At 45.6% G+C, this 72089-nt stretch overlaps 2 pseudogenes; both read left to right on the forward strand.

The window, feature by feature from the left end:
* The first annotated feature begins 4522 nt into the window (after nt 1-4522).
* On the forward strand, nt 4523-26574 carry LOC134381093 (NUT family member 2D-like; annotated as a pseudogene).
* Nucleotides 26575-44115: 17541 nt separating this feature from the next.
* On the forward strand, nt 44116-45803 carry LOC134381094 (DNA-directed RNA polymerase III subunit RPC5-like; annotated as a pseudogene).
* The last annotated feature ends 26286 nt before the right edge of the window (nt 45804-72089 follow it).

Raw genomic sequence — 72089 nt, forward strand, 5'->3', positions numbered from 1 at the left:
CAATGAGACACCACTACACACCTAACGGAAGGACTGACATGAAATAGTGACCACCCAAATGCTGGGGAAGATGCAGAGGAACCGGATCTCTCACGCACTGCTGGTGGGAACGTAGAACAGTGCACCACTTTCGAAAGCAGCTTGGCAGATTCTTACAAAATGAAGCCTGCAACTAACCTCTGACTAAGGAAGTAAACTGTTGGGTATTTACCTCAGAGACAGGGAGACTTGTGGTCATGAAAAACCTACACGTGAATGTTCAGAGAAACTTTATTTTTAACAGCCAAAGGCTAGAAACACACTGTATGTTCTTCAGGGGGCAAAGGGTTAAATAAACTCTGGTGTAGTCACACCATGGAACACGGTTCAGCAAGTGAAAAAACAAACTATTTATGCAACAACACGGCTGAGTTACCACAGGGCTGCACTGAGTGAAAAATGCCAGTTCCAGAAGGTTTCATACACACCATGTCATTCCATGTGTATATCATTCTTGAAGTGTCCACATTATAAGATGGGGAACACGCTAGTGAAGATGAGCGATGGCCCAGGGTTAGGGATGGGGGAGGAGAGGGGCTAAAAGAGACTAGCAGGAGCTGTGCTTGGGGTGTGGGGATGGTTGTCACCAGAGTTTGGTGTTGTCACTGTTTTTATGTTGACTGTGTCAACATCAATATCACGACTGGGATTCTGTCCTACAGTTTTGCAAGATGTGACCATGGGGGAAACCATGTGAAAGGTACTCAGGATCTCTCTGCATTATTAAAACTAAATGTGAATGCAGTTTTCTCCAAATACAAGGTTAATTTTTAAAATACAGTGTAATTGTGGGTGTGTCACCCTCATTCCTACTGTTGCACCCACCCCAGCCACACACTCAGTTATGTTATTTGCTTGCCCCATTGGCACTGGAATTTCTGAACTCTTCTAAATGACAAATGGCCAAATCATTAATTAACTGCTTAAAAGATGCTCACTACTTATAGTTTGTCAAAAAAGATTTGTTTTAGGGTTTGGATCCCTGTATACCAGCTGTCAGTGGAAAAAAAGAAGAAAGAAAACGAAAAAAAAAATGTCTTTTTCTCTATTTCACTTGCTGAATCACTCGCCTGTGAACATATCAGCAAAGACACTTTTTTTAAAAGTGATAATCCGAATCCTTGACCTTGGTCTTACAAGGCTGAGCTCTAACCAACTGAGCTAACACGCCGGCCCCCTCACCTGTCTCTTAATGTGACTCCCAAACAGCTGCGGGCCCAGTTCTCTCACTCTCCACCCCCACCCTGTTCCGAGCTGTCCTCCCCCGCGTGGACCACCCTGACATCCTTCCCACTGTTCTCCCTGCACATGCTCTTATGCACTGCTCAGTCACACTCTATTCTTTTGTTATTCCAGTGTCGCCTTCACGTCTATCCCCCCAAAAGGACATAACATAAATAAAACAGAACAGAATCAAATCAAATCTTCTACTTTTAGGTGAAAACGCGCTCACTCCCTCCTGCCGAGAAGAGAGGCCAGTGTGTCCACGATTACTGTGCCCACCTCCAAACTTCTGTTTGAAGTCTGTCTTTCCCTCTCCTTTTGTCAGGATGTTGCCTCAGTTTCTGTGAGCTGCACGTGCAGCTGCAGAGTCCATCACTGCTGATGCCCTGGAGGGATGGTGCCTTCCCTGCCACCTTACCCGTGACTGTGCGAGGCACGATCGGGTTCAGCAGAAAAGGCTGACTTCATTTCCACATGTGGGATATCTTATCCGCCAGGCTCCTTGACAGTTCCATCCACAGCACAAACGTTCCTGCAGGGGTGAATGAGGGACAGGGTGGTGGGACGGGCCTGCCCTTGGGCGAAGGCAGTAAGAGGGTATGTTTTCTGCAGAGAATATTAAAATAATCATAAAGCTAACTAAAAGTCTGCTTTTTATTACCACCAGAGTCTGGCTGTTCTAGACAATGTCAGTGATCACTCTTCCTCACCTGCCCTGTGGTGTGCTACTTCCCCCTCGACGCCGCCCTACCTGCCCCTGGCATGAGCCCCTGCCCCTCAGTCAGTATGGATGTCCACCACAGGTCTCTCTCGTTCCAGACAAAGGGGACTACGGGTTCCACCGCCTCCTCATGCTTTTTGCCCCCCACAAACCTGGTGGCCTTTCAGGTCACTCAGGGCAGCACACTGGAATCTGCTGTAGGTCACCTCCACACCCAGAGGCCCGCCATGCATCACGTGCCATCCCAGGCAGTAGAAAATGCAGAGCGTGGCAGTGCTGCCTTCATGTTAGATGCACATACCCCAAATTCTCAGAGCACTGGGCCCCAGAATCCCCACCAAGGCACAGACGTTGGTGTTCTTGGACAGAATGTGCTCACTCCCATTCTTTCCCATGCGTGTGTCCTACCAAAATACACAGGGTGCCACACCATCCACCCCAGTCTTGTCGATGTGGGGTCACCATGTGGTGACTCAGATGGTCCAGTAGAGGGGTAAGATGATCCAAGTGCGGGAAGGAGCCAGAGTGCTGAAGACCCCCAAGACAAAACACAGAAGATGTGCCCTTTGGTCAGAGAAAACTCTCAGTTGCAGGTGATGTGACAGTTTACATATAAAACTCAACAGAACAACATGAAAACTGTTAAATTATACAGGTTTCTAGGAATAATATTAACTCACAAAATCACTAGTGTTTCTCCTTCCCAAATATACAGCAGAATAAAAGTACAAAGCATGTAGGAACTAACCTATTCAAAACAGCACATGATATTTACGGATTCAATTTGTAAAGTGCAGAAAGGTCATAAAAGAGTTAGTAAATGGAGAGATAGACCACAACCATGAATGGGACAAAAGGCCACTGTCCCTACCCTGTCCTGTCAGTACCTCAGAATGTGACCCTGTTTGGAGATAGGGCCTTTAAAAAGATAAATATGTAAAATGAGATCACTGGGGTGGGCCCTAATCCAATAGAGCTGGTGTTCTATAAGAGGAGATGAGGACACGGACATGCACAGAGGGATGACCATGTGATGACACGGGAGAAGACAGCCATGTCCAAGCCAAGGAGAGGCCTCAGGAGAAACCAATCCTGCCCACACCTTCATCTGTGACTTTCAGCCTACAGAGCTTTGAAATAAATGTGTGTTGTCTAAGCCGCCCAGTCTGCAGCACTTTTCTATGGCAGCCCGAGCTAATACACTGGGCAAACTGGAAGACAAGTGGGGATCCTGTGCAGACGACACCTAGAGTGCAGGAAGCCAGACAGGGAACTCCAACCTTGCTCAACAGAAGCCTCAGGACAAGGACCTCCCTTGACCAGGAGCTTCCCAGCTACATCCTGCTACATCATGGGGCAGGGTCCCTCCCTACAGCAGTCACACACCTCCTGGTGTGGCCACTTTTCTGTCAGGTGGAGGAGCTCCAGGACATCATGCCCTCTGCAGCTTCTCTGTGCACAGCATTTCCCGACAAGCCTCATTTGTATGCATGTGGCGCTTGGCTCTGGGATGGGCTGCCCAGCCCCTGCATGTCCTCCTTTCCACACCTGTCCCTTCCAGCATGCCCGGTGCCAGGATTGCGTAACTTCCTGCCACCCCAGAACGCCCCCTCCTGCCCATGGCTGTGTACCCACAGAGAGCTATCATAATGAACAGGACAGATGACCTTTCCTGGGACTCCCCAAATCACACAATGCCAAGCTCAGCATAAAACCAGAGTGGTGCCACTTCACCTGGGAGGAAACTGAGGCTCACAGGGGCAGGGTGACCTCCTAAAGGCACAGCGCTGAGACCCTGCGTGTCTAATAGAAGAAGTGTTGAGCTTCATGCACAGGCCTCATCTGTACCACCTGCCACGCAGGACCCAGGATCTGTCATTACAGGGCATCATCACCATGATGATGCAGGCCTTAACATGCAGTTGTTGAACTCAGTTCAAACCAAAAGAGGAGATCTGCACTAGCAAGGTGTCTTCCTCTGGAGACTGGACACTCCTGAGTGTCTTGTCATCAACTGGTTAGCACTTGGCTACGTCCCAGCTACACAGGATGTGGCCCGGTTACCTGGGGCATGGGAAGGGCTCAGCCTTGCCAAGTCCAGGTCCGTGTCTGTGTCCAGGACCAGGGGGCACATTCTGGTAATTCTTGACTGGCCAAGGCCTTAAGCTCAGCCAGATCATGCAAACGCGTGTGGCAGTTTGGTCCATTTCCTGGTTATAGGAAAGTAACAGGTGGGAGGAGGAGTTTGAGTCAGCGATGACAAACCTGTCAGCCCAAAGTACCCTTCCTTCTGCTCCTCCCAGCACTGGCACTCTGCCACATGTGGAGTGGAGTCTCACCTTGGCCAGTGCTTCAAGTCACTCAGCAGAGGGGAAAGAAGGCTGCTGTCCCTGGATGTTCACCATGGGTCCACCCCCGCCCCTAAAATTGTGTGGAAATAGATGAAGACCACCCAAATGAGAAAAGCAAAGGCTGCTACTCAGAGCCTGCTACAGCAATGGAGATGGCCACTGTCACCTGCACTCAGCAGAGCTGTGCATGCAGGTCAAGGAGCAGGAAAGCTTCATTGTGGAAAAAGAGATGGTCCAGGGGAGCCCCAGTGGGGGCTGTGGGCCTGTGGAAGCCGGGGCGCTGACCAAAAGTGAGGCTTCCCATGTGGCTGGCTAGGGGAGCACATGGCTGTCTGTGGCTGCTCCTGAGTTGGAAGAGGAATGAAGATTAGGGAAGCTGTGAGTTACTAATCAAGTCCTGGTTGTTTGAGGCTGATCATTACAGGGGTTGTTGTCTGGCTTCCTGGATTGTCACTAGAGACAGCAGTCTGACTTCCTGCAGGTCTGACACAGAGCAGGTGGCCTCCTGGGCTGGTGACTGAGAAGATGGGTTGGCTTCCTGGGCAGGTGGTTGCAGGCTGTGGGTCAGGGCCGTTTTTTATACATGGTCTGGCTGTTGTCTGTTTCCATATTCCTCCTCCCTCCTTCTTCCATCCCATTTCCTTCCCCTTTCTTCTCTCCACCGCCCTCCAAACTCCTCTGCAACATCCTTACAGAATGTAAAAAAATATTAATAAAATAAATAAAGAAAGAAAGAAAGAAAAGAAAAACAAAGAAATTATTCCCACCAATGTCTATGCTGAGCTGAAAACTTTAAATTCCAAAAGGAACAGCTTTGAAAAAACTTGAGAAGTAGTAGGGCAAGAAAGCATTTATGAGAGCTGCTGAGAGGACAGACACATGATTCCATACACAGTCCATATCCATATACCTCCATATCCGTGGGTTCCGCATCTATGGATTCAACCAACTGTGGATCAAAAATACTGGGGGAAAAAATGGATGGCTGCATCTGTCCTAAACAAGTACAGACTTTTCCACTGTCGTTGGCCCATAAACGATACAGTATAACAACAATTTATATAGCATTTACATTATACTAGTATTATAAGTAATTTAGAAACGATTTAAAGTATGCAGGAGGATATGCATAGGTTATATGCAAATACTGCACCATTTTATATCAGGGACTTGAGCATCTTCAGATTTTGGTATCCATGGTGGTGGGGGAGGAAGGGTCCTGGAACCAATCCCCCACAGATTGGGGGATGACTGTAATGCCTCCCTGATAAGCCTTCTCTGGTGTTCCATCTTGAGTGTATTGGCAGGAAATCTGGTCCCTCCATCGTTGCTACATTGTCTGGCAATCTCAGAGATAACAACAGCTCTGTTGCAGGTCTCGGGTCAGCCCCTCACCTGCTCCAGGGATCAGTGTTGCTAACCTGTCTGCACATTCCCTCTGCTGCAAGGTGGGAGGAGTAGCCCACAGACACAGAGAACACTTCCACAGTCCTAACAGGCTTTCACCCCTCACTGGGTATAGTCAGAAATGATCTCCAAATTCACCCACTCCTGGAAAGGTGTACTGAATATACTCAGCATCAGGGTGTCTGCCTGGGGAAAAAGGAACCACGTTACAGTTTTTTCAAAGCTCTTTTCCAACCCGCTACCTCTTTGTCGGAATCCTCTCCAGCTAGATGAATGTGAGCCACCCCTCTCCTTGCCCAGGGGACAGCTGTGCCAACTCCAAGCTGCTTCCCCACATCCCCACGACCACCTCCACCACCATTCTTCTGCCCTCAAAACCTCTTGCTGCCCTTCTTGCCCCCCAGAATACCATTTAGGACCTAACTCTAACTTTAAACTGCTGTCCTTTCACACAGCAGGGTGGCTGCATTCAACAATAAGGTATATCTCAAAATAGCCAGAAGAGAGGATTTTGAATGTCCCTACCATAAAGAAATGATAAATATTTGATGTGATGAATATGTATAATGTTCACATCAAGGTAGTTAACAATGTATATGTGTATTAAAACATCACATGGTACCCTGTAGATATGTATAATTGTTATGTGTCAATTAAGTATTTTTAAAAAAAAAGACCTATTGCAGTTGCAGGAGACAGAGGAGAGTGAAGTTTTTTGCAGGGAGCAGAGATAAGAACTAGAGGTGCCAAAGTGAGGAAAACAGGAATAACGTGACCCTGGGGAGGTTTGCACAGGAACCAAAGGAGCTGCGTCTACAGATGGAGGAAAATGAGTTTTAGGGGAAACTTATTTTAGAATGGGAGAAACTCAAGCATCATTGTAGGCAGTGAGGAGCACAAGGGCTTGTGTATTTTGAGCTCTCCTCCAGGTCATGTCCTATCCTAACTCCTGCAGGTGTATTAATTAGTTCTCACAACTGCCCTCATCTCCATTTTTTCAAGAGAGGAGGCCATGGGCCCAGACTGAGCTCTGTCCCAAGGTCTCTCAGCTGGTGAGTACAAGCAGCCCTGGGATTCCAGCCAGCCACTTCCTATAACAGGTTAGCAGGTGTGGGAGTAGAAGGGCAGGGAGGGAGTATGTCTCTACCTGGTCTGGCCTGCACCATCCAACATGCAGCGTGAGCCACATAGGGCGGTTACACACCTAAACATGGTGAATCGAGACATGCTGTGACTATAAGACACACACCCAATTTAGGAGACTCAGCAGAACTTAGTGGGATGATATGATTAAAATGCTGAAAGAAAAAAAAATCAACCAAAAAATTCTGTATCTAACAAAATTGTCCTTCAAATTGAGGGAGAAATTAAAATATTAACAAAAGCTGAGGGAGCTCATCACCACTAGACCTGTCCTACAAGAAATGTAAAGGGAGTTCTTCAAATGGAAATGAAACAATGCTAGACAGTACCTAGAAGCTGTGTGAACATATAAAGATCTCCTGTAAAAGGTAAATATATGGATAAATGTAAAAATCAGTATTTCAGCATTTTGGTTTATAACTTCACTTTTTATTCTTCTGTAGGATTAAAAAGACAAAAACATACAAAAACAAGGGTATGCTAATGGTACAACATATATAAAGATATAATTTGTAACATCAATAACATGAAGTGGGGGATGGAGCTGTAAAAAAAGTAGAATTTTTAAATGCAATTGGAATTAGGCTTATATGAATTTTAAATAGATTGTTATATGTAATCCCTATGGTAACCACAAAAGTAATATCTGTAGAATGTACAAAAAAGTAAATGAGAAGGGAATGAAAATACGTCACTACAAAAATCAACTAAACTCAAAGCTAGCAGAAGGTAGGTTATAATAAAGGTTAAGGCAATAAATAGAGAACAGAAATAAACAGAATAGAATAAAATAGAGAATAGAAAAACAACATAAAAGAACAACAAAACCAAGCATTGGCTCTTTGAAAAGAACAGTAAAATTAACACGCCTATAGCTAGACTGCCTAAGACAAAAGAGAAGACTCAATTAAAATCTAAAATGAAAAGGGGAATATTACTGCTGCTCTTATTTACAGAAATAAAAAGGATTATAAGAGAGAACTATGAACAACTGTATGCCAAAAAATTAGATAACCTAGATGAGACAGACAAAACACTAGAAAAACACAACCACCAAGACTGAATCACGAGGAAGTAGAAAATCTGAAAAGACCTATAACTAGTAAGATGATTAAATCAATAATCAAAACTTTCCAAACAAAGAAAGCCCAGGACTAGATGACTTTACTGGTGAATCCTATCAAAACTTTAAAGAAAAATTAACATCAATCCTTCTCTTCCAAACTCTTGCAACAAATTGAAGAGGAGTGAACACTTCCAATCTCATTCTATAGGATAGCATTACCCTGATATCAAAGCCAGACAAAGACACTGCAAGAAAACTACAGACAACATCCCATATCAACGTTGATGTAAAGGTTCTTAATAAAATACTAGCAAACCAAATTCAACAGCACATTAAAAGGATTATCACCATGACCAAATGGGATTTATTCCTACAATGAAAGGATGGTTCCACATACGAGGGTACTTCAAAAAGTTCACGGAAAGAGTCCTATTATATTTTAATTCTATTTTTTCATGAACTTTTTGAAATCATTCAATATAATATACCACAATAATAGAATAAAGGAAAAAAAATATGACCACCTCAATTGTTGCAGAAAATGCATTTGACAAAATTCAACACCCTTTCATGATGAAACGCTCCCCTTAATATACACCCCTAAAACCCATCACACCATAAACTATGTGTGTATACTTTCATCCCAAAGCACCCTAACACAACTACTTACAAATACACTCACCCACGCTACCCACATGTATACATCCCAAATATATACAAGGTTCCTAAAAATACATCATCCAAATCTCCCAAACCCACATGTAGATGAAATTGTCCTACACTCCCCCAACAGAATCACAGATCATACACCCACAGTTCTAGAATGGACATATAGCCTCTATATTTCCTGAGAACATTCACGCCCTTGAGATTACACAAGCTCAAGCAACCATTTGTCTGAATACACACACCCATAATATACTCATAGACACAAATACACACACAACAGCCTCATACTCCCAAACATGCACAAGCCTCCATCTTGAGAAACTGTACACAATCTGTCCACATTCCCACATGATATACACATAACTCAGCACCAGCCACCCCATTCTCCCCAAAGTTATACACACCAAAAATGTACACCTAAATTCTTAGACCTAGACACCACAAGCATACACAAAACCCCTCTACTCTGAATACATCAGATACAACACACAACGCAGTAAAAAATATAACATTACTTATCTTTTCAAATGCATGCACATGTATCTACAGTATCTCACAGTACACTCAACATACACACACCACCCCCACCACCCAAATACACATACACACACTATTCATATATGCACACATAACTATCCAGCAACTCAAGAATAAACCCCAAACCCAGGATACTTCTGTAATATACTAAAAACTCACCCATACTCCCCTAAAAACACATTTCCAACACCACTGAATACATATGCAACCTACCCACATGTTAAATACATATCTTAAATGTATAAAACATATATGTAACACAGAATACAGACACACAATCCTTCACCCTAAAAACAGACATAAAGCCCCAGAATGTGTTAGTATAAGACATCCCACATCAAACAATGTGGCCTTTCTCACACTGCAGCCTTTACGCACCTAAACACTCCCTCATAACCTCATACTCCTCAGTGAAACAGACACACAGCAAGGGAACATGCTCTGAAAATACATACACAATGTGGTAGACAGAGCACAGTGAAGAATATTTGCTCTCTGTGGTGTCTCCGTCTGGGAGATTACACCTTCCCACCCTGTTGAACTCAAGTGTGTTCATCTGGGTCTGAGGTGAGGACGACCAGGGAGTGATCTAAAACCAACCAGTGGAGGATATATAAAGTGAGTGAGAAACAAACCCTTCTGGTTGGAAGTCACAAAGATACAGAATTATCTGTTACATCTGATAACCTGACATGTCCTGATGGATGCATGCCCCACACATCAAAACACAGAAAACCACTATAGTGCACACAGGCACACCCACACACACCCTTAAAACTTCCCAAATATGCACCCTCAACATTAGTTATAAATACACACATCTACAATCTTCTGTGACCCAAATACACACACAGAAACACCAACCTCCAATCCCTAAATGCATCTATTAGACACTCCAGCCTTCTCAAACAGGTGCATAAAACCTGCACAAGTTAGCAATTCACACATGCCCTGTTCCACCAGAATTCAAACTGTACTTCACATAATCTCATACCCCTCAAATACACATACACACTCCCTACAAATACTCCGAATACTCCCACAAACTGCTCAAACTCTAGTACACACACAACCCACAAGAACCCTCATGCAATATACACAAAACTCGAACCCCACACAAGCATATATGGCGGCTTTGAAACTCCCTAATAGATACCCCCGAAATTCACACATACAAACTCCAAGTTTATACACACACAGACACACTTACCCTGAACACACACACACAATTCCCACAACCCTGAACACTCACACGTGCATTTCTCTTCCACCCTCAGAATGCAAATGAAGAAATGGGTTCAAGTTCAACAGGGCAGCCTGCAGTGGATACTGACATCTGCCACCGAGATCCCTCCTCAGTGAGGTACTGGTTTTACCAATTGCTGGACTGCTGCTGGAAGACACCCTTGGCTGTCAGGCCTTTAGTGGCTGCTTCAGCTATACAGAGCACCCCTGCCGACTCCTCACCTTTTTCTGGGGAGGCTTCATATGCAGTGGCTAATAGAAGCAGGTAAAAAAGCAGCTAACTGAGGACAGTCCTACTGAGACACTCCAGAGCTGCTGTGGCACATGCAGTCAGATAAGACTGTTTTGGGGCCTGGGTCATAGTTTTACTTCTCCCTCAGCTTGATTATGCTCCCTCTTTCTCACTTTTTTTAAAAGAAAAAATTATGCTCATGAAAAAATCAGTCTCAGAGACTGAACTGCAGGGAATCCAACCTGAGACAAAATTCCTTGATTGCTTCATTCAATGACTGATTATTTATCAAGCACCAACAAACATGGAAAAAGAGCACCCCTCCTATGGATATTACACCTGATTGAAAGAAACAATGAACAAATAAACGTATTAATGATACACACACTTACACATTTTTTGAAGATGTTCAGTCAGCAAATAGATTAAAGGAAGATGGCTCTGCAGAAAGAAGTGAGAGTACACGAATACATATTTGAGGAGCAGTGCAAAGGAGAGAGTACATTCTCTCATATAAAATTGTTCCTACTGCTGTGGTTTCCTCCTGATGAGATATCTGCAGTCTTGGCATACAGTACACGGTTGCTTTCAGGTCTACCAGTTCTCTAATACAGCAATGCTGTAGATAAACAGACAACTGCAAAATTCAATGGATTAAAACCACAGGCATGTACTTACATTGAGCATCTAAGGGTCAGTGATTTTGGCTCAGCTCTGCTGGATGGTCCTTCTGCTCAATGCTGGTCTCACTCACATGACTGGGACATGTGGCTCTCCCAGGTCCCACATCCTCCAGCAGGCTAGCCTGACTGTGTCCTCCTGTGGATGGGCAGAACAGCAAGAGGAAGACCCCAAGGCAGGTCCCATGCCCTACCCAGAGTCAGAGTGGGAAGGAGGCTGTGTCAAGTCACATGGTGCAGGGCAGGGCAAAGCAAGGTGAGGAACTGGGGTCATTTATGCCATGATGAGATGAAGACTCAGAGGCAGATTTTATTCAATAGCAGGTTATTGCATTCATACTATGGGGAGAGTTAAAACCATGTTCTCCCCATATCTGTTCCTTCATTCTTCATGGCCTCCTTGGTGCAGACACCAGGATGAGTGCTCTGGAGGATTCTAGGTGAATAGGTCTGCTCCTGTCCCCAAGGTCGAAACCCTGCAGGAGACGGAGGTTTAAAGCAATAATGTTGCAGTGAGGCAGAGATGGGGGGGGGTTTAGGAGGAAGGGCAGGGAGACCATGCCCCCTGGACCATCTGAAGAGTACTGCTGCCCTGAGTGCAGACGGGAGGGGGGCTGTGTTAGGGACAGGGGCAGGTGTGTGTCCCATACAGACTCATCATCAGACTAGCTAACATTTATGATGAGAACTCAGAGCACACCATTCAATGCTCCAAGCACTTTACACAAATTCACTCTAATCTTCACAACCCTAGAGAGTTAGCCTATTACCCCCCATTCTACAGATGAGGGAGCTGAGCCTCAGAGAGGTTAAGCTACTTGCCCAAGGTCACAGAGCCTACCCTGGGGTCTCTGGGATTTTGCAGTCTGGATCCAGAGACTGTACTGGTCGCCTCACCCAGCTGTCCCTGGAAGAACCTCCCAGCCCTTGGAGAGGTGCTGAGTGCAGAGAAGGCACTTTATACAGGAGCGACACCTTGGTTACCTCCTCTGGAGAGGAAGCTCTCCCAACACTCAGGGGTCCCCACGGGGAGGATCACCCCCCCAGGCATGTTCCAGTTCCCACTCTCAGCACGGGCAGCAGTCTCCTCCCTGGGAGGATATGCCACCTCTCGCTGCTGCTTCCTGTGGTGAGCCTGGGCTTCTCTGCCCTGGGTTAGCACCAGCCACATCTGTCCCCACATCTGATTAGGTTTCTGGGGTATTCCTGGAGAAAAAGCCCTGGGCTTTCTTAAAAACCCCAATTCTAATCTGGGGACACCACCGACATATGTGTTGCTCAAAGGATGCATGTCTAAAGAGTTGGATTGTGGGAAGGACCTGGACCTCTGAGCCCCAAGCTGACATTCCCTTGGTGTTCCCTGTTACTTTCAGCTGCATGAGGTGAGCCTGGGCAAGGGGAGGAGAAATAACTCCTGTTGTGGGTAGGAAACTTCATGACCCCTGATTTACTACCAGGATCTCTTCCTGCAGAGTCCAAGACAGCCTTAGGCTCCATTCCTACCCTAGCCTCTCCCTGCTCTGTTCTTGATGTCCTCTTGAGCCCCTTCTGCCTTCCTGGTATTCTTCCATGCTGAGCCTCCTCCCTCTGGCCCTGTGACCACAGGGCCCTTTTCTTGCTGGTGACTCTCCACCTCAACACACGATATCACATGGCAAATGGGGTGAGCAGGGGAGAACTAACCTCCTCACTTGCTCTCCTTTTAAAGCCATCAGAACTATGCCCATTATCACTCATTAAACCACCAGTGGATTAATCCATGAAGCACAGTCCTCACGATCTAATCACCTCTGAAAAGGTTCAACTTTCAAATACCATTAATTGAATTTCCCACCTTCTTAACACTGTTCCAGTGGGATTAAGTTTCAATGAGTTTTGAAGGGACATTCAGTCCACAACACCCTCTGACCACAGCCCCCTACGTTGACCTCAGGCTCCTCCAGCAGACATCAGAATGGTCTCCTTTGTAGGGGCAGCTCCTCAGTGACCACGTCATCACCTCTGGGTGTCCTCAGACCCACCACTGTGTCATATAGGTGGGCCCCACAATCCAGTACGGACTGAGATGGATACAGATCCTTCTTCCCATCAACCTCTGGAGAACACAGCATTCGGGGACTTCTAAGGGCCTGGCCACAGGGGCTACTCGGTACACTGCTGAGAGTTTCTTCTGCCCAAAAAGAGAAGGCAGATGCAGGGGATGTCCCATGACATACAACCCCTCAAAAAATGTTGACTCCAGAACACCCAGCTCAGTCCACCTCAGCCATTCCAGGAATTTCCATTCCTGCAGCCTGGGTGGGAGATGTTCAGTGCTGATTCAAGACACTTAGATATGCCTGCTTCTCTCTGCTAAGACTCAAGATCCACGACCTCCTATCTTATAACAAAACAAAAATTCCCAAAAGGATACATTATAGTACATTTTTTAAAAATATGGTTTGAAATATAAAAGCTCCATTCTGCTAACAAAACACAACACAATTAGCACAACATACTGACATTATATCAGGATAGCATGTGGAAGGCCATAAGAGCCACTGAGATCCATCTGTACTACAGGGAAGCAGTTACTGGAACATTCCAGAAATGATGTCAGCACTTTTTATTGGCAGGAGGATTCACATGAGGAAGAAAAAGCCAGAAGGCCACTCACCATAAAGAGCAAGGCCCAGAAATCCATGGATGGGTTGAGGGAGGCAGAGGCAGCTGTGGAATCAGCTTCAGGCCACCTGGATATAGAGGCTCCCTCTGGTGAGTTTTTAGCTGAATACGGAGTAGAGAATAGAGAAGTTGGATCACCTACCAGAGAAACATGAAGCTGAGATGCACTTCGTGCAGTGGCCCTCCCCCATCTCTGCAGGTCTCGGCCCCTCTCCCCTCAGCAGAGCCTCCTCACCTCTGTCCTTGTGGCTTCACTGACCCAAGCCCCCACCAGACTTCTCCCGCTCCCACTGAGCCAGCATCTCCCTGCCAGGGGACCCGGAACCAGGAGATGAGACCCATCATGGGAAAGCAAATCCTCTCTTTAGGGTCGAGAGCCTACCTGTAGCTGCGAAGCCCACCCTCATGTGACCTAAGGTTGACCTCCAGGGTGTTGAAGAAACACAGACCCAGTTCCTCCTAATTACCACCTTCTCCACCCACTACACCAGGCCTGGACATGCATCCCTGTGCAGGTGTGGCTGAGACTTCCACCTGCAGCTCGGTGTACCTCAACAGGAGCACATGTGGAGGCTTCCCCCACCTCACCTGAGGCTGTAGCGAGGCTGGCTCCCCACACTCGGTATCTAGCTTTTGTCCCAGGACCCGAGCCCATGTAAATTCAGGCTTCCTTGGACCTGCTCTTCCCAGGCCCGGGTTCTAAGGTCGTGCTGTCCCCCACTGACTGCCTACTTGTCACTTTGCCCCTCGAATTACAGCCCAGCTCCAGGGAGACCACAGACCTTTGTCCAACACCTCCCACCGCAAAGCTGATGTAGGCCCTTGTCCCCAGAAGACCCTAGAATACAAATTCCAAACAACAGAGCAGGAGCTGCTTTGGGTTACTCAGTCTGAGTGCTCATCTGCTGTGCAGACTTTCAGAATAATGTGGCAGACACTTATTTCTGGCTTGCCCAGGAGAAAGAAGGAGATAGGACATGCCTTTGACTCCCTCTTTTTGATCACTGCCTACTTGAGACATGGCTCCTAACACAGAAACCAAAGACTGCTCTCAGGACTAGGGACCTGCTGGGGCCCCGCCTCACCCTGAAGCCTCAGGTTTCCATGGAGATAGGTTGATTGATAACTGGTGATACAAACACCTCTGAATCGATCTGCATGAGGAGGCCAGAAATCACCAACATTTATGGAGATTCTTTGGCTGGTTAGGAGCAACGCAGTGACCCAAATAACCAGGGTAAAGACAAAGACAAAGACAAAGACACACCCCCACACACCCCCACACACCCCCCCCCAGGGATGTGCTGGGAAATGCTTCATAAAATGCTTTCCTGGAAGAGGCGTAAAGGCCTTGATTTGTGGTGTTTACTTGATATAAATATCCCAGAAAGACTGATGCCAAGCTACCAACCTGATGTCACTGGACACAGAACTGGGAAGAGATGTACACAATCAGCTACTTGAAGCTGGTACAAGACAGCTCCAGCACACTCACGTCCTTACATTTCAATATGTGCACACAATCCACCTGCACCCCAAGTAGAATCCACAATTCCCACCCCAAACATGCAAGCAAAACCACTGTGTATCTACAGAACATACACTTTCACATACCCTGAACACATTCAACTGCGACCTGCATCCTGAGCTCACAGACAGACCACTTCTTACTACATACATTTTTATAGACAAAAGTCTACTCACTGTGAATGCTTGCATGCCATTCCTACAACTATATACAAACACACATCAAGTGCCTGAATACAAACATGTACAACAAACATACTGCCCATACAAACACAGTCAAAACCCTGTACGCACAGGCTGTCGAAAACTGCCAAGTATACAAATAGTTGTCTCACGCACCACTCCTCCCCAAAAATCCCCACACACAACTTACATACTCTACAATTCCTGAATGCACACACAACCTACACAGCCTGTTTCCAAATACAGACTCTGAAACTCCGACGTCTCTCAGAATACAAAACACATAAGCCCCATAAACTCAAATAAACACACAGCCACAAACAACCTATACTTAGCAAAATACACGGAAGTCCACCTCACAAACACTGAAACCACCCATTCAAGGAACATCAAATTCTGCAAGTATTACATTCCAGAACAGACATGGGGACTCCTGAAAGTCTTGATATACTCACACACCCCTTGTACACACACACAAACTACACACCTTGCATGCTCAGATACAAACACACAAAACACAAAAACACCAACAATCCTTCTCCAATAGACACACACACACCTCTCACACACCTATGGACAAACACACACAGGCATATATTCCGAGTCCCTGAATACACACATTCCCCCAAAACACTGTATCTCATATGTTCAGAACACAACCTCCCCATCTCATCTTCCAAATATTCCAAAACACCTGTAGAAACACCCTGGCATTCTCCAAAGAAATGCACCTCAAATATTCCTCATGAGACCGAGGGGGTACCCCATTGGGACAAAGCCCCCCAAAGTTTAATAAAAGTGAGCTGTGGCCTTGGTCCCTCAAGCTAATGCTGATTTAGGCTCTGGGAACAGGACTCTCTGATTAGAGAGTTAGGATTTACAGCCACCAATTGAGGAAGGGAGTGAAAGGAGGCAGCTGGGTAGGATGGGATGTTACCTAAGTGATAAGAAGGCTCATAAAACAGTCACTAAGTTCTTGGGATAAGAGACATTGTCTCTACATATACCTGCAAGATGTCTTTATAAGACAAAAACCAGAGCTTTCCCATCCCTTGGAATGTGCTGAGTGGACATAAACTGTCACAAGGAAAGAGATTGATAAGAGCTGGAAGAATGACAACAAAGAACCAAAAGCTGCTTCCTTGTCCTCAAGATTCATCCAATCAGATCTGCCCGTCAGTTATCTGCACAGCCCCATCCCCAACCCTGACCCTTTTCTTATAAAAACCCCTGCATGCCAGTCCTCGAGGAGTACATGGTTTTTCTGGGCTTTAGCCACCTGATCTCCATTACTTGACCTAATAATTAAAACTTCCATTATTCCCACTGCACATCGGACAAACAGACCTGACTATGGTTCTATTAAACTCGCAATCCCATACACTATTTTTTTTTTTTTTTTTGCAGCTGACCAGTACAGGGATCCAAATGTTTGACCTTCGCGTTACAAGCTGCTCTCTAATCAACTAACTGGCCAGCCCTCCCGTACAGTATGAATAAACATAATTCATTCATCTGCTGATGGATATACACGTAAACCAGCATATACACCCAAGACACACAGAAGTATCTCCAGCATACCATTTATAAATACACATAAAACCATGCCCAAATCTCAAATTATCTCAATCCAGTATGAACCGGCTCCCACATCCACAGACACTAACAAAGAACCATATCACATAGCTCTAATACAAATAAATAGTTTTCCCACTCCCCTGTATAAACAGAAAACCCAAATTCTCTAACAGATACACATACTCAATTCCCAGAATATATAACCCTATTGAAAACTACAAGCACGTACTGCTCAAAAATATTCATCAAAACTGCCGTGCCCCTTGGATACACAAACTCAATACACGTGACTCTTCACATGCCCCCCAATATACCCATAATTACCTAGCACACTACAAATATGCAAACATGCCATTCTATATCCCCAAATATACCTATATCCCCACACTACCTGCAAATACATAATCACAGATTCCAAATACTCTCACAGTATTTGTAGCACAACTCTACCATCTTCCAGAATACAGAATCATACAAATCCCACCCTGCAACTGCAATATTCATCCTACCAGTCACCCCAAACAATTATACATCTGCCCTCACACACTGAAATACTTAGACACATTTCCTGAAGATTACAAAAACCAAACACACATAACCACGGAGCATATCCTGAATACACAAAAATTAAACACTTAACCACAACATAATACTCACAAACAAAATGATGGGATTTCTGCTCTTGGACATGTAGGCTCCACAGCTGTCTGTCATGGGTTTTCATGGCTTTCCAGTAAAGCGGATTGTAAGCAAGGCTGATCCACTGGAGTCTGTAGGGATCCCAGCAATGGACAGTAGCTGACCATGCGAGGACTGCTTCCTACAAAATGATGTGCATACAGCAACCCAGCCCGCTGGATGTGCTCAGACAATCCAGTCCTATTTTGAGACACTCATTCCCCTTACCTACCTAACAATCCCTGTATTTATCAGATTGTATGTTCTGAGCTACCTTCAGAAAGTGTAGCCACTCTACAGCATGGTGGGCTGAGTGGCACAAAAGTAGGTTTATTGATCAAGAAATGAAGTAAATAGAACATCAGGTAAAAGCTTTGTGCTGAGAAACAATTTGAAAATTGCCTCAGAGGTAGACACCCATTGTGCTGCCACTGCATAATGTGAGGCACCTTCAGAATCCTGCCCACCTGCCAGAGCCCTGCACGGCATGTCTCCCCACCCCCACCAGCCCAACTACCCCCGCCCCTCCCCCACTGCAGAATTCTGGAGAGCTACATTCTAAGCCTGTTGACATTTAAAATTGCACCCTGAGTATCTGCTGTTGACAGTTCGCTCTCTGGGTCCTGCACTTGGCTTTTCTCAGTGTGGAAACTGCCATGCTGCTGTGGTCAGTCCCCAAGCCTATGAGGATGGCTTCAAAGGGAGCTAAGTCTGTAAGGTATGGGGCATGTTATCAGACCACTTTCACTCCTCAAATCCATGGGAATTCAAATGTGACACTGGTCCTGGACAGCTGGTGGAAATAGAGGAAGAGAGAGCACAACACGTCCCCAAGAACCTGGGAGGCTGAGGAAGCCACTGGCATCCTGACTGGGGGGCGAAGGGGGCTTCTCAGAGGTGGATCCAGATGCCTCAGGAGAAAACTTCCAGGTGATGAGAAAGGACAGAGCAGTTGTACTGATTCTTTCCATAAGGGAAACAGGTGACTTGTGTTTGTAAGTCAACACAGGTCAACGTGTGTTTGACGGTAGTAGTGGATTGTGTCATGGTTGTGCCCCAAGAAGAAAGCCTGAGTCCTGCGTCCTTTCTTCAGACACCTGGAGCTTGTGCTATGATACTGTTCTGAGGGATACAAACTGGAGTATTCTAGATTTTAGAGGAGCACTGGGGAGAAATGGTCTCAGCCAGAAAACTGTTCAGTGGAACAGTTATCTCTGACCAAGACTACAGTGAAATATCCCCTCCATCAGTGAGGCTGGAGGTGTCTCTAATGGCACCAGTCCAGTCTTGGCTCATTTCCTCCCAGAGATGGCTTCTCATTCAGTCCAGATGACTGTTGTCTTTGCAGTTACCGGCTGCCCTGTCCCTGGTGAACAAACAAGATAGGGCTTGCTCTTCCCGGAGCTGTTCTGAATTGCTGTCCCTTTGGGGGACGCTCAGGTCTTCAGACCCATTCATCTTCCACCGTCTCATGACCTGTCCTCTGCCCTTCATTTCATGTGGAGATGAAGACTTTGCTCATACTCCATGTCTAGTACTTCATGAACAGGGGACAGATGAGGTGTGCTGTTGGGTTTACAGTGGAAGGTTCTGAAAGGCTGGTTTCCTTTTTGAGAGAGGAAGCAGAGCAGCACACCATTAGGAAGAAGATCTTCTAGTATTATTACTACTACTATTATTCAAAGTCAGGACATATGTCCTGATTAATTAGGACCATCTCCTATGAACCTTGCTCTCCTTGACTAAGTAGGGTCAGCCCGAAGTCCTAGCAAACAGGGATGCATCCAGCCAACTTTTTCCCACCTGGCTCATGCCTGGTTCTTCACGGGTCATTGTGGGCCACTCTTGGGAGCTCAAAAGAGAAGGATCACAGAAGGTCTCCATTACCAGCAGCCAACTCTAACCAGCAGCTATTCAAATCTCTGCAAACCTCCCCTGGCAGCCACAGCGCTCACCACTTCCTGGCCTTTCTAGTCCTCTGCAGCCCTCTCTGGCTGTGCAGTGACAGGATCTCAGGGAATTCAACATCTACCTCACAGACCACCTCCTGAGAACAGAGCTTCCTCAGTGATGGCACGAACCACTGTCCACGGGGACAACTGTGGCCAGAACTTGGCCCGTTTGGCATTTGCTGTGGGTGGTACTGGGCTGCTACATTATGGGGGAATCTTCAGGGCTCCTGGGAGCTAGTTTGGGGACAGATTTTGTTCAAGAGTATTTGTTTGAGTTATGAGGGATTTAAGAGGAGCATCAGGAAAAAGGAGCACTGAGAAGGAGGACTCATAACCTTGTGAATCTGCTGGCTTCACATAGACCATGTGGGTGCCTGCAACTGGCACTGGAGAAGGTGACCTTTGTGGGGTGCGCACACTGAGGGGCATTGTGCTCCAAAGCAGAGTCCATCCGACTCACGTCTAGGGGGAAGACCACGAGGCTGGCAGGTCATGTGCCAGGGACACCCCGGGGAGGCTCTCAGGGGCAGGGGAAGCTTACGTGTTGCTTCTTGGCTGACAGGGGTCAGAAGGTCTCGGTGTATGGGGAGCCAGTTCTCTAGCATAATAATTCTCAACATGAGGGAGAGCATTAAATTCACTTGGGGACAAACTGCACAATTCCCCGTCCTTATGTCCTTCACCTGCTGCAATGCCTCACTCTGATTCCCAGTGACTCTCAGGGAAGGGAGAGCCTCCATCCTGGTGGCTTTGTCAACTGCTCATTCAGTCCTCTCCTTTGTCCCTACAGCATCTGCAGTGCTGGCGCCCAATGTGGCCCTGAACCCTCCGTTCACTGGTCTGCTATTTCCCCCACCTGCTTCCAGCCCAGTACCCAGGCCCCCCTCAAAGCAGCCCCCACCTACCCTCCTAACATCAGTGTTCCCTCCTGGTAACCTCCTGGTGCTGTCTGCTTTCCCCAGGATGCCTCAAGTGGTGGGAGCTGCTGGCCATGGGGCATTCAACATCACTGTCCTAGTTAGAACAGAAGGGGCTCCAGCAGAGCCCTCTCACACTTAGACCACTATCCTGGCTCAGACCCCTCTCAACTGGAGTGCTCCAGGGGACCTCGGCGGGGGTGCTCAGTGTCCTGCTCCCCTGCTGTTGGCAGCATCTGCTGTGGGGACTGTGATTCCTGCTGCATCCACTGGGGGCACGTGGGCTGGCGAGAGGGACTGGTTCCCAGACCACGCCACTCTTGCCCACCCTCCAGCTGCCCAGATGGCTTCCATCATGGTCCCAGGGAGTGCCAGGCCACGGCCACATGGGGCTTGTGGGGAGGGTGGCCCGGCCCTCTCCCAGGCCAAGGCCTCGCCAGAGGACTCCTGTAACCCCAGGAGTGTGTACAAGAACTTCCGACGCTGGCAGCACTTCAAGTCCCTGGCCCGCGGGCACCTGCCCCGGAGTCCTGATGCTGAAGCTCTTTCCAGCTTCCTCATGTGAGTGCCCTCCTTGGGGGGATGGAGCTGATCCCACCACTCCCACATGAAGGGGAACGAGGGATGGACGAGGAGGGCAGGCTATTTAGGGGAACTTGTAGGAAGGTCGGACGGGAGACAGCACATGCATTTTCAACAATTTAATTAACGTCCTACCCCAGTACGTGACATACATTCATAAGCCTTAGGTCAATTGATCCCCAACACCCTGTGAGTCCACCAATCTTATTTTTTAGTAACTACTATAATATTTGCAGAAGATAAAGGCCAGAGTGAGTTTCTGGTGTGACATGAGCCACAACTTGGATTTAGATATCTGCCTCTACCCGTGATTCCTCCCCATGAACTTTCACGCCCAGCAAAGGACCTGAGTGTGGATGGCCTCGGGACATCACATGGAGGGCGGGGGGAGAAGGCAGATGCCACAGAGGGAACCTTACACACGTCCCCCCTCATTGTTGTGGAAAATTCTAGTCAGGAGAGCAAGGTGGTCAAGCCACACGTTGGGACCTGCTTGGGCCCCCATCAATGGGTTTGGATCCTGGGCAGAGTTGGCATCTTTATCCCTGAATGTCTCCTAGACAGGGAGACAATTCCACTTCATTCAAAGGACGGGGAGATTGTTTGACTCATGTATGATATGCTTAGCAGAACCTCTGGCATGTGCTGTCCCTCACTGTTGTTGTTGTTGTTGTTATTATTAATGTCATCATTAAGAACAGTCAACCTAGAACAGGAAAAATCTCCTAAAGCCACATGTCCCACTACTGGGAGTGAGGGGACTGTGGGCCCAGGAGACCAGGACCAGGGTCCATGGTGATGGGAGGCAGTGACATCTGTGGCCAGGAGCGTTTCTCTTTACCTCCCCAACACCTGTCTCCTTTCACCTGCAGGCCCTCGTGGTTCTGGCCACCATGGGGAGCAAATGTCCTAGTCCATGGGACATGAGACATGGCTGCGTGTCTGCCTTGCTCCCACACTGGCTCTTCTCCAGTGGAAGCCACACCCAGGGTATAAGCTAAGGGGTCCTCAAATCCTTGTCCCCAACGATTTCAGTGACTCCCACATCCTGAGCAGTCTGAGTTCCCCCTTGGAGCAAAGTCCCAGGTGCCCTGGGCTGTTCTGAGTTCCTAAATGGAGCAGCCTAGGCCTTGCACGATTAGCACAGGCACCAGTCTCCTTTGGTTCTGAATCCACGCTCCTGCTCTTCACGCTCAGGGACTCTGAGGCTGTGTCCCCAATGGCTGCCTCTCTAGAGAGTCACCAGGAGCTGGTTAAATGCTTACACCTGGGGCCCTGGAACCTGCCTTTTAACCCCCCCTTCCTGGTCATTCTAGGCAGTATCTCGGTCAGCTCAGGCTGCCATAACAAAACTCCATAGGCCGGGTAGTTTAGACAAAAGACTTTCATGTATCCCAGTTCAGGAAGTGAAAGTTCCAGGTGAAGTCCCAGCAGATTCAGTTCCTGGCAAGGGCTTTCCTCCTGGCTTTTGATGGCTGTGTCCTCACATCACAGGGAGTTCTGGTGTCTTTTCCTCTTCTCATAGGGGCATGAATCCCATCATGGGGGCTCCTAATTATCTAATCTAAACCTGATGATCCCCAAAGGCCCCACCTCCAAATACTATGACATTGGAAGTTAGGGCTATAACATGGGAATTTTGGGGACACACACATTCAGTCCATAACACAATAATACTGAATACTAAATGGGAAGTCAGAGAGGCCAAACGGTCCCTTGGTGCTGATGTTGACATATGGTGGGTGTCCTGGAGGCTGAGGAGGAGGAGGAGGACAGAAACAGGTGGCGGGACAGGTGTGATGTGGTGGGGCATGGTGTGGGGCCGGTCAGCAGGGATGGAAGGTGGGCACGTGCACTGTGACTGACTCCAAGGGCTTACAGCCCAGTGCTTTGATCCCTGGCCCGGCTGAAGCCCACCATGAGCCTGGAGGAGGGAGTGAGGCGGGCCATGCAGGAATGGCAGGGCACAAGCAACTATGACTGCATGATATATTATGAAATGGCAGCAAAGTGAGTCAGGGATGCGGGGCCTGAGGGGCTGTGGGGCGGGCAAAGGGTGGGTGACAGGTGCTGGGCAGGGCTGGTGTGGTGGGCTCATCAGCAGGAATGCCATGAGGAGGGGGATCCACTAGATCCAGCCCCTCCCTGGGGCCCTGGCTCCCGTGGGAAGCTCTCCATCCACCTGGGTGCTCAGGCTTCTCTCTCCTACCCACCCCGGAAGCTCTGCCCTGCCCGGGTCTCAGGTCTACCCCTGCCCTGATGCTGAAATGAGGGCGGGGAAGAGTAACCAGCACAGCCCAGTGGGCATTAGCTCAGCTGTGGGGACCCTGCAGAAGGGAAGCTGGTGATTACTGACAAAAGTGGGACCACCCATCATCATGAAAAGTGGCCGAAAATGGGTCACCTGCCATCCCAGAATGGACTGGGGGAGAAGAGCTTGGGCAGAGGAAGCCAACACCTCACACACCTCCAGGACACGTCGCTGGCCTCCCTGTCTTTGCTGCATAGCAATCCACTCCATTAACACGAATCGCCCTCAGAGAAAATGCACCCTCTCCCCTCAGCTTAGCTCCCACTTCCTCCAACATCTCCTGGGCCCTTCTCTCCCAGGCTGTTGTCAGGGGCTCACAGTATCAGCCCAAGATTCCTGATGTCATTTGCAATCCACCACATCTCTGACCTTGCTTCTGGCTGTCAGCTCTTCTGAGTGGCCCTGGGCAAGAACAGGAGCAGGGTCCCCTGAGAGCCATGCCTGGGTCACACAGGCCTTGCTTCAGGAAGTCCCCCGGATGTTGTCTGCCCTACAGGTGTAGGTGAGCTAGTGTATCCCTACAACTGTGCCTCTGCTCTGGGAGCAGCTCCCCGCTGGGATGGGCCCAGCCCACCCAAAGCACTTCCTCCCTGATCCCCGGCCAGGCCTCCCTCTCAGCATGGCTATGGCTCTCCCTCTCCCCGCCAGGCTCATGGGAGTTTGAAGCTGAGGAGATGCAGCTCCAGAAGCTGCAGTGTGTGAAGGGGCTCCAGGACCTGCCTCCCGAAGCTTGCTCCTCCAGAGTCACCAGCCCCTAACATTGTGCCACTGCCAGGTATGGCAACCATATTCCCACAGGAGATAATGCAAAGGCCTAAGAGGACCTGGGGAGGCCTTATACCCTCATCCTGTCCTTTTCCTGCAAGGGGTGGCACATGCTCTTTCACAGAGAACAGTCAGCCAGAGCCTGGGGCTCCACTGCCCTGGGTCAGGATCTAGGTATCGACCTGGTCCAGTAGTCTCATAGCTGCTATCTGCCTCAGCTGTCCAGCACCCAATATACAGTCTTCCCAGGAAGCAGGGCTGGGCAGGGAGAGGACCCAGAGTCTCAGTGACTCCAGAATCTTTCCAGGTAACTCAGTCTCGGATGACCCATCTCCAGACTGGACCCATTTCATGTCCCCCAGTCCTGCCCTTCCCTAGGGTTGCTGGAGGTGGCTGCTGCAGCCCAGCCATGCACCCATCCTCCCTCCTGTCCTAGGGCATGCTCTCAGGAAGGCTGGCCGCAGGGCACCATCCACTCACCCGCCATCATCCAGACCCCAGTGGCCACCCCAGGCTAAGGTGCCCAAGGAGATCCCGCTGGAAGCTGTCCAGGAGTATGTGCACATCATGGAGGCATTGCTGGGGCCTTATGCAAATTGCGAGGATGATGACATCGAGCAGCTGCTGGAGGAGGACAGGATTGACCCAGACCCAGATCTTCTGAGCTACATTAACACGCTTTGCTCCCAGGAAGATTTCATCACCAAGGTGGGCTCACCTGGAGCCCTAGTGTGGGGAGGTTTTCTGGGAAATGGCAGTCCCTGCCCCATGGAATTCAGCCCTATTCATTCCTCAGCTACCGGGGGTAGGGGGTGGTGGGGGACGGTGGGGGGGGGTGGTGGATGTGTGTGTGTGTGTGTGTGTGTGTGTGTGTGTGTAGCTGCTGGTGGCCATGAGTTAAGACAACCCTGCTGTGTGGACAGGAGAGATGGGCATTGCTTTCTGCTTCTCCTCAAGGTTCCCCTGGCTGCAGTTTACTCCCTGCCAAAGACACTCACGCCCCTTTCCTCCTGGCCAATTTGCTTTCCCCAGACCCAAACTTGGACCCCTTGGATTTAACCGAGGAGCTCGAGCAGGAAAAAGGACTCTCCCTAGCACAGGTAACACAGGGGAGGCAGGAACACCCAAGAGAGGGAGGAACACCAAGTCACTCAGGGGAGGGAGGGACACCAGGTCACCCAGGGGAGGGAAGGACACCAGGTAGACCAGGGGAAAAGCGTGACCCCTGCTCTTGATGCTCACATGATTTTGTCTGCTGTTACCCTGCTGGGGGTGCACGTCCTCCAGAAGGGAGCTGCCCTGGGTGGGAGGAGCAGGTGCAGAAGAGCAGGAAGGAGAGGACAGGGCCAGAGAGGGAGGGCAGGGGGCAAAGCTGGAAGGAGGCCCAGCAGGGCACGGCACAGCCACAGTCCCTGCCTCTGACACCAAACCAAGTGTCCTCCCACCTGCCCACCTCCTGCTCAAATGCAGGGTCTCCACCACCATGCCAGCCCCTAATCACACCTAGGGCAGAGCCAGTGAGTGCCACTTTGCTCTCCGCAGCTGTTGGAGAAGCGCCTCCTGGCCCCGAATCAGGCAGGAGGTGTGGGGGCCGCCCCAGGTCATGGCGCATCCCAACAGGACTCAAATTCTAAGACTGCGGCTTTGCAAGGAGCAGAGAGAGGTGATCATGGCCCCAAAGTAGGGGTTAATGCAGAAACCTGCCAAACACAGCTGGCTTCCCATGACCCTCGACGGCGGAGCCAAGCCAATGCCAACCTGCCCAGGCCCAAGGAGTCTGCCCTCTGGCCAGGCCATCAGAAGTCACCCAGGCTGAGGGCCACTAGGCCCAGCTCCCCTCCCCAGGGCCACAGATCCTCCTCCCCGAGTCTCAGGGGAGCCTATTCTGTCAGGCCAGTGTGGGGCCCAGCAGTCGGCTCCAGTGAGGAGGAGGAGGACCTCCCCAGCCTGGACTTTCACCTGACCTCGCAGCACAGCCTGCTGCCCTGGGGACTGTCCCTGAGCCCTGTCCCAGCTCTGGGGCTGGCTCGACCCTCACATCCTCAAAAAAGGAGGGGCGACCCATTGGTCTCCGGGAGGAGGAAGCAGCACTGCAGCCAGTAGGGGCCATGGGCTGGCCACTCAGGTGCCAGCCCCTCTGGATAGGATTTGACCCTCACTGCATCCTGAAGCCCAAGCCCCCACACCCAGTACTGACCCAGCTGGTGCTCAGCCATGGGTAGGGTGGGGAAGGCAGGACACGGAGCGGGGAATGGGGGTTGGCGGGTGAGACCCAGATGTGGGTTAGGGTGGGGAGGGGGCGGGGCCTGGATAGGGGTCAGGGTGGGGGAGAGGACTGGCCTAGGTGCGGGGGCAGCATGTTGGGGCTTTGTATGTAAAGGGGGTTTGTATATAAATGTGAATAAAGGCAGTCTTGCTGGGAAACGCTCTGGGGCTGTCTTCTTTTGTTCTCAAGTCCGCGCTGCTAAGTGGATACAGGCCAGTGAGGAACGAAGGATCCGAGAGATGCCAGGCTCCAAGGTCCACTGGTGCCAGACTATCGCCGCCTTCTCTAGGTTCTGAGATCTGATTCCTCCCCCAGGACCCGTGTGAGGTCCTTGACTAACAGGGTTTGGCCCCCACATGCAAAGCTGTGGTCATGGGGTACGGGTGGCCCAGCAAAAGTGGAGGTGGGGCAAAGCTGTCCAGAGACACGGTGGCCTGGCTCTCCGCTGGGTGAGGAAGGAGGCCATGTGTCGGTTTCTCCTGTCCATCCACCCTTGGAGCTCACTGGTCAGCCCGCAGATGCTCCTCTGCACCTTTCCTCCCCTGTCCCACGTGGGCAGCATCCATGTCCCACCTGCCCCTGTACCTTTGTGAAGTGTGAAGGAAGTTAACTCTTGGTGATGCTTCACCTGGCTGCTGCCCCTCTTATTCCCAGGTGGGTCTCTACATAGAGAAAGGCTTAGAACTTTGCTAGATTGAGATGTTGTGGTGTGTAGCTGCATACCACGGTCCTCAAGCCCAGAAGCTTCCAGAACATCATGCCATGCAGGTCCTCATTGGTGCTATCCTCACATGCACCCACCATGTCTTTGCTGTCCAGCTCAGCACACACATCAGGCCCTGAGGGAAAACATGGGGAGCAAAGGTAGGAGCCCTGGACCCACTACTCACTAGTCCCCTGACTCCTCCACATCCAGGGCTGTTGTCAGGAGCCCCTTAGGTTTTAGGAATGGGAAGCAAGTCGTGTTTGAAGGGGATTTGGCCCATGCCCTGGTATGTGTGGGCCTCAGTCAAGGGCGGGCATCATCTCGGTCACACCTTGGGGCTCCTGCTGCTACTCCTGTCCTCACCACCTGGCTGCTGTCTGTCCTGGGGTCCTTTTGTAGCTGAACAGTTCCCAGGAGGAGGCAGAACCTGTGCTTCCCCAGCCCTGTGCCCTGCCTCAACTTTACAATCCGCCCCTGAGCCTGTACAGCGGGGCCAGCTAGAAGGCTGTTAGTCTGAATGTTGTGTCCCCCAAATTCGTATGTTGAAGCCCTAAGCCCCAACATGATGGTATTTGGAGGTGGAGACTTTGGGGGATTGTTCAGGTCATAATAGGGTGGAGCCCTAATGACAGGGATTAGTGCCCTTATAAGAGGAGGAGGAGACACCAGAGCTCTCTCTTCCCCATGTGAGGACACAGCAGGAAGGGGACCATCTACAAGCCAAGAAGAGGGCCCTCACCAGGAACTGGCCCTACTGGTACACTAAACCTCATACTTCCACTCTCCAGACTGTGAGAAAATAAATTTGTTGGTTAACCCCCCGGGCTATGGTGTTTTGCTAGAGCAGCCCAATCTGACAAAAACAAGGTCCATAATCTCAGGAACTTTTTTCCTGACAGGCAGCTGGAAACCGTGGGTCACAGGCCACCAGAAAAATGCAGAAATGTTTAACATTTTACTAGTGTCAATACAGCTCCATCACAGAAAAATAAATGAGATGCAAAACTGCAAATACAGTGTATTAAGACAGGGATCGGGAAAGTGGTAAAATAAACCAATAGAGAACGATAAAAACTGGCAATGTCACTGCATCCAACCTCAAGGGAAATCATGATGCTTGTATACAGCAGATGCTTAATGTGCTCAGTCCTCTCCCCCATGTGTCACCTGCTGACTCAGAGTCTCCAAAAACCCTGCAGGGAAGTGATACTTGTCATTGTTCTGTGAGGAAAACTAGTCTCTGGGGGTCAGGCGACGCTGAGAGCAGGTCACACTCTAGGAACTAGCATGGCCGGGCAGCTCCAGAGCCCTCTCCCTTCCCCAATGGGCAAGATCCCTGGAAGAGGGAGTAGCATCCTGGGGAAACTCCGACTGACAACATGAGGAAGACCCCCACCATTAGTGAACACACTGTGCTTTCTGATGGTGACCCTGGTGGACCAGCTCCATGTGGCCCCCCTCTTGTAGCAACATGTTTCTTCTAACTTCAGCATTTCATGGTGACCTACAGGTCTCTGCCCTGGGCAGTACTGCTGAGAGTCATCTGGTTTGGGGGACCTTGGCCAGGCTGCCCCATCCTGGCCAAGCAGCTGATAAATGGCTAGAGCTGCCTGCATCGGCTCTTCAGTCAATCATTGGCCAGCCTGGGCACAGGTCTCACAGGAGGCTCATGGCACAGGAGACACTGGGTCAGGCACTGGTGTCAAGACAGTGAGGTGTGCTAAAGCCCTTCTGCAACCTCCCAAAGTATTTGTGTGGAGATTCTGGGCTGTAAATGAAAGAGCTTGGGAAGTCCCCAATTGGGAGCTCCCATGACCTGTCATGACCCTCACTCTACACGGACTCTCAAGAGTCCCCATTTCCTTAGCTCATCCGCTGTTAGATGCTTAATGAGCTGTTTACTGAGTTCTGAGTTCTTATGTCATTGAAAACACTTTCTGTGAAAAAAAGTGCTCTGAGTTCATTTTAGTCAAATGTATTGTGATTAAGGCTGTACTGCCGATGGTTCATTTCCTACGCTCATCTCCATTCTCTGAAGAACCACTTCCCTCTCTCATACCATAATCCTTCCTTTAAAATGTCTTACTTCATCCCAAAGATCAAGTTTAAGGGAGTTGTACTGGGTGAACTTGTAAGCATGTATGGTGATTTAAAAGATGTTCCCTGGTAGCAAACATAAACAACAGAGAAATAGCCAAATTATAGGATCCTGAGGTTCCTTAAAAATACAAATAGAGGGATTGGTCATGGTAAATTTCTCCTGCCTCTTGCAATCTGCTCATATGAAACTGTCCAAACACAGATTCTTTTCCTCATTAAAGTACAGAAGGACAGCCTCAGAAGTGTCAGTGGCACAAGAGAGAAAAGGGCAACTGATTCCTTGTGCTGCACAAAGGATCAGTGAGAACCCCACCCACCCAGGGCAGCTTGAATGATACTGGACTTTCTTACCCCCTCTTGCGGGATATCTCACTACTACTGGCCTTTTGAACTATTTGCATTCTGACATTTTGTGCCCTTTATGGCAGAAGGTCCTCAACAATAAGCTGATCTTTGACTCTAGTTTCTTCACCCCATCCCAGCACACACACACCTTACTAAGGCATTTTGGTTAGTCAACATACCTGTCCCCAGACAGGGTCGATTTTCTCTCTTGGCATTTTAATAAGTCATGATCAGGACAAAAGGGCTTGGACATGGTCTAGAACTGTTTTGAACATTTTTGAACACGCAGGATTTTCCCCTGACCATTATCCTGGGCATAATGTTTCTCTCCTAAGAGAAACTCCAGGTCAGCTGCTCTGAAAGAGGGCTTAGGGGCTTCAGACCTGTCTTTGTTGAAGGTGTGTGTAAATGTTCTTTTGTGGAAAGACTTCTGCTTCTCTTGAACCCTACCATTCCGGAAGAATGGTCTAAGTGAGAGTAGATGATTGAGAAAAAAATGTGAAGGTATAGTGCCTGAAATGGGACACAGACTGTAACAATGGAGACAAAGCAAAAGCCATTGTATGTAGGGGCCAAAGGAAAACTTCTTTTCCCATGATGTTTCGTTAACATAAAACACTGACAAGTTTAGATCAATATGAAGAAAAGGCATAACAAAATTTTGTTATTTAACGTGGTGGGAAGGGGCGAAGCACGGAGGAGTCACAGTAGCTTACATACCTGGCTTCTCTGGGGGGAGGTGTCATCACAGGTGGAAGAAGGAAGTCAAAAGTTAAAGTAGAGATATCTTGTATGCATATGAAAATACATCAGATAATCTCACAGCTGCCCTCAGAAAGAATAGATAGTAGCCAAGGGAGGGACCCTCAGAGGAAGCCTGGCTGTTCGTATTTATACACGTGAATTTCTTTCCACACAAAAAACCAGCCTTCTACTTACTCTTATTTTTACATTCTTTCTGACTTAGCCCTCTTGAAATACGTCAAAGAAATATATTTTAGGAGAGGGAGGAGGGAGGGAGGTTTTGGTAAGGGGCAACAATAATCAACCACAATGTATATCGACAAAATAAAAGTTAAAAAAATAAAATAAAAATAAAAGTAAAAATAAAAATAAATAAATAAGAAATCCTGGAAAAAAAATAAATAAATGAAGTTGTAAGAGAATTTGATTAGTTTTGTAAACAGTATTGGAATGCTTATGAGAACCTGAGATTCACTACATTTACTGTTATGATTTATTAAATTTACAAGTAATTAAAAAAAGAAAAGAAATATATTTGGGGGCCAAATATTTTCCTTTCCCATAGGCGCCTGGGGAGGAAAACTTCAGACTCTCAGGAGAGGGGACAGGAGTGTTGTTAATTATCTAGGCCTTTGAGAAAATGCTCAGGGAGCCTTCTTCCCTCAAAAGAAAATACCCTGTGCTCTCTACTCTACCCAACAAAAAACTCTTTTCCAAGCTGAGAGTGCTTTGAATTCCAGTTGACACTGAGAGAGGAGAAGAGGGCCCAGCACCTGTGTTATCCACACAGGACACCTCCAATCGTCATCTGCACCTCCTGCAGACTGCTCCAAACTGACTGCCCTCAGGCAGTTCCTCTAAAACAAGGACTAGACTGAAGTGGTGGTTGGGTGTGGAGGGCCATGTGGAGGGCCCTGTCCACTGTCCTCCCTGACTAGTCTAGGTCCAGCTCACAGTCCCTGACAACTGGAAAGTCCATTTGAAGAAGGGCCGAGTGTGCCCCCTGGCATTCCCATGTTGGGTGTGGGAAAGGCAGGCAGTAACTCAGCTCTCTAGTAAAAACCCTGTGATATATACCTAGGGTAGTAACAGAAACATTCAAGTGTTGAAGGAAAAACACCTTTTTTGCATACAGCACCCCACACACACATGAGCTCTGCAGGGGTTTTGCCTACCGTAGGAGTTATTCCATCAGAAAGGTGGTATAGAAAATACCTCTGACTTCTGCTGAAGTGAATAATGACCCTGCTTCAGCCTGAAAGGCATTCAGATAAGATTCAGCTCATGGGCTAATGGTGTTTGGAGAATAGTTTGCTATAGATCTCCTACATATTGTTGCTAACATATCGTGCTGTACCTGGGTATGTGCCCTGGGCCAGGTAGAAAAACTTAATATGGAAACTGAAACTTAAAACAAAAAACAAAAAGCATCTGACTTTCCAAGATAGAGTCTAATGGCTTAGGGGGTTCATTTCACTCAGCTGAATGTGAGATCTTGGGGTGTACAGGTGAGACCAACTACATCCTATTGCTCAGTATCCTGCTGATCATAGTTCTGACTAAATGTTGCCTAAGATGAGTCAAAAAGGTCTGGTCACTGCACATGCCAATTTCAGTTCAGCTTGTCCACTGTGTGGCATACACTTAGGAAAATTCCCCAGGGGGCTAAAACTTATTCAGGAACAAGGGGAAATTAAACTTCCTGGGACTTCTCAGATTCTGTAATAAGCATAGCTCTCTGAGATTGTTCAGGTGGTAAGAGATTGAGAGTTACAGCTGTTTTTCTAATTAATTACTCTGATCTGAAATAATAACCATCTCTCAATTCTTCTGGAGGGTTAGTTACAGCCCTGGGTAGGTATGTAGGGCAGGCCGCCAAGTGTGAGAAATGCCCTCACCTGTCCAATGCCAAAGGATGGACATGGAGACACGAGGTACAGTGAAGTGAGACTTTAATAGCAGTCTTGCAAGATCGAGTGTCTGAAGGGCAGGCACACCCGAAACAGTTACAACAAGCAATTCATTCCCTAGTGCGCAAGTCCCTCCCCCAGTTCCTCACTGTGGGGTGTACAATCTTCCTGGACATCACCTAAGTTTTATTTCCCCCTTCTAAGGCATTTCTTTGTCTGATGGCTTAGGACAAGCCTGTGAAAAAGGCCCGCTAAAAGTCCTGAGAAAGGAGAACCAGGAAATGAAGAGAACAAAGGGCTGGTGACTAGCCACCATCTTGAGAAGTCATTTCTCAAGGGTAACATGCTGCTTCTGAGCTCTGCCTGTTCAGGGATTCTGGGAATGGGTTGAGCCAGTCAAACAACTTTTGGGTTGAGCCAGTTAAACAACATTTGCTAAACTATTCCTGAAAACGAATCACTTAGGCAATTTTAAGAAAATTAGTTTAGTTTTAAGAAAATTAGATAGTTTACCAAGGTAAACTATCTCCTTATGTATTTACACTTCAAGGAGGAAAGTGGCCTAGAAACTTGGTGAGGGCTCAGGTCTAGCTCCTGGGGGGATTTCATTGACTTTCCAAAGGGCTAGAGAAAGGAGGAGACCCTTCCAGAGACAGCAGGACCACTGCCTCCTGCCCCTTCATAAGCAGCAGGGGAGTCATTTTCCTTCCCACTAGAATATTGGTGTAGGACAACTGACCTAACTCTCAATGTGTTCCCCCAGGGGTGTTGGAGTGAGCAGGACTGAAGCCATGTTGGGACCTAAAACCGCCTGGGCTGTGGAGTGGGGAGGATTTTTTTAAAAAGCACAGTTTTTTTCTCTCCACTCTTGCTTCCCATCCCCTGACTTTATCTTGCTTGCCATGTAGGAAAAACAAGGCCGAGAAGCTAATTAGTACTTTCCAAAGCTAACAGTTCTTTCTTTGAGACTTATAGAGTTTTGAGAAATGATCAAGGCCAAATGACTGAAGCTGACCGTGGGCACCAGCCAAGTTCACCGGCGCAAATAAAAATCTTGCAAGGTCCTGAGATAACAGCAAAGATGAGAACAGAAGCCAGATGAGGCCTTGACAAGACCTCGTACCTGACCCACAGACACAGACCCCTCGTAACTCACATCTTCTCTCCTGCTTTCACCTCCCACATTCCATTCCCTCAACCCCTCCTTTAAAAACCCGTCAGTCAATCTAAATCTGTGAGATGGGATAGCCTGCCATCTCCTTCAGCTGACTACATCTTCTTTTCTAACACCATCCATTTGAGTTCTGAGGTTTTTTTTTCTTTCCTTCTCAAGGGGGTGGGCAGCTGGACCTGAGTTCAGTAACAGATTTTGATGAGCCGAGCCAGGAGTTGAGTGCCTTGGGCAGCCTAGCACCCCACTTGGGTGGGAGTGAGGCTGGCCCGCCTGTGGTGCCAGCTGCCTGTCATGGGCCCCAAGGCTGGGAGTCTTGGGATCCTTCCCAGCAGCTGCTGGACCTCAATTGTTCTGGGGAGGGCTCTCTGAATTCCAGCAATGGCATTAACCACTGATTCCCTGCCTTTTGGTTGAAGAAAAGCAGTGTTAGGAGCCAACAGGCTCTTTCGTGGGAGCTGATGAGCTCTAAGGGAATCAATGGACTCTAAGGTTCAGTAAATAGCCCCAGCATACATATTGGAAGTCCTCTATTCACAGTTTCTTAGGAAAAGATACCATTAGTATGGAATATGACTTCCTGAAACTTCAACCAATCATTTGTGTGGAGAGGTGCTCCGGTTTGATGTGTGAGTGTTTTGGTGTGCACACCAGAAGCTGTTTTCCTACATTGCTTGCTTATGAGCTAGCTTGGTGTTCAGAGACAGCTGTAGGACAGGATTTTGTCTGTTTGTTTGGAAGCACTCCATCTGTTTGACTTTTCTGTGTGTATGTGAATGTGAAAGTGAAACTAATAGCATTGCTAATTTCTCTTCTATCCTGGCTCAAAGCCCTTTGGGCTGTATTCTGGAAGATTGGCCAGTTTTTAGTTTTGCACCTACAAATAAGAAAGGAATGGTGTTCTATTGCAATAGTTTGTGGCTTATGTATGTGTTTTACTCTGCAGAATGGTGGCCACTAAATGGATCTCTCAATTATCACAAACTTGGCACAACTGGAATTGTTTTACCAAAGACAAGGCAAATGGGATGAAATATCTTATGTTCAGTCTTTTATGCTTTTACATAATTGGGACTCTTCGAGAGGAGGATTGGGGCCCAAATTAATGAAACAATGAGGTGGCTCCTTCAAACTATATGATAATCCACCTTCTTATCCCCCTTTGCCAGACAGTGAAAATAAAAGAGGATAATGAAATGGAAAATCAATAGTTGTTAGAGGCTTTGAATCCTATGGGACCTGTGGCGGTACCCCTTCCTGAGCCACTGTCTGAGGCACCTCAGCTTCAAATGGTGGCTCCAGAGCTTCCTGATGATCAGTTAAGTGGAGCCCCACTCCAGTATGATCAGGGCCCTGGAATGGTATCTCCTTCTAAGACCCATCGGGGCACCCATTGTGCCACAGGTGCATACCCGACAAGAGGGGGGCAATTTCAGCTCTGCCAATTTCCAGTTGGTGGACTGAATGTGCATGGCCAACTTGTAGGATCTTGCTGGGCATATATGCCTTTCTCTACCTGAGTCTTGTTAAATTGGAAACATTCAAATCCTCCATATAGAGACAATCATCAGAAAATGACTGATCTCTTTACTGTGTTTTTAATACTCATCAACAAGTCAGCAGATGTGCAGCCCTTAAATGAACATTTTATTAACAGCAGATGAGAGGCAACTTGTCATAGGTAAATCAAAAGATGAGGCTCATCACCTCCATCAAGAGGATCCTAATGGAATCCCAGATTCTGCAGGGTCAGTGCCCCTGGTTGAGCCTAATTGGATCCCAAATAATGATGGAACAGGAAGACATCATGGATGATGGGTGAGGGGGCTCTAATTCAGAGCCACTAATTCTTTCCCCACAGGAGCCCTGGGATCAACTGACAATGGGGAAGAAATTAATTGATTTTCTATTGGAGACTGGAGACAGTCACTCAGTCTTAAACACTAAATTATCTAAAAGTGCCCGGAAGACAGTTCTCAACCTTTGGAGTGCCATCTGGGGGATGTGACATTGAGACACAGCTTTCTGTATATGCTTGAATGTCCCATCCCTTTGCTGGGAAGAGATCTGCTGTGCAAAGTGACTTTTTTCCTAAGAAACAACATATGAGGGGAACAAATTGGGGAAAGGAATAACTAGTTGTATTCATCAGAGTTCTAGCAAGAAAGAGATGGCACACTCAAGCTGGTAACTTGAGGAGACAGCAACAAGAGAATGGTGGTTGCCAAAGGATGGGGGGGGTAAGGGGAGGTATTATTCAAAGGCTACAAAGTATCAGTTATATAAGATGAATAAGTCCTAGAGATCTACTGTACATCATAGTGCCTATAGTTAAAAATACTCATACAGTATCATGTATGTACAAATTTGCTAAGAGGGTAGATATTAAGTGTTCTTATATAAAAAAGTAATAATAAATAAGAGGGTAGGAGGAAATATTTGGAGGTGATGGATCACAGATTTATGATTTTAGATTGTGATCACAGATTTGAGATTTATGATCCATCACCTCCAAAAATTTCCTCTCACCCTCTATTTGTTGTGATGGTTTCACACACGTATCCTTATCCGTAAATGCATCAAGCTGTATACATAAAGTGTGTACCACTTTTTGTATGTCAGTCATACCTCAATAAAGAGGTTTAAAAAACAAACAAGGCAGCTTTAGACATAGTTGTTGAATGAGTAATTAATCTACTTAAAGATCCTTGCTTGTAGCCCATATTCATCCACAGGAAAACAATGATTAAGCATGTCAAAGCTTGCTTTTCTTCAGCTATACTATGTTTTCTGAAATTACCTTGTCCATAAACTGGTAAATTCATTAAAGGAAAACAAAGAAAAAAAAGCAGGGTTTAGGGAAACTACAAGAGCTTTAGTAGTAATAGTAGGGACCATGCCACCCCTAGGCCTGATGTGGCCCCAGGAAAAACAAGATCAGGAATTGGACAGAGGAACTGTGCAGAGAGGCCACCTGCAGGAGCTGTGGCCTTCATTACTTCTTCCTTCTGCCTGCAGAGAGGAAGCTGGAGAAAAAACCTCAGCTTCCCTCTCTTCCCTATGGCTGATCTCCTGCCAGAGTCCTACCACCTTCCTGCACTTTTAGACCTCAAATGTTACACACTACATATGTTAACACTGTCATTGTGTAACCGATCTGGGGTTTGTTTTGGTAATGAGAATCCAGAGTACTTACATATGCAGTCAAATATGTTAATTATTTATTTGCAAAAAGTTTGCTTAGTCTTTCATCAGTCACCTGCCTACTCACTTATTCATCCATTTAGGCAACACACACTCTTGTATACATACTTGTATCCTGCACTCTGCTAAGCACGGGACATGTGGCAGTGAATCAAACAAGCTTCCTGGAGCTTCTGTCCAGTGAGGAGGCCGCATGTTCTATGCAAACCCCCAAACCCTGTTCACTGTCCTCCTGGAACACTAGCTGATTCTTCCTGGCTGCTCCTTGAGTGTACTTCTGCCTCATGGCCTTTGCAGTGGACACTGGATATGTTCTGCTGCCCTTCCCAGACTGCTCACCCTTCTCCACCCTACTCTGTGCCCTCAGCCTGAACTGTGTTGAGGGCATTCATAGGCTTCCTGGCCCCCAGCTTCCTTTGGGGAGGACTCACAGTCAGAATGAAGCATTTAATAGCTCTAGCAGTCAAAGCTGTAGACTTTGGGTGAGAGAGAGACAGAGACAGACAGAGAAATACAGAGAGGACAAAATACTGCAAAGCACGCAGAATACAGCTCTCCAGAAACGGAAAACTCAGGATAGCCAAGAGCATTGGCAAAGGGGTTAAATATAGGACACTGAAAACTAAGGGTGAAGAGTGTGGGAGCAGCTGAAAAGTAAGTTTCACTTTCTAAAGTCAATATATAAGGTCCTGAGAGCAGCAGCAAACAATTACGTATTATATGTAAACTTACGTCCATAAATCCTATACCTATATAGCAAACACGTAGCACACGGTATTTCCTGTATAAGAGTGTTATTATTTTATCACCATTTCCTCACTACCAGAACATGAAGGTGGCACCCAACATCTCAGTGGCCAGTTCTGCAGGATGACTATAGATGCTGTGGGCCGTGGCTTCTCCGTCCTCGCACAGGCTTCTTTCTGAGTGTCCGACGGGAGTCCACATGACTCTGCGTCCTCCCCTTATTCTCCGATGGTGAGATCCCTCGTTATTCCAGAGCACTGCAGAAGGGTTGGAAGATTTTTTTAAAAAAGAACTACCCACTTACCCAGAAATGCTAACTTAAAATAAAACAAGAGTCTTCCTAATTCAAAACTAAACCTAATCATTTAGAAATAAAAGATAATGAAAATAATCCAAAATATTTTGTTAGCAGGGGCAATTAAAGACAGTGAAACCTAACATGAGAGTATATGAATTATCACGAAGGATTTAAATGTTAAACTTGAATTTATTTTAAATCATGTTCTGATTATCAATGGAAACCATACCTTCACAGAGATCAGCATCACGGGCAGGTTAACTATTGCTGCATGACAAACCATCTCAACATGTAATGACTTCAAACACCAACAGTTTTGTTTCTCAAGATGCTGTGTTTCAGCTGTGGTTTCTCCAGCTGTTCTTCTTTGGGCCATTCATGGAGCTACATTCAGCTGATGGGTTGGTTGGACCTAGAGGGTCTAAACTGGCTTTGCCCACATGTCTGGGGTCTTGGAAGAGAAGCTGGAAGGCTGAGACCTATGTCTTCCTGTGATCACGCATCCTCTGCTAGACTGAGCTGTGCTATAAGTCAGCAAGCCCAGTGTGTAAGGGTTTTTCTAGTCTCTGCTTACATTAGGCTTGATGATATCCTGTTGGCCAAATCAAGTCATATGGCCACACCTAAAATTATTGTGGCAAGCAGCTATGCAAGGGTGTAAGTAAATATTGGGAGGTGTGAGTCACTGGGGATTGATTATCAATGTGACAGTCTATCACAACTTCCTTATATATACCAGGTACTCCTAAGAAGATGAGGGTCATGTGGGAAGATGGAATAAAATAATGGACAAAACAGGATAAGGAGACTTCTGGGTTCAGTCTAACAAGTAAAGAGTTTAGAACTCACCATTCTGTCCTAACATACAAAAAACTGAACAAACTGAAAAATCAACAACTCTTCTTGGATTCATCAGAAAAGTTACATCACAGGAATAACACCTATGACAAAAAATGGAGAGACAGGCAGGCACACACAGAGAATCATAATTTATTGGAACAGAAACCCTCTAGCAGAAACTTCAATACTAGGTCGGAAAGCTTGAACTGTAATTGACCAGTAGCTGAAGGCTCAGTGGGAACATGCCTGAGAGTCAAAAACTTCAGGAAGGCTCCTCACACTTTGTGAGTTTTACCTCCACGAGCTTGTCCAGGTTTTCACAGTGAATATCAGAGGGAAAGAATCCTCTCATGTTTCCAGAAGAGGGGGAAGGTAACCAATTTTGACATATGCCAGAGCATTCTCTTCTTCTTAGTAAGGCTTGACTGCAGGAGAAATTATTTTATAAGAGCATAACCTGCTCAAGATTTTTTAAAAAATTATTCTTCTTTTTGGCTGCCGTAAAACATATATAGAATAATAATTACCATTTAAAGCATTTTTAAGCAAACAATTACATGGAATTAATTACATTCACAATGCTGTGTAACTACTACCTCTATCTATTTCCAAAGCTCTTTAGTCATGCTACACATAGACTTTGTACTCATTAAACAATAACTTCTCATTCTTTCTCCTCCCAAACCCCCATTTTTTGTAAACTCTAATCTACTTCTATTTCTGGATTTTTTCTTTTTCTTTTTCTTCTATAGAGCTTAATGGACCTGGGAAAAGGGAAATACCCAACTCCAGCTCCCTCTAGTCTTCCATGTGGGGAAAGGGAAATAAATATCCAACTACATCTGCTCCAGACATCCTGTCCCATCAGAGCGGGGGAAATGAGGAACACTGGTGATGTTCACAGAGTAGGGGCATAGACTCTAAGGGACTGAGACCTAATCACAGAACTACAGAGCGCTTCCCCTCCCCCGACACCTAACTACCACATCACTAAATGCCTGTTTTACCCAATACTTCATGACTGGCTTTCAACAAAAAATGACAAGGCATACTGAAAGGCAGAAAATAAGGTGTAAAGATACAGAGCAAGCATTAGAACCAGACTCATATGTGGCAGTGACAATGGACTAATCAGACTGGGAATTTAAAACAGCTGTGATTAATATGCAAAAGACCCTAAAGGAAAAAGCAGACAACATAACGCATTGGTAATGTAAGCATGACGGAAATTCTAAGAAAGAATAAAAAAAAATCTAGAGAACAGAAACACTAACAGAAAGGATGAGTGCCTTTGATGGACTCATTAGTAGACAGGACACAGCTGAAAAAAGACGGTCTGAGCTTGAGGATGCCTCAATAGAAACTTCCAAAACTAAAAGGCAAAGAAGAAAAAAACTCTGTAAAAACAACAACAGAAAACAATATCCTAGACTGTGGGATAACTACAAAGTGTAAATAGGCATAATAGAAACACCAAAAGGAAAAGATAGAAAAAAACAAAAAAAAATTGAAGAAATAATGACTGAGAATTTCCCCCAAATTAATGTCAGACACAAAACCACAGGTTCAGGAAGCTCAGACAACACTAAGAAGGATAAATGCAAACAAAACAAAACAAAACAAAACAAAACAAAGAAACAAAAAACCAACGAAACAAACTAAAAACCCAAACCAAACAAAAACTCTGCACCTATGTATATTATATTCAAACTGCAGAAAATCAAGGAAAAAGAAAAAACCATGAAAGAAGAGGACAAAACACCTTATCTATAGAGGAGCAAAGATAAGAATTAAGCACATCATCTCCTCAGAACCCACACAAGTATAAAGAGACTGAAGTAAAATATTTAAAATGTTGAGAGGAAAAAATCCTGCTAACATAGAATTCTGTACCCTGTGGAATTATTCTCCAACATTAAGGATAAATAAGGTCTTTCTCAGACAGACAAACTGAAGGAATTTGTTTGCAGTAGATCTTCCTCACAGGAAATGTTAAATGAAGATCTTCGGAGAGAAGAAAAATACAGGTAAGAAACTTGAATCTACAGAAAGAAAGGAAGAGTATCAGAGAAAAAACAAAGGAAGATGAAATAAACACTTTTATTTTGCTCATTCTTAATTGATCTATCAGATAGTTTGCTAAAAACAATAGCAGCAACAATGCATTCTGTTATGTGTGTGGATAGGTGACAGACAGATGGCAGAGAGACAGATGCTATGTGTGCTTATCTATAAGTGAAATGAATGACAGCAATAATACAAGGGATGGGAGGGAACAATTGGAATTATTTGTTATTAAAAGGTGCTCACAGTACCCTATAGTGGTATAGTATTATTTCAAAGTGAACTTGAAGTAGTTGTAAATGTATATCGCAAATTCTAGAGCAACCACCAAAAAAAAAAGTTTAAAGAAGCATAGCTGATATGCTAGGAAAGAAAACAGAATCATAGAAAGGGTGCAACTAAATCCACAAAATGCCAACAGTGGAAGACAAAAATAGAAACAAAGAACAACAGAAAACAGTAACGGGAAGATATTGATACACATATGTCAATAATCATTTTAAATGTCAATGGTTTAATACAACAATTAAAGACAGAAATCGTCAGAGTGAATAAAAGAAAAACAAGACCCAACTATATATTGTATATAAGAAATCCACTTTAAATATAAAGACACATATAGAAAAGGGCTTCAAAAAGCTCATGGAAAGATTATTATCTTTTGATTCCATTTTCCACAAACTTTTTGAAGTACCCTTGTATATTTAAAGTAAAGAGATGGAGGAAGAAATCCCATTCCGACACTAATCCAGTCAAAGTGGGAGGCTGTAAAAATTTCAGACAGAGCACACTTTAGAGCAAGGAAAGTTATAAGGGATAAATAGGTGCATTACATATGATAAAGGGGTCAATTTTCTAGGAACACAGAACAATTCTTAACATGTAGATACCTAACAACAGGGCATGAAAATACATGAAACAAAAACCAATAGAATGGCAAGAAAAAAACAGATGAATTCACTATTACTATATTGTAGTAATTTAATCTACTAATATTGTATTATTACTGGGGGCCACAACACCTCACTATCACAAGTGGACAGATCCAGCAGGCAGAAAATCAGTAAGGACATAGTTGAACTCATGAGCACCATCAATCAACTGAATATAATTGACATCTATAGACTACTTCATCCAACAACAGCAGAATAATATTCTGCTCAAGCTCACATAAAATATTCAGCAAGAAAGACCAACTTCTGGGTCATAAAACACACCTAAACACATTTAAAAGAAAAGACATAATACACTGTCTACTTCAGTCCACAATGGAGTTAAACTAGAAATCAATAACAAAAAGACAGCTGAAAAATCCAAAAATACTTGGAGATTAAACATTTTATGTAACACATGGAGCAAAGGGGATATCTAAAGTGAAATTCTAAAATATTTGCACATAAATAAAAATGAAAATACAGCTTATCAAAATTTGTGGGGTTCGATTAATAATTTCTTAGAGGGAAATGTATAGCATGTATTATACAAGAAAAAGATATGTAAAACAATCACTTAAGCTTCATTCTTAGGATACTAGAAAGGGAAGAGAAAATAAAATCCAAGGTAAGCAGAAGAGAAAGAATGAAAATTAAAGCAGAAATCAGTGAAATTAAAAACAGGAAATCAATACAGAAAACCAACACAATGGGAGGGGTGGATGAGGAGAGGGGAGGAGTTAGTCAAAGGGTATGAAGCTTCAGTTACACAAGAGGAATAAGTTCTAGTGATCTGTCATACAGCATTGTCACTGTAGTTAATAATAATGTACTATATATTTCAAAATTACTAAAGGAGTGTATTTTAAATATTCTCCTAACAAAGAAATAACCATGTGGTGATAAGTTAATTAGTCTGATTTAGTCATTCTACAATGTAAACATGTATCATAACATCACATTGTACCCCATAAATATACATGATTATTATTTACTAGTTAGAAATAAAATAAATAAAACAAAAATAATTTTAAAAGATCAATGTAATTGATAAGCCCCTAGCCAGGCTAAAAAAGAAAAAAAAGAGAAGACACAAATTACTAATATCAGAAGTGAAAGAAGTGGCAAAACTACAGATCCTGGGAAAACAAAATGATAATAAAGAAATACTGTTAACAACTCTATGTCCACAAGTTCAATAAACTAGATGAAATGGACTAATTCCTTGAAAGAATAGCCTGAAAAAACTCACACAAAAAGAAACAGATAATCTGAATAGGCCTGTATCTATTAAAAAACTGAATAAATCTTAGCCCTCCAGAACAGAAATCACCAAGCCCACATGAATTCACTGGTTAATCTTACCAAACATTTTTAAAGAGAGACATTATACCAATTCCCTGTAATCTCTTCCGGAAGACAGAAGCAGAGGGACTAATTTCTAACTCATTCTATGAGGACAGCATTACTCTTATACCAAAAACAGACAAAAATATTGTAAGAGAAAACTACAGATCAATATTGCTCATGAATATAGATGCAAAACACCTCAAGAAAATATTAGCAAATAATATTCATCAACTAATAAAAAGAAGCTACAGAGCACAAACAAGTTAAATTTATCTCTAGTATAAAAGACTTCTTCAACATTAATAAATCTATTAATCTAACCTACCACACCAACAGGCTAAAGAAGAAAAATCACATGATCCTATCAATAGATGCAAAAACACATTTGGCAACATGAAACACCCATTTCTGATAAAAACTCTCAGCATACTTGAAATGCATGTAAACTTTCTCAAGTTGATAAAGAAGATCTACAAAACACTGACACCTAACATTAGGCTGACTGATAAGAACCTCAAAGATTTCCTGCTAAAATCAGAAGCAAGGTAAAGATGTCTCCTTTCCCCATTTTTTTCCAACTTCAGATTGGAAGTCCTAGGTAATGCATTAAGACAAGAAAAGGAAATAAAAGGTATACAGATTTGGAATAGAGAAATAAAGCTGTCTTTGCAGATGCCATGACTGTTTACATAGAAAAGCCTAAAGAGGTCTGCCAGAGTTTCTCCACCAGCAACATGACCACTGCCTGAGATTAGAGCTGGGTGCCACTGCTGCTGCAGCCTGTGGGTGCCTAGGCCATTGCTGATGCCTGTGCATGGTCCCCGTGGAAAGATCGAGTGTCAGGACTGTGCAGCTGGCTCTCCCCTAGTATGACCAGCAAAGAGGATGACCCAGTCATACAGGAGATGGATGTGTACTTGGCCAAAAGTCTGGCAGAGAAGCTATATCTGTTTCAGGGTAAACCTGAATGCCTTTACATGGCATCCTGCAGCTGTAGCCCAGCTTCTGCCACCTGAATGAGGCACACACCAAGCACCTGGAAAGGGAAGTGTCCAGTGAGGTGGGGGACTCTTCGCAGGAATAGGTGGAAGATGTTAAGCAGGTAACCAAGCGGTTCTCTCAACCAGGCAGAGCAGGCCTGCCAGTGCCACATGCAGTCAGTCCTACGAGCCCTGAAGAATTCCGAGGAGCGCCGGGTCCACCTGCACTACTATGGACTGAGGGACAGCCACTGAGAGCATGACAGCCAGCAACTGTTATGCAAGGGCTCCAGCAAGGTGGACAACACGGAGCTCCTCAAGTCTCCCAGCGAGTATCTCATGATGCTGATGCCGGCCAGCCAGGAGGAGAATGACAATCCTGTGGCCCCAGCAATGTCCTTTCCACGGCCCAGCTTCTCACCCAGGACCTGGCTGATCAGATCAAGATCCTGATGAGGAACTTGAAGGTCATACCTTTTGCCAACCTGATGAGTCTTCTATGCCCCTCTACCAACTCTGGGGCTGTTCTGTGTGGCATCCAGGAGGTGGCAATGATAATCTACAGAAACTGGGTAGTGAAGAGCTACATCCTGTACCCCAAAAAGTCATCCAGCGCTCACAGCAGCGTGCCTGCTGAGGTGCTCTGCAGAGGCCAAGACTGTTATGTGGAAGTTTATGCAGAGCCACTGGGTGATGAGGAAAGAGGTGGCGATGCTGACCAAACTCTACACTGAGGACGTGAAGGCCTGTCTAGAGCACATGGCCGTACTGAGGACCAACATACGCTAGGGTGTCATCCTGCCATAAGGCAGGGAGTTCATCAAGAAGCATCTGGATGTGGTCCAGCAGCAGCACATGTGGACGGGCATCCAGGGCAAATTAGAAAAAGTCTATAATCTTGTAAAGGAAACCATGCCAAAGAAGCCTGATGGACAATCAGGGCCTGTCGGGCTGTTGTCTAGAGAGCAACGGGTCCAAGCAGCCAAAAACAAGGCCCAGCAGAACCACGTGTTGCTGGAACGGGAGCTGCAGCAGCAGAAGGAGCAGAACTGGGTGCCCATGGTCCTGCCAGGTGTGAGGATCAAGGAGGATCCCCTGAGTGAGAAGGGAGAGAAAAAGGAAGAGCAGGAAGCAGGAGAAGAGAAGCCCATGGACACTTCACCCAGTGGCAGCCTCAACAACAGGCTGGCTGACAGGCTGCCTGCCAGGTGAGCAGCAGGCGGGACAGCTTCAGTGAGCACCTGCCCCCACGCTGTGCCCAGGAACTGAGGGCCTTCATGGAGGCCACCTTTCACAAACACTTTGTTCTCACACTGAGAAAACTCAAACACCTCTTCAACCTACACTTGGCCAGCATGCCCTCTGGCCACACACGCTGCAGGACACGCTGCAGGACATGGTGCAAGAAGATACTGGTGCCTTTTCCCCCCAGACTGCTGTTTCCCTGGATGAGCAAAAGGTGTTTGCCCTCTGGGAGTCTGGAGACATGAGTGATCAGCATTGACAGTTTTTGCCTCAAATGTTCTCCAAAATTTTCTGGGAATTCGGGAACAAGATCTAATCTTGGTTGACTCAAGAGTGTGGAATGGATTTAAGTAAATAGGAGGTGGATAAAGTGCTAAAAGACTACAGTGTAAGCTATGCTGACATGTGGCACCTTAGAGTACAGTCTTGACAATAGTAGCAAGCCAACAAATCCAAGCCCAACGAAGGACAGCAAAGCCACAAGTACAGTCTCAACTTGCTTTAGCAGACACGGAGCAAGAGGAACTGACCATCTCATGCCCTGTGGCACTGCAGCCCAGTGGACAGAGAGGAACATATTCAGCCAATGGTAGGGTCAGCTTAAGTTAGATTACTCCCAGAATGGACCAGCCAGGACCTTCTTTGCAGTACAATTTGAAATTTTTCACATATTTTGCTTATTATTTGGTTTCATTCTCAAAATAAAAAGTGTATAATAACATGGGCAGGAGAGAAAAAAAAAAGCCAAAAGAATTGACAAAATGCTTTGAACTAATAAGCAATTGTAGCAAAGTTGCAGGATATAGTATTAATCCCAAAACTTGATCTGATCTATTTCTTATATACCAGCAGTAAATAACTGAAATGTAAAACTAAAAACACAATATGATCTATATTAGTGCAAAAAACTAAAATACTTAGATATAAGCCTAACAAAATGTGTCCAAAATCTACATGAGAAAAACTGTAAAACTGTGATGGAAGAAATCAGATTAAATAAATGGGGAGATATTTCATACTTACATGTATAGGAAGACTCAATATTGTTAAGATATCGACTCTTTCCAACTTGCTGTATAGATTCAATGCAATCTCAATCAAAATCCCAGCAAGTTAATTTGTGGATACCAAAAAACTGTTCAAAGTTTATAGGGAGTGACAAAAATCCCAGAATAGTCAAAACAATATTGGAGAAGAACAAACTTGGAGGACTAACAGTACCAAACTTCAAGGTTCTCTACAAAACAATGGTAATCAAGACAGTGTGGTATTGAAGAAATAATAAATAAATTATTGGAACAGAATAGAGAGCCTGGAGATAGACTCAAAAAAAAGCACATCTTTAACAAAAGAGCAAAGGCAATACAATAGAACAAACATAGTCCACTTGGCAAATGGTGCTGACACGACAGGACATTTACATGCCAAATTGACTCAAGATGAATCACAGACCTAAATGTAAAACACAACAGTTGAATGTCCTTCCAACAAATGGTGCTGGATAACAGGACATCACATGCTAAGAAAAGAATGTAGAGCCAGACCTTACACCATTCAAAAAAATTAACTCAGAATACACAATAGACTTAAATGTAAATGCAGAACTATAAAACTTTAACACACTAACACAGGAGAAAAATCGTGAAGGTGTTGGATATGGTGATGACTTTTTAGATACAACACCAAAGGCATGACCCTTAAAAGAAAGAACTGATAAGCTGGACTTTACTATAATTAAAAATTTCTGCTCTGTGGAAGACCATGTCCAGAGAATGAGAAGATAAGCCATACAATGGGAGAAAATCTTTGCAAAAGACATATCTGATAACGAACTGATATCCAAAACATACAAAGAACCCTTAAAGCTCAACAATTAGAAAACAAACAACCTGACTAAAAACTGGGCAAAAGACCTGAACAGACATCTCATCAGAGAAGATATACAGATGGAAAATAAGCATATGAAAAGATGTTCAACCTCATATGTCATTAAGGAATCGCAAACTGAAACAATGAGATATCAACACATACGCAGAGTAGCCAAAATCCAAAATGTTGACACCAAATGCTTGTGAAAATGTGAAGCAACAGGACCTCTCTTTAGTTGCTAGTGGGAATGCAAAATGGTACAGCCACTTTAAAAGAGAGTTTGGCAGTTTCTTACAAAACTAAACATATGCGTACCATATGACTCAACAATCACAGTCCTTGGTATTTCCTCAAATAAACTGAAAATTTTTGCACGCACAAAAACCTGCACCCAGTTGTTTATAAAAGCCTTATTCAAAATGGTCAAAACTTGGAAGAATCAGAATTCCTTTGGTAGGTTAATAGGTAAATAAACTGTGGTACATCCACACAATGGAATATTATTCAGAGCTAAAAAGAGATGAGCTATCAAGCCATCAAAAGACACAGAGAAACCTTAAATGCATATAACCAAGTGAAAGAAGCCAATCTGAAAAGGCTATACACTGCACGATTCAATCACATGACATTCTGAAAAAGGCAGAACTATGAAACAGTGAAAGAATAAGTGATTGACAGGGGTTGGGGGAGGGAGGGATAAATAGAGCACAGATGATTTTTAGAACCGTGAACGTACTCTGAATGCTACTGTAATGATGGATATCTGTCATTACACATTTGTCAAAACCCAACGTCGAGTGAACCCTAATGTAAACTATGGACTCTGGGTGATTTTGAAACATCAGTGTAGGTTCATCAATTGTAAAAAATGTAATACTCTCATGTAGGAAGTCAACAGACATGGAGGTGGGGTGGGAGGGGGACAGAAAGTAAATGGAAACTCTCTGTCCTTACTGCTCCATTTTGCTGTGAACCTGAAACTGCTCTAAAAAGAGAAAGTCAATTTAAAAAAAAAAAAAAAAAAAAACATGGATGGGATACCCACAGTGAACACTTGTTTTGGATGATGGGATGAAAGATATCAGCAAATTCTCTCCCCAAAGAGCAAGTATAAAGCTGGACAAAACTGTCAAAAGCAACAATTTCAGTATTCTGGTAATTGACCAAAACATCACAATCAACTGAGAAGTGATGATTCATGAAAACTACTGAACTACAAGTCAGAACAATTCAATTCAAGACTGTGGCATTCCCTCGGGGTCTGCTAACAGTGTCCACAGGCCCCAGCTCTGTTGGTATGGTAGTTCAGTCAGGCTGGGGAAAGCCAGGAAGCCAGCAACTCTGCTGTCACAGCCAAAGGGACTCATATGATTTGGAGAATTTTCACACAAATTGGTGATGTGCTGCAAACCAAGAGGAAGGACCAGCATCTCCACTAGTCTCATCAGAGACCAGAGCCTACCCAAACCACCCATACGTCCCTGACTAATGTTGGAGCTGAGTTTGTGTGAAGAGAAGACAGAGCAGGAGGAGAGCCCGGTAGAAGGAACAGCCAGGGATGCTGGAATTCTGAATGTACTCCCTGTCCACAGACAGATCATCAGCAAATGGTGGAAGATTCACTGGCTCAAGGTGTCTGTGCGCAAATTCAGACAGCTGTTGACCGAGTACCATGCATGCAGATAAAGGATTAACTCCTGGGCAGCCATAAGTAACAAGAAAAGAAAGACAAAAATTTGAGCAGAGACCCCTGTGGCTATATATTGCTAACAGAATTCACAGATTTACTACAGGCAAGTTACTAAACCAACAAAACAATAATAACAACTCTCAGAAGGTAAAAATCAGAATGCAGAATTGCTACAATATATTATTGAATGTATCCAGTGTTTAAAAAGAAGTCACAAAACATGAAAAGAAACAAGGAAGTGGGAAAAAACAAAACAGTTAACAGAAACTGTCTTTAAGTGTACCCAAATTTTGTATTTAGCAAAGCCTGCAATGTAGCGAGTGAAAGGAAGGAAACCATACTTAAAGAACTCAAGGAAAGTGTAATGACAATGACTGAACAAACTCAGAAACCCAATAAAGAGCTAGGAATTATTTATTTAAAAAAATAGAAATTTTGCCACTGAAAAGTACAATGACAAATTAAAAACTCACTGATGGATGTAACAGCAAATTTGGGATGGCAGAAGAATCAGTAAACTTGAAGATTCCATGATCTGAAGAACAAAAACAAAAGAGATTGAAGAAGTATGACCCATGGGCCATCTTCAAGCACCCCAACATATGTGGAAAAATAGTCTCAGAAAGAAAGAAAAGGGAAGAAATACTTGCAGAAATATTTGGTAGGTGAAAATGTAACAAATTTGACTTCAAACATTAATCTATAAAGTCTTTTTACCCTTAATAAAATAAAAACAAACATATCCACTCCTAGATATGTCATACTCAAGCTGTGGAAAGACAGAGAATCTTGAAAGCAGCAAGAGAAAAATTCTCTTCTTGTACAAAGGAGCACAATAAGATAAACCAATGACTTCTGATCAGAAACAATGGGGGCAAGGCAGTCAGATGGCATGTTCAATGATTAAAGAAAACAAATACTGTCAACCAAGCATTCCATGTCCAGCAAATCTACCCTTTAAAATGAAGAAAAGAAAAAAAGAAATTCCCAGATAAACAAAGACTAAAAAACATGCTGCTGTCAGTCCTACTCTACAAGACATACTAAAGAAAGGCCTTTGAACTGAAATAACATTGGATTCTTAGATTTGCAAATACTGAATTGATTTGTCAAAGGGGGTATGTGTGTGCATATAAAATGTTCCAAAATTTCTTGTGAACTTTAACTTATATTGATTTTAGAAGCAAAAATACAGGAAATGTATAAAAAATATTTTTGAAGCTTTCATTCCAATTTTTTATACTTATTGAGCCTTGTGAATTTTGTATACTACTTTTAAGTCTCTCTAGCTGAAGGTAGTAAAGATTAATTGAAACAAAAAATTATAAAAATTTTATTCAAACAAAGCTAAAGTACAAAAGAAATTTAAGTTCTATGGTCTAAGTTGATGGAAGGCAAGAACATACTATGTGGAAAAGTAGAAGTTGCAGACAGAGGACATCCTGAGAGTAACAATCCCTGGGAAATAGGAAAAATTTCAGGCACAACTCCAAATTTTCAAAAATTATGAAATTCATGGAGCTCAAGTGGAGATCTCCAAATAAGCAGGTAATACCTGGGTTCCAAGAGGAAAGAAAAGAAAGCTGACAAATGTTTATCTGTGACAGGTGGAGCAGGTAGAGTTGGAAGGAGGGATCTAGAAGCCCAAGAGGATGGAGGGACCTGCTAAGCTGGGAGGTGGGGGAGGGGCTGTGGTTCAGCCTCTTTCTCTTTTTACCTCTCCCCCCCCCAGGAGCCCTTTGTGATGAGGCCACAGCTCTGTGATGCAGGCCTGGCCTGTAGAACCAAAGGGAACTTCCAGGGCTCAGTTGCCTGAGGGCAGCACTGCGATTCAGAAGATGGAGAATCTTCTCTTCACTCTGAAGAGCGTTAGTGCCCCATGGCTGAGCCCCAGCTCCACTGCTTGGGTGGTGGAGATCACCCTTGCCTTCCTGGGTGGGGTGGGGCTCTTCCTTCTATTACTCCCCTGTCTCCAGAAGGATGAACCCTTACCATCAAATAGGAAAAAGAGAAACATGAGGAAGGTAAGCAAACCTCTGCACAAACCCACCAGACACTGAGTCTCTCTTTTCTTGCTATTACTATTTCCACTTTTCCAAGTCACCTAGAGAGACGTCTGAGATGGGAAATGTCAGGAAAGATTAGAACATCATCCATCTAGGGACAGGCAGGGCAGGGCAGGAGTGAGAGTGGGCCCTAGGGTTTCTGTCTGAAGCTCTCAGAACAGCTGTGCTGCTGAGCTGGAGGGGACACGGCAAGGTCAGACACTATGACTCGACTTGGTGGCCTAGGATGGAATTGCTGAGAGCTGAGATCTCTGCAGGACAGCTGAGCACTGGCTCTTCAGTGCCTTACCACAGCAGGCCCCTTGGGCCAAGACTTGACTCCATGTCAGGTTCATCTAAAGGGCCTTGCTGTGCTCCTAACAGCCTCTCATCAGAGGCTGGAGATGACTCCAGCGTTGGGAGGCAGAATCCTACTAACAGCTCAGATGCGGGTTTAGCCTGTGGGTTTCTAAACCAGAGCAACTGATGACATCCATGCTGGATCTCTTTGCATTTTTCACAGAAGGAAAACAGGAAATATTTTTTATCCACTTTAAGAATGAGCAAAAGCCAAGAGAAGAGACTGGGGCTCCATCAGTTAAATATAGAAAGTCAAGTTGTTCGTGAACACTGTGCGTCTGCAGCTTGTCTAGGGGGAGGAGGGTGAGACTCGGGTCCCAGCCCCTTGTTCTTTCTTGTCTCAGCATCGGGTGGAGATAAGGAGCAGCAGGAACAGGAAGAGTGGTGCTCTGCGAGGGAAGGCTCTGCCCTTCTGCTGGAGCCCTGGAGGTAACTTGACCTCGCACACTGTCCCTGAGCAACAAGGGACACACCTCTGAGGATGTCCTTACAGAGGCCTGACAGGGAGGGTCCTGGGAAGGAGGTCAGAACCTGGGGTACTTCTCAGATTCTGGGCCGGGAAGGAAGCCACGGTGGGCCAGGAAAGGGATGCTGCCCAGCAGGGCCAGGGGTGCAGGTTAATGGACCAACACTGCCTGGATCTGGAGGTGGGGCTTTGGGCCCAATTGTGGGCATGCTGTTTAACTTTGCCAAGCCTGATTCCTCTTCAGGATGACCCTATCCTTCCTCTCCCAGAGGGTGGTTGTGAAGACCATGGGGTGGAAGCACACTGTAGATGACAAAGCGCTGCCCATCTGTGTGCCTTTCTGTCACTGCCCAGGATCGTGTGGTCTTGGACACTGATGCTGGGGCTCCACAGTCTAATCTCCCACAGCCTGCCCTACAGGAACATTCCACTAAGACTCCTGTAAGATCCCCAAGCCCCTCCCTCCTCCATAACCCAGTCTCCTGATTTCAGCCTGTAGAGATGGCCCGGGGCAACTGAAGGAGGTTCGGGGCCTGATCTCACTTCTGCAAAGGTGAGGAACTTTCCCCTTCTTTCCCATGGCCTCCTTCCTACTAGGGCCTATGACGTGACCCCAGCCTCATACTAACCTGGGAGGGGAGCAGAGGGAAGGGGATGGGATGTGACTAAAGCCCTGAGGCAGGGGTGGCAGGAGCTTTGTGAAGCCAGTGCACGGGCAGTGGAGGGGCCCTGGGTGCAGGTGCCGCTCCTGGCCCATCTGCTCCTGGCTACAGCACCTGCCTCCTGCCTCCTGCAGCCACCTGGCAGAGATCCCTGACCCTCCAGCTGAGGTGTGCAAACCTGCACCTGCCAGAGCCTACCAGACGTGCACGCAGAATGTGGAAGACACTGCTCCTGCCACCTTGTCCCCACTCGCTGCCCTGGCTCCTCTGGCTGAGCATCCTCTGCCTGTGGCCTCCACCCTGTCACCAGGCCCAACAACCTCCGTGGTTTCTGTTGGCTCATACTCACCCCTGAGTGCCTCTCAGCCACCAGAGCCTTCGCTCCCCGTTGACACCCTCTCAACCCGGCCACTTGTGCTTCCTCCTCCCCCATCACGACCCCCTGACCCTGTAGCCTCCCATCTGCCTCCAGCAGACTCCAGCCGGGCTACTTCTCCGTGTCACATAGTGGCACTCCCACTGGGCTCCATCCCACAGAGCCTGTCTCCACACAACTGCTGGTTGACTTCTCCTATCCCAGCAATCTCGACCCTTAGTCACCCAAGCTGTCCCATCTCAGCTCTCTCCTGGTGGCAGGTGGCTGCCAAGGCCTTGTGCTTCTCCACCTCATCACAGGATAAATCCCAGCAAGAGGGTCTTTCCCACCGCCCACCAGAGGCCTTGTTTTCGGGAGACCCCACACACAGGCACATGGAGGCTGGTGGCCCCTCTTTGGTCGACCCCAATGCCCAGAAGCTATTGGAGATACTAATTACCAAGAGAGCAGGACAGAAGATTTGGAATGACAAACAGAAGAAGGAATCAGACTATTACCTGGATTCTCTGAGGAATACATTAAAGTCCTCAGGTGATGAGCAGGACACCAGAACCCTGCAACCCTTCTGGACCATGAAAGACAAACCAGGACAGCTGCCTGTTCCTCAGCAGCTCTCTGATCCCAAGGTGTTGCAGGGCCATTTACAGAAGAAACACAGCCAGCTCTTCTGGGGCCTCCCGTTTCTGCACAGTGAGTCCCTGGTGGCTACAATTAGGGTCTCTGGTTCCCCGCTGGAGTTTCCCTCTGTTTTATTCAATGAACTTTCTGAAGGCTTTCCAGTACAAATTCAGACTCAACTATCTCCACAAAGTTTTCACACCCAGTTCTGGTCCCCCCATGTGGCCCAACCCCAACCTCTGACTCAAGCCTTGCTGCTGTCCCAGCCCTCACCTCTTGCTCAGACCCACAGCCAGCCCCACACCTCATCCTGTCTCCCCATCGCACCGTGCTACTCACCAGAGATCGTGGCCTGGGGAGCAGCTAGCCCTACAGACCAGCAGCAGGCCCAACCTCTTATCCCAACTTCCAACCCATGCGTGGATTGTCACCTTTTGAAGAAGGAACAAGAAAGTAGGACGGATTTACCCTGCATGGTTAACAAACCTCAGGAAGTCTTTAGCCAACTCACCCCTGACAGTGAGGCCTTCCAGGACCATGAGTCAGTCTCCCTCCTCCCAGGGGACTTCATCAGCCCTGAGCTCCGGGAGAAGCTGGAGGAACACCTTCAACAGAGGTTCACACAGCACTGCTGTGGACTGTCCCCCAGACCCCACATGCCTCTAGACCTGATACAGCCTCAGGAACTTCAGCAGTGGTACACACAGCACTGCTGTGGACTGCACCACAGGCCCCACGTGTCTCTGGTCCTGATGCAGCCTCAGCACCTTCAGCAGAGGTACATGCAGCACTGCTGTGGACTGCACCACAGGCCCCACGTGTCTCTGGACCTGATGCAGCCTCAGGACCTTCAGCAGAGGTACACACAACACTGCTGTGGACTGCATCACAGGCCCCACGTGTCTCTGGACCTGATACAACCTCAGGACGAATTCCCAGGGACTTCTCAGGTAAAGGACAGGCATGGGCCCTCTGTGTTTATAGGTGGGAGCAGCCAGAACATACAGAAAATGGAGTCCAGGGGCCCAGTCAAATTCCAGCTCGGGAAGATCCCAAGCAAGGATCCAAAACACAGTCTGGGGAGGGTCCCAGAAGATCTACCCAGGGCTTCAGAAAGCAACTCATGGAAGGTTCCAGGGGCCAACACTGAGAAAAAGTCAGAAACGGAATGGATGAGGCCATTGGGAAGTGATTCAGGAAAGGAGTCAACAAGGAGCTCAGACATGAAGCATCTAGAAGACATTGCAGAAGTCCTTTTGCACAGGAAAGTGGGGGAGGTCAACGAGGACATGGTCCCTATAGGTGTTCATCATCCCAGTCTTGCTAATGGCCATGTCCTGTCTCTGGAAAACTCAAACACTCACATGGAAACTGGAAATATAGTTCCCTCCAAGGGCGACGTGTCCCACGTAAACACCTCCCAGCAGCTTTCCTTCCTTGATGTGCACACTCGACAGGTGCTGGAAGCACATATTAAAAGGTTTCAGGCAAGGCACGAGTGGGGCCAGACCCTCAAGGTCCACAAGCCCCCACATCTTCTTAAGGGACAAAAAGTTCAACCCTTGTCCCTTCCACAGCCTGCCTTTCCCTCATCAGCCAACAGTGAATCTGGGGCCAAATCCACAACTGAGGCTGCCAATGTCCTGGGAGTACCTCCTCACAAAGATCCAGGAGAGAAGGTGGCAGGGAAAATGTCACTTTCCACCCCGTGTCGTCCTCTCCCTGTCCCCTTGCCTGTGTGTAAGGAAGCCCAGGGGTCTGCATACAAGCCAGAGACCCCATCTGGTGACAAGCCCAGGCCCTCAGAGGGCCCTCCAACAGGACAGGAGGAAAGGTGGCCTTCTCAGCCCCTCATATGTAATGTCATGGGCACAACCTGGCACAGTGCGAATGTGCTTGGGGCTGGGAGAGGCAGCCTAGAGCTGAGTCCAAGCCCAGCAATGTCCAGGGGCAGCCAGGGGCAGCAGGAGCCCAGGAGGCCAAAATCTCAGAACCTACAGAAGAGGCCAAGCAAGATGTTTGGCCCTATTGGCAAAAGAGAGGGCCACAGGAGGCCCACACAAAAAACGCATGAACAAATGCTCACAGAACTAAGCCCCCCTGCCGAGGACAGGAAGTCAGTAGAGTCCTTAAGTAGCCAGTCCTCCCAGCTCCCGCCAGGGAAGGGACAGGCATCTCCAGAAAGCCACTTCAGGAAAAGAATCAGGCGCTTTCTGCAGTGGATTGTCCCCAGTGAAAAACGCAAAGGGCAGAAAGATCCCCTGCAAAAAGACAAGCCCGCATCAGTCCCTGCCCGGAGCCGGGGACAAGTCCTAACTGGACTGTTTGAGGACAACTGTGTGGCTGAAGCCCAGGTGCTCATGACCACTGCTGGACAGATCCTAGAGGAGAAAATGGGGCTTCACCATGAACTTTCTGCCTCGACAGACCCAGTGGGAGGGCATTCCTGCCACCACAAGAGTCCCTCCTACCTAGAGCAAAGAACAGTGATGAGAGGTATGGTCTGCAGTCACCATGCCACCCCCATGGGCCACAGTCATCCAGTCAAGTACAGGTGGATCAGAGACGGGGACAGCAGTGGGGCCTCACTTCCCAGGGAGCGTGTGTCACCAGCCAGTCCCTGCCGGCACAGGCCACTGTTGGTGAGAGCCTCAGGCTGCTCCATTCACTGCCCTAGACACTGTTGTCTTCAGAGAGGTGTCTGGTCTGGTCAACCAGATCATGCTTCTCACCTGTTTCCTGGTGGGAAAGGTTTTCCCCATGAAAAACTTCCATTCTCACAGAGAAAACCCGTTTTCCCCAATGCGGGCACACGCTCTGTGTGCTGATGGCTTCTTCCTCGCAAGACACGCACTATTTCCTAAAAAATGTTTTTCCTCCTCAGAGGAAGTGTCTCTGTCTGTGCCCCACGGGGCTTAGGGAATGGGTCAGCTCTTCCCAAGTGCAGCTTCTAAAAGGTACTGGGCCTGAGGGAGGCTGACTGTGGTCTTGCACACCCACACTCACCCCAGAGTCCCTCCCTCCACCTCGTTTTCGTGAGGTGACCGTTATTTGTCAGGATGAGCAAACCCTGGGGTAGGGCTTACCCATCTCCCCTGCTTTCCCTCGACCTTGAACTTGCTGTGTTGTGGGGGATGGGTCCACAGAGGCCGATTCTCCTTGGCCTGGAATGTCAGAGCCAAGTAGCCTCACCTGTCACAAAGGGAGCTCAGGAAGTTTGGGGGGGGGCAGTGCTGGCCCAAAGTCCAGAGGGAGAACTGTGACTTGGACCTCTCAGGGGGGCACACTTGCCTGCCCTGGGTCCCTCTCTCCTGTGACTGGGAATGGAGGTGGATCCTGCCGACCCCTCTCAGCTCACCTTGGTGACATGACATGGCACATCACCCTTCCTGACCAGAGTAGCCGGATGGGCCTCCAGTGGCACCCAACTCCACTCATGCCCAGCCACGTGCCACACCCCCTGGGCATGACCATGTGTGCGGTCACATCCAATGGTGGCACACAAAGGACCGAGGGTGAGCTGTGGGAGAAGAACTGCACAGCTTGGAGCCAAGGAAGGAGCTGCATGGCCTAGGGGAGCCATTGTGGCACATGGCCCATCCTGTTCATAGGCCTGGAGGGGACACATCAAGGCTGCACTCACCCTGTGCACCCCAGGGTCCCTGCTCCAGCTCCAGTGTCACAGGCCTGGGAAAGCTGCCTCCAGCCCAGAGGGCCAGCCAGGCCAGGGATGATCGTTTCCAATGATCACCCTGTCCCCTGCAGCATCCTTGAAAGGAGGCAGAGGCCACGGGAAAACCAGCACTGGCGACTCACATCACTCACAGTCTGATCATCTCAACATGTGCATAGGTCCCAAGACTGTGCCCACAGGACAGGTGGGGACTTACAGGGGACAGGGGCTGGCCTGGGGTCATACTGCAAGTACCCCTGGTTCCCGGGCCAGGAGACAGGACTGTGCCAATGAGCGGCCAGGATGACCTGTCCAGTGTGGGCAGGCCAGGGCCAGGCCAAGAGTGCCACTCTCAGCTGTCCCTCGGCAACATCACTGTTGCCTCCTCCCTGGCCCAGGATATAGGGAGGTGGCACCACCTCCTCAGGTCATTGCTTAAGCCCAGGGGGCCTCACTCCACGGGGGACAGTCTTGCACCAGAAAGGGCTGCAGCAGATGATGGGATGGCACTGTGCCTGCACCGGGGACATGATGGCGCCAGGTGGAAGGGAGCAGGTGCTGCAGGCTGCAGCAGAGTCCAGTCACACTGTGACCCAGGCGGCCTCCAGGGCAGCCCCACAGTGATAGGACCAAATGTGGGGCTGGGCCTGGAGCCAGGAAGATACCCTTAGAGACCCGTCATAAAGACCTTCCAGAGACTTCTGACAGAGGCCCCCAGAGACCTCTGACAGAAACCTGTGACAGAGACACCCCCCCAAGACCCCTGACATATACCTTCTGCATTTGTCCACTTCAGTTGCTTATAACAAAATATCTGAAACTGGGTAATCTGTAGAGAAACAATATTTATTGCTTATAGTTTTGTAGGCTGGAAAGCCCAAAGTCCAAGGAACACATCTGGTGAGGTGACTCGACAGCAATGGTGGGTGTCATATGGCAAGAACGGCAGAGCAGAGAGAGAACTAACCTCCTCACTGGCTCTCCTTTTAAAGCTCCTAGAACCACACCCATGACCATCAAATCATCAATGAATTAATACATTTATTAGGGAATAGTTCTCACAATCTAATTACCTCTTCAAGGACCCACCTTTCAATTACCATAATAGAGTTTCTCACCCTCTTAACACTGTCACAGTGGGGGTTAAGTTTCTAACACATGGACTTTGGGGGACACAATTCAATCCAAGGCATTTGGCCCCTGGACCCCAAAGTTGATGTCCTTCTCACAGGTAAATACATTCATTCCATCCCATAAGTCTTGTTTCATCTCAATAGTCCAAAGACGCAAGGTCCCATCTGTGAAATCAAACAAGATATCTACTTCCAAGATACAGTTGTGGGAAAAGCGTAGGGTATATATATCCCCATTCAAAAAGGGAGAAATACACCAAAAGAAAGGCATAACAGGTCCCAGACAAGTCTGAAGCTGAGCAGGGAAGGCATTACATCTCACAGTTGGGGAATCATGTCACCTTGTCTCCATGTTTGGCATTCTCTGCACACTGGCACAGGGGTTGGGTTCCCAACTCCTCAGGCAGCTCTGCTCCTATAGCTTTCCTGGTCTTAATCCATTCTTCAGCTCTCCCAAACTGGCATGGCATGCTGGCACTGCCACAATTCTGGGGTCTCCATGGTGGTCCTGCTCCCAAGGCTCCACTAGACATGGCACTAGTAGGGGTTTTCTGCTGTAATTCTGATCCCAGTTTCCTCTTGGCATCGCTCTACTGAAAGCTCTCTGTAGTGACTCCGACCCTGTGCCCAATCTCTTCCTGGGTCCCCAGGCTTTTCCAAACATCCTTTGAAATCGGGGTGGAGGCTCCCAAGCCTTCACTGCTCTGGCATTCTGCAAGTCTGCAGACCTAACACCAAGTGGACACAACCAAGTCTGCAGGCTTGTATCTTCTGAAGCTACGGGTACAGCCATAACTGGGGCCAATTTACCTATAGCTGGAGCAGTGGGGGTGTGGGGAGCAGCAAACTGAGGTAGCCGTCGACAACATCCCTGTGAAGAGCACCTTGTGCTTGTTCAGTGAAATCACTGTTCTGTAGGCCTCTGGATCTGAGATGGGAGGGGCAGCCCCAAGTTCTGTGAAATGCCTTCCAGGTCTTTTTCTCTTCTCTTGATAATCCCTTTCCTCTGTACTAATCTCCTCAGCAAACGGGTCACTGGGCTACACCATTGCTATCTCCTGTCAAACTCACTTTCTCACTCTATGTGGCCATGCTGAGAATTTTCCAATTTTTTGCCATCTGCTTTCTCTGGACATAAATCCTGAATTTACCTCATGCCTCTTCCGCCATAACTTAGCATAAGCTGTTGCAAGTAGCCATGCAGCTTCCTGAATGCTTTGCTTTGCTCCTCAGAAATTTCTTCTGCCAAATACCCTGGGTCAGCACCTTTAAGTTCCACATTTTGTAAACGTTTTGGGCATGAACAGAATGTAGCAGGTTCCTTGCAAGTTCATACCAAGGGTGCTCTTTGCTCCAGTTTCCAATAAGCTCTTTCTCATTTACATCTGAGACCTCCTCAGTATGGCCCTTTACTGTCCATATTTCTACCAGCATTCTGGTCAGCTCCATTTAACAACTCTCTAAGACCTTCCAAACTTTCCTCACCAGCCTCTATGCTTTTCCTAGCCAGTTCCTCCAAATTCTTCCAGCCTCTCTGCAACACTCAGGTCCAAAGCTGCTTCCACATTTTCAAGTATTTGTTATGTGCAACACCCAACTTCTCTGGTACCAATTTTCTGTGTTAGCCTGTTTCTCTTGCTTATAACAAGAATATAACTGCAACTGGTTAATTTGTAGGGAAACAATATTTATTGCCTACAGTTTTGCAGGCTGGGAAGCCTAATGTCCAGGGAACACACGTGGTAAGGTGGCTCTACAGCAACGCAGGGTGTCACATGGTGAAATGGCAGAAGCAAGAGGAAGAGCTACCCATATGCTATTCTTTTAAAGCCCTCAGAACCACATCCATGGCCACCATTAAATTATCAGTGGATTAATCCATTTACTAGGGCATGGGCCTCACAATCTAACCATTTCTTCAAGGCCCCATATTTCAATTACTATAATAAGGTTTCCCACCCTCTTAACACTGTCACAGCGGGGGTTATATTTCTAATACATGGACTTTGGGGGCACTATTACTACAAGAAATCCCCCCACCAGAGACCTCTGATAGACACCTCTGACAAAGACCCCCACAAACCTCTGACAGACCTCCAAGAGAGTACTGACAGAAACTCCCTCCAGAGACCTGTGACAGAGATCTGGCTCAGAGTCCCCCACCCCAGAGACCAGCGACAGAAACCACTAACAGAGACCCCCACAGAGACCACTGACAGATGTCTTTGACAGAGACTCGGCTGAGACCTCCACAGAAACCTCTGACAGAGACCCAACTGAGAGACCTCAGCAGAGACCTCTGACAGAGCTATAACTGAGATACCTGAGAGATCCAACTTAGAGACCTCCACAGAGGTCTCTGACAGAGACCCACACAGAAACCTGCAGACACTCTACACAGAGACCTCTGACAGAGACAACATACAGAAATATCTAACAGAAACAACATAAAGACATCTGACAGATTCCCACTTGGAGAGATCTCACAAGAGACCTCCCTCAGAGACCTCTGAGAGAGAGACTTTATACAGAGACCTCACATCCACTCTTAGGAGCTTGAGCAGTTACCCAGGGACAGGTTCTTCCCAGCAGATCTGAAAGCGCTTCGCAAACTGGCCACAAGGGAGACCATCAGCTGTGCTTCCCTGAGAAATGCTCATGTATTTTTATTTCACGTGTAAATCTGTAAAAATCCTTCACAGATTTTCATTAGCTTGAGCTCTGACCCACGATTTAGAGAATCACAAACTTTGAAAATAAGCAAATCTCTGCAGTATCTAATGAGGGAAAATATTTCATTTGTTCGATTTTAGTTATCATCTAGTCAGATGGCATCAGGGACCATATGTTCTCAGTGCACAAGTCCCTGAACTTCTTTACTTTGGAAACAGGAAGACGGGAGTCCTCGGCAAAGGGACTCTAGGAGCAGAATGACCCAGCAGAGATGCCTTTCTCACACTCACTCCCGGGGGCTGTGCAACACGCACGTTATTTTGCACATAACAGCTTGTGTCAGGTGTGTGAGGTCTGCTTTATATTAAATGAAACAAGCTACGTTATCAAACACATGTGAAGCTTTTTTACAAATGAGAAAATTTTCTGGCAATATTTGTATTACATCCTCTGGCAAATTGATACTTACTGCTTGGTAATAATAGATAATTAAATGATAGTGTTTATTTTCCTCCTTAAAACTTGGTAATACCATCAAATGGTACAACACTTGTTTCCAGAATATGACAAAATCCTAAAGTTTGGCTAACATAGCTTAAACTGCTGAACTATTAAAGAAGGAGTTATAACTCCAAGAAATACACATTTTCCAAGACTCAGGAAGTCAGGTTGTGTTTTCTCTTCTCTACAGTAGGACAAAAAGAAAACCTTAATTAAAATCACTTTGAAATTTTAGAAAATATGTCAGTTAATCAGTGGTGGAGACATACCTTCCTTCAATTAAATTACTTGAGAACTAGCATTTAAACGTCTGTTCCAAAGTGGAGCTGGGGGGAAAGGAGGAGGGTAGGAAGAGGGAGGCGAGGGATAATTGGGTGGGGGACACGGGGTACAAACGCAATTTGTGGTAATGGGCATGCTACCAGTATGGATCTGGCCTTCACGTCTTGGGCACAAGGGGTGACTATCAGCTCTGTATCTCATGAATATTCATAATCAATAAAAAAATCTATTTCATGAAAGAAAATGTACACTTTAGCTGCTGCATTTTTACATTATAATAATAATAAAGGGCTCACTATACACCTAACACTTTTGAAATTGTGCACCTAGTTGAGACTATATATTTCTCACTGTTGATAAGAATCCTGTTGCCCTTGACTTGGTAAAATCAAAATAAAAAACATAACAAATAAATGTCTCTGATCAATTCTCTTTGATTACCCACAGCTACGACAGCATCACGGTTCCTTCCCTGACATGGGAACAAACTGAAGTGAGCGCTCTGTGGGTGTATATTATTTATTTATTTCATTAGTAATTTGTTTATTTTTGGCAGCTGGCCAGTACAGAGATCCAAATACCTGACCTTGGTGCTATCAACACTGCACTCTAACCAACTGGGCTAACTGGTCAGCCCCTTTATTTTTTAATTAAGAACAAAACATCCTCAGGCAATAATATATTTTTTAAAATTATACCTATTAGTTTTTTTGAAGTTTTTTCCCTGTGTGAAATTTTCTTATTAAGTTATTGAATTACAGAACTATGACAAGTGGCCAGGAATGCCCTCTAATGTAATCAGTAAACAGTACACAGTAAATATTAACCAGAATAACTCAACACCTTCCTACGGACCTCCACATCCACAACCTCCCACAACCATGAAAAAGTTACTTTCTTTTTGGAAGTAACAGCCTATATTCCTAAACCATGTCTTCAAATAAGAGGAAGCTAAATTCTACAAAAAGGTACAAAACAATTAACTCCAGCAAACATGAGGATTTGGGAAAAGCTAGTGCCTTTCACAGAAAAACATGATGGCCTCATCTCATCCTGTTAAAAAACACGTGAGCGACACAGCTCTTCCATCTAAGCTTTGTTGCCTTTTTGTTTTGCTTCAACTGGCCCTCTGGATTACATGCATTACTATTCGTGCTTTTTTTTTTTCTTTCGCTTTTTCTTTCAAGAACTGTGGGCCAGAATATTTTTACAGAAGTAATATTTGGGGAATGTGGCTTATAAGGTTCTATAGTCCCTTGGAATGGAGCATGAAGCCAAACACAATTACCAGCAGAAATATTTTCTGAAAAAAGATTATATTCTCAAACTTTTCTCAGTATAAGAAGCTGAAATATCCCTACCCCTCAAATAACTGCATGTTTTATAGGCTATGAAAGCTGGAAGGGCTCCCACAAGGCCGTCTGATGGAACGATTTGCAGAAGGTAGATCAGGAAGGACACGCAGGTCTAGGTCTGTTCACCATGGCCAGGGCACCATCTGAAAGACCTGTACATAATTTAAGTACGAACCAAGGCAGCACTGGATGCTGTTACCTCTTTCTTTTGTTCAGGCACGACCCTGCCCTTCGCCACCACCTCACCTCCTAACCACCAATCCCTGGCTGAGGACTCACCAGCGACTTCAGATAAAGAAGGCGAGGAGAGGAGCAGAAGTGGAAATAGAAAAGGAGAGAGAGGAGGAGAAAGACCCATTATCAAACACTGATCATGCTTTAAGTCTTTTCTCCAGCCTAGTCACCTAATTAACAAATGAGGACCCTGAGGCACAGAGACATTCTCCAAATCACACAGATGCTTGGTTTCTACATCTCCTGACCCAGACCAAAAGCTTCCTCCACTGCATCTCACAACCTATGAGAAACTGTCTCTTTCACAGACCAGCCAGGTGAGATCCTTAGAGGAAATTTTTTCCCCAACCCCAGGTTACGGTACATATTACTACCTCAGCCAAAAAGAAAAAACGTCACATTTAGATAACAACATATTTCAGAGTATGGGGACTCTTCTTGATAGCAGTCTGTTCTTTTGAATCATGATACTTTTTAAAAAGAAAATGACAAGCAAAGGAAATCTGCCTTTCTTACCTTCCATGAACAACTACGCAGCTCAGTGGCCTCCATTTCTCTCTCTGGGACAGACTCCATCGTGAAATGTGCACCTTTCTTTGAATCCTTAATACACCTGCAATTCAAGGTAGTCATCACAGATATTGAGGAGTGGAGGCAAAAGTATCCAAAATCCAGGTCCTAGAGAGGCTGACCCTGCTTTGCTCGTAACCCCCCACCCCACACCTCACATGACTGGCAGGGTTGCTCACTGATCATGAGGCCCTGGGTGGTGGGCTCAGCAGCAGAAGGGAACAAGATGGTACACCGGGGAGCAGAAAAAAAAACATATTAGAACTTCCATTTGCTGGGCCGACCCCATGGCGCACTTGGGAGAGTGTGGCACTGGGAGCGCAGCAGTGCTCCCGCCGCGGGTTCGGAAACTACATAAGGATGGCCGGTGCGCTCACTGGCTGAGCACAGTGCGGCAGGTCACAAAAAGACAAAAAAAAAAAAAAAAAAAAAAAGAAGAACTTCCATTTGCATTCTCTTCCATTTCACATTAAAAAATATATACGTATATACACACACACACAAGTATATATAAGCTCTGTCATATATGTAAGTTATACAACCACAGTGCATGCTTATAACTGACAAAAAAAATAAATATACACATATTGGAGTCACATGCTCAGAAAATGTTTTACTGACTAGGAGAATGACAGAAATTTTGGAGAAACACCGATATACACCAGATCCCCAGTCTTTTGAAGGGAACAGACCTAGAATCCAACACAACCATAAGTGCTGGGTTCTATCAAGCAAACTACGTGTGGCCTGTCCATTGAGAGCCACAAGTACACATTAGAAGAGCCATTAGATTCTTAATCTCTGATCAGTGCCATCTTGCAGGTGAAGGGCGGGAAACAGAGGTAAGTGGACCAATCTCCCTGCACTCGCCTGCAGAAACTACATAGCTGTGGACCACAAGGGACCCCAAGTCAGTGCTGAAAGGCTGTGTTGGGTGGAGCAAAATGAGAGGTCAGAATCAAGTAGAACCTAGTGCAAGAAGCTCAGGGCCTTCCAGTGTGGGCAGAGCTGCAGGCGACAGTGGGCAGGGAGCTTGGGGCACGGGGCACAGAGCAGTGGAACTTCAGGCAGTATCTAGCAGAGACTGGTGACCAGCAGCACATACCGCACCCAGGAGAACCTGAGAGAGGGCTTGCAGTGAAGAATGGTTTACATGTACGGTACATTGTTGCAAGTATCCTATTGCTTCTGAAAGATAGGCTAAAGTGTGAAAGCAATAGTCTTATTTACTAATTTAAAAAAACACTTCACTTTCATATATGGAAAATCAACTAGAATACGTTGTTTTGGATCATGTAAGCAGTTCTGGGGAAAGAAAAGAAAAATGAACTCTTATGAACTAGGTCAACTACATGCAGTGGCTATACTGGCTTGACTAGTCAGGCAGGGGTATTAAAAATAGTGGACAAAAATCAAATATCAGATCAATATTCCTACGGTCCATATCCACTGATCATACTCACAAATTGGCAAATGTTGAGAAACAGTCCTAGCTACCAGGCTACGCAATCACAGTGAGCAAGCTTGAGCATGGGCACACTCTTGCATGGCATTACTTCAGTGGTTGTGAGATAAGATTATGTAATTAATAATCAAGTTTTAAGGAAGGCAGCCTCTGTAGCTACACTTGCCACTGAAAGATGATGTCTGAAGAACAAGTGGAGAAAGAGAAGTAGTTCAGTTTTGAGACCAAAATCAATCTCTTGGACAAATCACTAGACATAAAAAGTGAACTGAAATAAAAGTCTACACTAGCCTATCCACTGTACACCATGTACATTACCTAGTAATCTTCTACAGTAGGTGTGTCACTATTTCACACACTCTGTCATCTCTAACATTGTGGGGTGGTCAGATGAACTTGTCAAGGGGAAGCCAGATGTCACTAAAAGACCGAGTGAATGAGTGGGAATCTTGCAACCTGCTCTCAGAAACATGGCCATCAAATGAGGTATTTCATTGGACCACGATTCTGTCTTCACTGATGTATCAATATGCAAAAGGTGGTGGAAAAAAACTGTAAATTACAACTTGAAAAAAAGAAACACTTGATGACCTCTAGAGTTACACCTGACCACCTTATCTTTAATGTCATCCTATTGCTTTCATAGGTTATCATTCCTATGTTATTTTTATTAGGGTAACATTTTTCCTCTTAATTACTATATGAATAGTTTTTCAGTGGTCAAGTTCTTGTTTATTAAAACATTCTGTATTCAAATTATAAGCAGACTTTAAAGTGTTTTTATAAATGTCTTCTTTTTATATTATTTCTCATTGATATTCACTGGTTTTCTGAAGGGACAGGACTGGGGAGGTGAATCAGAACACTTACTCCATGGCTTGTACCAGCAACTCCAGGACTAATAAAGCTTGAAATCCTAAGTAAAGGGAATCAACAGGTCCAAGCTGAGACATTATTTGTGGCATAGTGAATAAACCAAAATCTTACTGGTGAGTCTAACATTTACGAATTTTTACAACATCAAAATATAACATGACATAAACAGAAGTTCGGAGCAAGAAAGTTAAGCCCATAGTAGAAGGTACATTAAAGCCCACAAAGCACTTCACTCTTGGTCTGTTTCTTCCTTCATATATTGAGTGACTTTGACTAGAAGATCTATATTTCTTCATTGACTTTTCAAATTCTAAAATTATGTCTCTAAATTGAAGCTAAAAGTCTCCCTCATGGTTTCCTTTTCTGGAGAGAGGAAACAAGAGCAGCTGCTCATGTCCAGAAATAGTCCTGGTACTCACAGCAAGGTATCTCAGGGTGTGGAGGATACTAACATTAATAAGCACATGTACTTCACAGGGTCTAACTTATAGCTTAGTAGGACTACAGTCCTTAATTTTTAGAAGGGCCAAAGCCCTTAGCACAGGTTGTAGCTTAGTAGGGTGACAGCCCTTCGTTTTAGCAGGGCCAAAGCCCTGTAGTTTAAGATATAGCCTAACTTTTTAGAATTGCACATAGAAATGCTAAGCTTGGGAAAAACAGAAAACTTTCCCGGGACTAAAGTCTCTGTTGTAGGTCAAAAAAAATTGTAACACAGCAAAAATGCTTGCTCTAAGGGCAGTTGTCCCTGGTGCAGCTGAACCTAATGATCGGAAAGTATGTGAGCTAAAGGCTTCAAGGTCGATGGTTGGGGGATGTTCCTCATCTCGTCTTCAGCTGTTTCTTTGAGTTTCTTAGGGAACTAAGTTGTTGCTAAGATGATTATCTCATTGTTCTTTTTGTTACCACCTGTGTTCCTTTTCTGTAATTTTCTGCCCTGGACAATAAAAACAGAGAAAACCTGATTTGGGGGTTATTCCTAGGAAGGCTTCTCTCTTGAAGGAACTGCTCCTGTGATTAACCCCTTCTGGGCCTCTCACTGCTCTGAAGAAATGGGCTTTGAGTAATCCTTTGCATCTCTGTCACCCTGGGAGAGGTGACAGCAGGGCAACAATGTCACCTGTTACTCTGAGACCATGATAAAGTGAGACAAAATGAAGAGAACTTGTCATGTCTTCTAGGTACAGAGAAAAAACAGTCACTGTGCCACCCAAAACATACTGAACAGTCCACTCACTTGGTCAAAATGAGTGATACTTCTTTATGAGTAATGACTTTTTCCTGGCCATAGTCTGTCCTCCTATAGATAAGATTTATTGACATACTGAATCACAGAATTGTCTTTGCTTTCAGACAGCCTCTAATCTAGAATGACAACCCCCCCCCACTCCCCCAAATCACCCAAAGCCTAAATTCTGTAATAGGCCTTTTCTAACACTGTCCTATGGAGACACTCCATGTTTCCTCATGGTGTGTGTCCTTTTCTCTCATTGCAGTGAGCAATAAACCCAACTTGTTCTAGGTTCACCTCGCTCACAGCTGTGCTCCTGGTGGTCTTTTGCTGCATGTCATGAATACTGGAATGATCTCTTCTTACCCAGTTGACTCTGGTCCTCAGGATGTACACCCATGCTCCAGCTCTTCCCCTAAGCTCTGCCTACTCCAGAAAGCCTTCTCTGACTCCCCCAAAGAGCTCAGTTCTATTCTCCAGACTCCTTGCACTTCTTCCATTATGACAGCCACCTGGACATGTTTCTCCCAGCAGGCTGCAGGCTCCCTGTGGGCCCGGGGTGAGGTTTGCCTGACCACATCCCCAGTACTTACTCTAGCATCTGTTCAAAAGTGTTTCATGAAAACTTAACAAATGGACACAGGAATCAGTGCTTTTGAATCTACCTTATGTATAATAAATCACACCACTGTAATGCCATTTTTAAAATGGCCTTAACTCTTTCAAGTAGTCAATATAATATTTTCAGAAGAATGTGTAAAAATAAAATAGCATAAAACTTCAATCTAAATGGTGCAAAGAATCTTCCAAATTATTAAATCTAAGTCACATTTTATAGGCCACAGGTGAATATCCTTGTAGCTTTGGAAATTCTTCAATGTAAAACTTAGGTGTTTACACAATACAGATTAAAAAGCAATTTTACTTCAAAATATTCTATTACAATACAAATTAATTAAAAACAACAACAAAAAACTATTCTAAAAGAAAGTATTTCTTTAAAATAATTTAAATATGCAACTTGCAAGAGCTACATCTATTGGAAACCTACTGTTCTATAAATAAGGAGCAACTATTCCTTGTTTACTTAAATATGCTGAAAAGTCTGTAGAACCAGTTGCTTGTTAGCAATCTATGTAAAACAGAAGAGATAAGTAATTCAGCATGCCTTCTTTCCTGTTTAAAAATTATTTTTGAATTATTGAAAATAATTGAAAATGTTTCAAAACTCTTTTTGAAAGACGTGTAAAAGAGAGAGTAGAAAAATACGACTGCATGCTTCCTGCCTAGCAATTTTACTCCAGTTACAAGTACACACATGTAGCTGGCTGGTTAGCAAAAGGTCATGGATTTAGATCCCCATACTGGCCAGTGGCAAAAAAAAAAAAAAGACAAATACCCACATACACACACATTTGTATATTTCAGTGTGTGTGTGTGTGTGTGTTCGTGCGTATGTATGTTCATGTATTTCAACATCCTTAGATTTGCATTAACTATTTCATTATTTCTTCCCTGGGAAGTACTGCTTCATTATTCTACACAACATGGCACTTCACAATTAATCAGTAGATTAGAAACCCAGCTATTCTTTTTCTCTCCAGTTTCAGCCAGGTCTGCCTGTCCTTGGGTTTGGGGGATTTCCTAGCTGTTCCCCTCCACTGGCAGCATCTCCAGCTCACTCTGGCCCCTAATTCTCCAAAAATTTCATGAGCATGAAGAAAGTTTTCCTCTCAGAACACTTGATGGCTCTGCTACTGATCAACTATGGGTTTATGATGAGTGATCAATCCATGTGATTTGTCTGTAAACCTGAAAGGGCACATTGAATACTTTTCCTTTTTCTTGGAATAAGTGAAGAATCACATTCATCTATCATTGAAAGCAAAAATTCACTAAAAGATACCTTTAAATAAATAAGAATTAAGAACTCTTTGTCTAGCCCTAGATCCTAAAGATCTTTTCCTCGAATTTTCTTTCTAAAAGATTTATAGTACTAAATTTTATGTTTAACTTTACGATCCATTCAGTTAAGTAGTGTGTATGGTATGATATTTAGGCTGAGATTTGTTAAGCCTACAGATGTCCATTTTCTCCAATACCATTTGTTGAAAAGGCTATCCTTCCTCCTTCACTTGTTTTTGTACCTCTGTAAAAAAGGAGTTGGATATACTTGCATGGCTCCATTTCTGGGTTCTTTGTTCTGTTCCACTCATCAACTGGTCATATATCCACCAATACCACACTGTTTACATTACTGTAACTATAAACTAAACCTTAGTGTCCAATATTCTTCTTCAATAAATGTTGTAGCTACTCCAGGGTCTGTGCCTTTTCATATAGATTTTAAAATAATCTGATCTATGTGCACACACACACAAAAAAGCTTGCTGGAGTTTTGATAAGATTTTCATTAACTCTGTAGATCAGTTTGGAGACAGCTGACATTTTTGCTGTATTGGGACTTCCACACTATGAACAAAGTATGTTTCTGAATGTATTTACTTCTTCTTTCCTTTCTTTCATCAACGTTTTGTAATGCCCATCACACAGATTTCTGTAAAAGTTTTGTAAGATCTATGCCTAAATATTTCATCTTCTTTGGAGCAATGGTAAAGGTATTATCTTTTAAATGTCTGTTGGCACATACGCGTTGTTACTACATAGACATGTGCTGGGTTTTAGATTGTAGATCTTTTATCCTGTGAACTTACTGAAGTAATTTTGACTTCTGTAGACGCCCTGGGATTTTACATGGACAGTTGTGCAATCTGCAGATAGGGACGGTTTTGTTTCTTTCTTTCCAATCTGTATACCTTGCTTTTTTTCTTGCCTAATTGTGCTGGCTAGAACATTCAGTGCTGTGTCTAATAGGAGTGGTGAGTGCAGACACCTCTGCCTTGTTTCCAGTCTGAGGGGAAAGCATTGTCTGTCATCATTAAGTATGATTTAGTTGTAGATTTTTGATAAAAAGCTCTTGATAAAGTTTGGGAAGTCCACTTCTATTTCTAGTTTTCTGAGTTTTTATCATAAAAGGGTGGTATACTTTGTCAAATGATTTTTCTGCCATCAATTTACACAAATGACTTTTCTTTAGCTTATTGGTATAGTGTACAACATCGATTGAGCTTTGAATGTTGAATCAGCCATGCATGATATTTGAATCAAATCTCACTTGGTCATGTGTGTAATTATTTTTATATACTTTGCTGTGTTCAATTTGCTAATATTTTGGTGTAGATTTTATGCCTAAGTTTGCGAGAGATATTGCTCTGTGGTTGTCTATTTTTGTACTATCTTGGTCTGGTTTTGGTATCAGGGCAATAGTGGCTTCATAAAATTATTTAGGAAGTGACCCTCTTCAACCTTTTAGAAAAATCTGTGCAACATTGGAGTTAACTCTTTAAATGTTGGGTAAAATTCTACAGTGAACAGTCTAGGCCTAGAGATTTGGGGGAACAGGGGGCTGTTTAATAACAAATTCAATGTCTTTAATAGTTACAGAGCTATACAGGTTATCTATTTTATATTAGCCCAGTTTTAATCATTTGTGGTTTTCAGGAAATTGTTCCATCTCTTATAAGTATTTTAACAGCTGCAGCATCTGCTGTGACATTTGCTGTTTATTTCCTTTAGTCCTCTGCAGTTTCAGATGAGAAACTTACTGTCATTCAAATTTGTATCTCCCTATATGTCTGCATCACCTCTCTTGGGTATGCTGTCAAGAATTTCTCCTTGTCTTCAGTTTTCACAACTTTTTATGTGACACGTCTTGACATAAATTTCTTTGGGTGTATCTGATTTAGGGTTCACTCACCTACTTTCATCTGTAGGTTTCTGTTTCTGCTAAACTTGGGAAGTTTTCAGATATTACTTTACTCTGAATACCTTTCAAGTCCCACCATTTCTTTCTATTCTCTCACTGGGTCTCTGACGATATGCTGCTAGTTATTTTGATGCTGTTTGACGGGTCCATGAGACTTTTTTTTTAAATCTTTTTTTCTCTGCTGTTCAGAATTGGTGAATTCTATTGATCTGCCCTTGAGTTCACTGATTCTATCTTCTGTCTTCTCCCCTTTACTATTGAGCCTATCCAGCAAGTTTTTATTTTAGTTATTGTATTTTTTAATTTTATAATTTCCATTTGGTTCTTTCTTATAACTTCCATTTCTTTGCCTACATTCTCAAGGTTTTCATTTGTTTCAAGAGAATTCCTAATTGCTCATGTGCACCACTTCACGCAGTCTCATTGCAGCTGGGTCAATGTGAAGTCTGTTTTCCACTGGGCCCTGCTGACACCAGGAATGGTGGGAAACCAGAATTCTCACTAGCCCACACTTGTACCACCTTGTCAGCGACTCTGGGTGGCAGTGGAGGCTTAGCCTCCTCCTGAGCTCCCCTGGCAGCAGGGTGGGGAGGCTGACACCAGCCCTGCCACACACTACCTTAGTAAGTCCCGCTGCTTGCCTCCAGACCCCACTGACACTACCAATAGAATTGTCTGCTTTTGCCAGGCAAGAGATGGAAGAACAGTTCCAGAAGGAATATCAGAATGCCACCTGCTTCCTCCAGTGGGAGACAGAAGATCAGCTCCCTGCTTGGACCCACGGGTACCAGCAGGCAAGAGAATCAAAGTGTTG

This window comes from Cynocephalus volans, chromosome 6, assembly GCF_027409185.1.
Source record: "Cynocephalus volans isolate mCynVol1 chromosome 6, mCynVol1.pri, whole genome shotgun sequence".
Classification (NCBI taxonomy): Eukaryota; Metazoa; Chordata; class Mammalia; order Dermoptera; family Cynocephalidae; genus Cynocephalus; species Cynocephalus volans.